The sequence below is a fragment of the Triticum urartu genome, chromosome 4A, assembly GCF_056163025.1.
Source record: "Triticum urartu cultivar PI428250 chromosome 4A, HENAU_Tu73, whole genome shotgun sequence".
Lineage (NCBI taxonomy): Eukaryota > Viridiplantae > Streptophyta > Magnoliopsida > Poales > Poaceae > Triticum > Triticum urartu.
In genome coordinates, this window is record NC_141876.1 from 278433696 (window position 1) to 278505784 (window position 72089).

The 72089-nt window shown below is 44.8% G+C and overlaps 1 long non-coding RNA gene and 2 pseudogenes across 4 annotated transcripts; 1 reads left to right on the forward strand and 2 right to left on the reverse strand.

Moving 5' to 3' along the window:
- Window positions 1-614: 614 nt before the first annotated feature.
- On the forward strand, window positions 615-47898 carry LOC125527960 (protein HUA2-LIKE 3-like; annotated as a pseudogene). Its single transcript, XR_015600927.1, has 12 exons — window positions 615-1123; window positions 4324-4400; window positions 21639-23588; window positions 25324-25774; window positions 26448-26553; window positions 26782-26894; window positions 26979-27160; window positions 28489-28936; window positions 29012-29577; window positions 29896-30012; window positions 46002-46076; window positions 47582-47898. The product of XR_015600927.1 is annotated as a protein HUA2-LIKE 3-like (transcript).
- LOC147975590 (uncharacterized) lies at window positions 18436-20076 on the reverse strand (annotated as a pseudogene).
- Window positions 39527-41737, reverse strand: LOC125551483 (uncharacterized). 3 transcript variants are annotated; one of them, XR_015600928.1, is made up of 3 exons: window positions 40847-41604; window positions 40601-40764; window positions 39527-39783 (listed from the first exon to the last, which is right to left on the reverse strand). It is a non-coding gene; the product is annotated as an uncharacterized LOC125551483 (long non-coding RNA). The 3 variants fall into 3 exon arrangements; XR_007302732.2 differs by having other exon boundaries at window positions 40601-40693; window positions 40847-41595; XR_007302733.2 differs by having other exon boundaries at window positions 40601-41737.
- Window positions 47899-72089: the final 24191 nt, after the last annotated feature.

Below are 72089 nucleotides of genomic sequence, written 5' to 3' on the forward strand. Positions count from 1 at the left end.
CGAGGTGGCCGGAGTAGCTCGCCGGAGTTGGAGGTCACGGTGGCGGCGGGACTTGCCGGATCCGAGGCCGGTGTGGATCGCCGGAGTGGGGCCGGCTGGATCCGGGCTGCGGGATCATCCGAGCAGCGCCGCCGGGGCCGCGATGAAGGAGGAGTCGTCGTCCTCGACGATAGCGACGACGACGACGCGCCACCGCCACCCGTCCGTCATGGCGACGCCGGGCAGGGGTCCAGCAGGGACGGCCGCGTCAAGGAGGAGAAGGCCAACGATGATAACGGCGGCGAGGATGACAACGACCACGACGACTACTCGACGTTCAACGATTTCTTTTTTTAGTTTATATTTGCTATGTACCGCGTCGCGAACATGTCTAATATATGTCAAAGTTTGCCGAAATTTAGCCGTGTTTAACCGAACTTCGTTCAACGTTTTTTTTTGAAAAAATTAGACGCGTCTGGTGGCGGCCCTCGGGCCGGCGACTGGGGACCAACTCGCCCCCAGGCCCTTTTTTTACGCCGGCTAGCCTCCGGGTGGCGATTTTAGGCGCCCCTGGGGGGCCAACGGCTGGAGATGCTCTAAGCTAGCTAGGGTAGTAGTAGGTGATGAATTTTGTAAGGTTTGGTCCCTCATTTCGTTCTTTCTGTTTTGTCGGATGAGATTCCGAACTTCGTAAGTTAAATAAAGCGCAACTTTGATTAAGAAAAATTGCTCAAACACACACATAAAAAAACACAGCTCAAAACACAAAATATACTCATAAAACCAGGAGAGCAGAAGAGAATGATAAAAATAAGTAAAATTCCTCTTCCCCTCGCCGCTGCCTGCCGCCGCCGTTGTTGAAGCTAAAGGGAAGAGGAGGGGGAGGACGACCACCGGGCGCCCTGCTGCCTCCGGCACTAGCTGCGGCCTGCTGCCGCTACACAGCCTCGTGCGCTGTGCGCTAATCGCCGCCCCGGAGGCGGCGGCGGCCCTGCGGTTGGCTGGTTGCGGGAGACCGATGGCGCCGGCGAGGAGGAAGCGCGGCGCATCTGCGGCTGCTGCAGCGGCGGCGGCCGCGGCGCAGTGGAAGGTCGGCGACCTGGTGCTCGCCAAGATGAAGGGCTTCCCCGCGTGGCCAGCCATGGTGAGTTCGGGCTTCTTTCTCATCTGTAGCCTCGTACGCAGTTGTCCGGGTAGCCTGTGGCTTGGGAACTCGGGTTAGCTTGCTTAGGGTTTCGTTCCAGGGTGGAAGGCGGGCCTTGTGGGGCCTGCCATGCTGCCATTTTGGCCAAATCTTAGGTTCTTCGATGGCCTCTTGCCCCGATTTGATTGTTTTAGCTGTTAACCTGTTCTAGTTTTTGTGCTTTTCTTGCCGCTTATCAGTGAGATTTGGTATGCACACGGTTTAGGATACGGAAAAATGGATCTTTGAGTCAGAGAAGCTGTTTCTTGTTTCATTTTCCCGAGCTTTTGAAATTAGGTGATATTCCTATGTTTTATCGCAGCTTAACTAGTTTCATTTCTTGTTTTCCTTCTTCTTTCTTCTAGCTGCTGGTTTTTTTATTGATAATATTTGGCGTTGCTGGTAATTTAGAGTTTAAAGGAACTGGGAATCATGTAGGATTTGAGTGATATGTCTTAACTCTGTTTGGACTTTGGATATATATACATCCCTGCGCCTGCTGTTCGAAGTTTGTTAGTTACATAATGTGCTCTTTATTCATTGTGATTTGTTCAAGTTTATTAGATGCATAGGTTCCAATTTGTGTTTTGCTCTTAGGACCCATTAGTACCTGTTTACACTGGTGCAAGGTTCTTTGTGACTTGTGAACAAATTGTGATTTCACTTTGGCATGTTAAATGCGAACTTTTGATTGCTTGCTTGGCATTAATGGATCTTCAAGATAGGGATAAATAACTAAACTATGACCCGACCTTATGTTGGCCCTTGGACCACCTTGTTTACACTGGTGCAAGGTTCTCTGTGATTTGTGAACAACTTATGGTTTCACTTTGGCATGTTAAATGCAATCTTTTAATTGCTTGATTAGCATTAATGGATCTCCAGAGACAGGGATAATAAGTACCTAAGCTATGACCCGTCCTTGTGTTGGCCCTTGAACTTTTTTGCTCATTGGATTAATCCCTATTTATTTACTTTTGTCCAGGAATATCGGTTATCTTCAATATTTTCTTCTTTGGGACATAACCTTGTCCAAAGTTCTTGTTCAGTTAATGAATTCATTGAGCTGTAATAAGTGCGTGATGCATATGTTATTTTTGTTATAAGTGGTTTGGCTTAGAGCTAAAAAAATCAAACTGTATATTGGTGTTTCATGGTTGGCAGTTTACTTCATAAACCTTCTGCATTTGATTCTCATCATTGGCTAATGTTTGCATGACTCAACAAATTTCCTTCTCAACGTTGTTTTCAATAGTTACACTCGCTGCACAAGTATTCTCGAAAGTGAAAACTTCTAATGTTAGTATCACACTCGCTGCATGCTGCATACTTGGTTAAGCTATTCGTTTGCTGAGATGCTTAGAGCATCTACAACCACGATTGCCAAATTTGGCACCCTATATGTCCGCGGACGCGCCCGAGTGTGTCTGTGGACAGTGGCCGGTCACCCCCCATATCTCCACATCCGTAGCCGTCCTCCTCAAATGTCCGTCCGCCCCCAAAGCCATACAACCCATGCAACGTGTTCCGCATTTACATAGATGCAATTTGAACATAGCAATAGCAAACATATATTGGGGGATAGCAAGTTTCATCATCACATAGATACAACCAGACAGAGTGTTCATCACCTAGTTACGATAAAAGATAGATAGATACTTGTGGAGGAAGAGGCCGCGAGACTTCACCACTTCCTTGCCGGCCGCTTCCTCTTGGGGTCTTCGGAGTGATGGGTAGTCCTCGGTGTAGGCGCCGGCGGCTGAAGGGGCGGTATCGTCGTTGGTAGTTCTGTTGTCGGAGGAGGACGAGCGGATCCCAGCCAGACGCCGGGCGGCGCGGGCGTGCCCTCGCGAGACGGGCGGCTTTCTTCACGGCAGCCGCCTTTTGCCTTGCGAGGTGCTTGGACTCCTTGATTATGATGCGGAGTGCCGTCGCATTTTTTGCGGCGGCAGCGACGGGCGTCCGTCTCCGCTGAGGTGAAAGGACCGGAGGATGACGTCGATGGATGATCTCGTCATCGTTGGTGGCGGGCAAAAGCGGCTCTGGCGCGGAATTGTAAGATCCGCAGCTGGACCGGCTGGAGGCGGTCTGCGCCGCCCTCTGCCTTGGATGGCGATAGGCCCACGCCTTTGACTCGGGCAGCCGCGACCATTGGTTCGGCGATGCTGGGGACAAGCACTCAGCGCCGCCCGAGAGTAGTGGCTGGAGGTGCTGGGTGCCATCGGTTGCCAGCTGCCTGGCGAAAACTGCAACATGCGGTCGCAGGCTGACGCGGAGCCGCAGCTGCCCCTCCGGGCCATCGAGGAGGCTGTGGAGCTTGAGCTCCTGCTCCTATCCATCAGTGACCGGCGGAGGGCAATGCGGAATGCGAGCTCCTCGTCGTCTGGAGAGGACGAGCTGGAATCCTTCTTGACGAGTGCCGCACAATTGATTGTCTCGGATTCGCTGCCGGATCTGCTGCCATGGTGAAGGAGAGAGTACGAGGAGGGGAGGAGACGGGGCAGTGTAGACGGAGCAGTCAAGAAGAGTGAGGACTTTGACTAGAGTTTGGTCCGGGTGGGGTATTGGTGGGGGCGGGGTGGGCTATCGTAGGCCGGATCGACGTGGCGGACGCGTCCGGTACGCCCCAGATACGGGCTATGTTTGGGGAGTGCCGGTAAGCCCACACGTTTGGGCTGACTATGCGAGGTCCAGTTGGGTGGCAATTTGCTCTCTGGGCAGTGATCGGGCAGGTTGCCCGGATGCCCGGATGTTTGGGGACGATATGAGGGCTCTGGCTGTAGATGCTCTTAGTAACTATTCTATATGTTCAGTTGAACTCGAAACTGTCATAGACATCCTGCATAAATGATAAAGAAAGCTCTAGGCGCTAATTGTGTGTCTTCCCACTGCATAGTGCTTATCTCGCCTAAGCGAACGCCTAGCACGATTAAGCGCTAGGCATTTTGTTGTCCCCTCGCGCCTTTTTTCACTGTCCTGCATACTTCCTTAATCGCTGTGTGGCTGTATTTACCAAGGAGTTATTAAGTTAACTGCAGAATGTGCTAATTTGTTCCTTTGCTGATGTTAGACTATTTCTGTGAGGGAGAAAGTTTGACATAAATTATTTTCCTTGTGTTTCAGTTTATCTTATTTGAATTTGCTATTTGCATGCTTTGCAGATAAGTGAACCAGAGCAATGGGGTCTACCTTCTGTTAAAAATAAGCGTCTGGTCTACTTCTATGGAACTAAACAGATGTAAGTTCTGTTTTGAATGAAACCTTTCATTTTTGTATGGAGTTCAGAAGCTGCTTGTATCTACCTCCATCTGTTTAGTGTGCGTTGAAGTTTTTCTATGGCTCATCTGCTTTGTCTTTATAATTGGACAATTGGTTATATATGGAGTACTTGTTATGGTAAAAAAGAATGTTGCATATCTTTGTAAGTATGTTTTCTTGGGTTATTATGTCAGTGCCTACTTACTATTTGCGCACCACTTTACTTTCCTGAGTAAATAATGTTGTTTATCCAGCTATAAGTTGCAGATTAGATAGATACTTTAGCATGGATTAACATCTGGTTGTCAAAACCTGTTATTTTATTTCTTTCTGTAATTTGCACGTGCCTATTTCTTAGTTCAACAAATATATATAGGATAAACTTAAGGTTGTTAACTCTGGACAATCCACTTAACTGGAAAAATTACATGCCATGGGTAAGAGAAATCAAACTACACATTTAGGGCGTGTTCGGAATCTATCTAGCTTCTTAAAACTTCACAAATCCAGCTTCTAGAGCTAGCTTCTCACTTCACCTGGCAATTCCGACGCGTTCTGCACGCTTGACAGCTTCTCCCAGCACTTGTACAATACCATCACCAGCCATAGGGAAGATGCAAAGGCGAGCTCACCTTGGGTTGGGGCGAGGGGGCGAGGGCGAGGAGGCTGGCTCAAATGAAGACATGGTGAGCACCGGCATCAATGGCGTCAAGGTGGGCGTCTCCTGCCGGTGGGGTTGCTGCTCCTGGCTGGCGGCGCTGGAAAGTGCTCATTCGGGACGGGATCCGGCGGGAACGGGGCTGGAATGGTCGGATCTACTGGCGGAGAGGCTCGCCGGCCGACGAAGGGGTGGAATCGGGCGTGGCGGCGGCGACCGGCGGCGCTGGGTAGGTCACGAGCAGAAGAGATGTCGAGGGAGAGAGGGGAACAGGCGTCGGGGCTGAGCCGTGCGAATCGTTTTTTCGACTTGGCGGTGGCATCCCCTTGTAATTATGCCGAACTCCTCACTTCTCGTTTTCCTGGTCTATCCTGGAGCTGTGATTTTGGTGCCTTTTGTTTTTACATTGGACTCCGGCTGTGCTTCTCAAAGCTAGCTTCTTCGAGATTTTTCGTTCGGCTCAGCTCCGCTCCAGCTTTTTGTGAAGCGTGGGGCAGGAGGACATCCGAACACACCCTTAGGCCAATCTCTTGAAAAAATTGGAGTTATACTGAGCATTGAGAAAAGCACAATTAGTTTCCGGCACAGTCCTCTCTTTGTTCTAGTGTCTGAGAAAGTCACACTATCAACATGTTCAGTTCAAGTTATCATATGGAGTTTTTGACAACCAATAATACAATGGTGTACAAGCCAGGGGAAGAACCTGCTCCTCGACCTTTAGGAGCAGAATAATTCCTTATTTCTCCCTTTCTTAAAATGTGCTTCTCTGTTGGCCTAAAAAATATATTCTAAAAAATATATTTCTTCCCTATTTGGCACCATGGAAAAATTATATGCCATGGGTAAGAGAAATCAAACTACACATTTAGGCCAATCTCTTGAAAATATTGGAGTTATATTGAGCATTGAGAAAAGTACAATTAGTTTCTGGCACTACTCTCTCTGTCGCTCGCACTACCAACATGTTCAATTTGTTTCGAGAAAACGCAAAAGAATTTGCGTTTCATTATATTGAACCGGAAGATATCGGGGGTACAACCTCCAGAAAGGAGGGACACGCGCGCACTCACACACCGGACCGTCCTCGCCAAGCGACTACAACTAGGTAAGGAGGTGCCCTCAACTACAGACACGCAGCAACATTAGGCCTCGCCCAGCCTTGCCTCCAGCCAAAAATGGTGAGGCGCCGAGACTCGGAGCAACGGGGCAGCATCACCGCTCCAGGGATGATTGCAGCTCCAGGACTGCCTAGCAAGGTTTTTGAGTCGCCGACTAATCGCAGACTAATCGCCGACTAATCGCCAAGTCGTTGGAGCGAGGTTGGCTTGCGCAGGCGACTTGGCTTGAGGAGCGAGTCGCGCGACTGGTAGGCTAGTCGACGATTAGTCGACGACTAGTCGGGCGACTAGGACCTCAGAGCAGGGCGGCTTGCTTCAGCAAGGCCAAGGGAGGGAAGACTGGGAAGGTGAGGAGGCCAGAGTTCGAGGGAGGGGAGGAGACGAAGCTGGAGAGTGCGCCGCCTGTACGAGGAGAAGCACGGAAGAGACGAAGGAGAAAGGCACATGGGAGCAGATGCACGGTTCAGATTAGAGCATATGGACGGTTGGGATTTTTATCTGGAAGCTAGGGTTGTTAGAGTTATAATATAAGTCATGTACTCCTTTGTATTTATCCCGTTGTATAAGGGGTTTCCTGCATATGTTCCACACTGTACATGTATATATATATCGGCCTATGGCCTCATGGGAATACAAGTTGCATATTCCTAACATGGTATTAGAGCTAGGTCAATTTTTTTGCACGCTGCAACTCGTGCGTTTGATCCGTCTATTCGATCGAAGCAATCGATCTCTACCCTCGCTCGATCTCCTCTCCGTCTGCTCGATCGAAGCAGGGGGCTCGTCCCGCAGGCGCCTCCGATCTCCTCTCCAGCTGGCCGCTCGCAGGGCTCCCGCTGCCGGCCCGTCTTGCTCAGAGTCGCCCAGCCACCCGTCAGATCGTCCCAGGGGGCTCGTCCAGTAGGTGCCCCCGATCTCCAGCCGGCTTCCGCTGCTACAGGCCCGTCCCGATCCGATCCCGATCGCCAGCGCCTGATCCCGATTGCCAGCGCCTGATCCCGATCCGATTAATCCCGATCGCCAGCGCCTGATCCCGCTTCGATCTCCTGCTGCCGGCCCGTCCCTATCTTCCGCTCGATCCGTCCCCAGCCAGCGCCTGATCCCGATCTGGTCGCTCTCGTCGGATCTAAAAAAAAAATGTCTGCTGCATCGGGCTATGTTGCTGTCCCTCGCTGTCCGGTGATCTTTGATGGTACTAACTACACCGAGTTCACTGGCTTCATGCGCATTCACATGCGTGGCATCCGTCTTTGGGGTGTTCTTTCTGGCGAGGTCTGCTGTCCGCCACGTCCAGTTCCTCCGGTGGCCCCCACTCCGCCAACTCCATCGGTTCTTCCTACGGATGCTAATCAGGCCGCTAAGGATGCGGCTAAGGTTGCTGATGAGGCTGCTGATCGTGCTTATGATGAGAGGGTTTTGGCTTATGAGGAGGCTCTTCAGACGTATCATGGTGCTCTGTCTGTTTACACCCAGTGGCTTGATGATGATGCTCGTGCTGCAGCTGTTCTCACTGCTAGTGTTCTGCCTCAGTTTGCTTCTGAATTTCTGGGTCTTTCTACTGTCTTTGAGATGTGGACCCGTCTTCGTGAGCGCTATCAGCCCTCTGGTGATGCCTTATACCTCTCTGTGATCCGTCAGGAGCATGCTCTTCAGCAGGGTGACTCTACTGTTGATGACTTCTATGCACAGAGTTCTGCTATCTGGCGCCAGCTTGATTCTCTCCGTAGTGCTGGGTGTCGTACCTGCCCCTGTTGCCAGGCTGTCCAGGCCAATTTAGAGTTTCATCGCGTCTATGAGTTCTTGTCTCGGCTCCGTTAGGAGTTTGAGCCCCGGCGTGCTCAGTTGTTTGCTCGTGGCCGTATTTCTCTCATGGAGGCGCTTTCTGAGATTCGTGCTGAGGAGACTCGCTTACGTGGTGCTGGTTTGCTGGCGGTTCTCTCTGTGCTCGCTACTCGTGTTCCTACGCCACTTGCTCCACCGACCCCTTCTCGCTCGAGTGCTCCGCCGCTCTTGCCCACTACTTCTGGAGGCTCAGGTCGCCCCCGTCCACATTGCGCCTATTGCAACAGTGATGGTCATCTTGAGTCTCAGTGCTACACGAAGAAGAAACACATGCGCAAGGCTCGATCATCATCTTCAGGGACTTCGTCATCTACCTCGACAGCTTCAGCCATTGCTTTGACTGAGCAGGATATTCTGAGACTTAAGCGTCTGCTCGCGGCTTCAGGTTCTTCCTCGACGGGTACTGCCGGTTCTGTGACTGATGCTTCCCGCACTGAGCAATCACCCTCTACACAGTCAGGTACATCCCCATGGGTTCTGGACTCTGGAGCTTCTTTTCATATGTCTTCTCATTCTTCCACTTTGTCCTCTCTTCGATCACTGGCTTCTCCTATTCATGTCTTCACTGCTGATGGTACTCCACTTTTTGTTGCTAGTAGAGGCAATCTTACTACTCCTTATTCTGTTCCTGATGTTGCTCATGTTCCTCGACTTACCATGAATTTGTTTTCTGCTGGTCAACTTACGGATTCTGGTTGTTGCGTCATCCTTGACGTTGACTCTTGTTCTGTCCAGGACCGTCACACGCACACTCTGGTTGGGGCTGGCCCTCGCCGCCGTGATTCTCAGGGTCTTTGGGAGTTGGACTGGCTTCATGTTCCTTCTGCTGCCACCACCATCGCCAGTTCTTCCGCTTCTGTCGCCTCTGTCACTGGTTCCTTCCAGCAGTGGCATCATCGACTTGGTCATCTGTGTGGTTCTCGGTTGTCTTCTGTAGTTCGTCAAGGTCTTCTGGGGTCTGTCTCAGGAGATGTCTCTTTAGAGTGTCAGGGTTGTCGTCTTGGCAAGCAGATTCAGTTACCATATTCACATAGTGAGTCAGTGTCTAAGCGTCCTTTCGATTTAGTCCATTCTGATGTATGGGGTCCGGCCCCTTTCGCTTCGAAAGGTGGTCATAAATACTATATTATTTTCATAGATGATTTCTCTCGTTACACATGGCTTTATTTCATGACTTCTCGTTCTGAGGTGTTGTCTATTTATCAGCGTTTTGCTGCCATGGTTCATACTCAGTTCTCTTCACCCATTCGTGTTTTTCGTGCTGACTCCGCTGGCGAGTATATCTCTAAGATGTTGCGTGGTGTTCTTGCTGAGCACGGGACTCTCTCTCAATTCTCTTGTCCTGGTGCTCATGCTCAGAATGGTGTGGCTGAGCGAAAGCATCGACATCTTCTTGAGACGGCTCGTGCATTGATGATTGCTGCCTCTCTCCCGCCTCATTTTTGGGCTGAGGCCGTCTCCACATCCACCTATCTTATCAATATACAGCCTTCCGCTGCTCTACAGGGTGGTGTTCCTTTCGAGCGACTTTTTGATCGTTCTCCCGATTATTCGATGCTTCGCTTGTTTGGTTGTGTTTGCTATGTTCTTCTTGTCCCTCGCGAACGCACCAAACTGACCGCTCAATCTGTTGAGTGTGTCTTCTTAGGCTACAGTGATGAGCATAAGGGCTATCGTTGTTGGGATCCTATTGGTCGTCGGATGCGTATCTCTCGAGATGTGACTTTTGAAGAGTCTCGTCCCTTCTACCCACGCCCATCTTCCTCGACTTTCTCAGTGCAGGATATCTCTTTCCTCACTTTTCCTGACTCACCTCTCACCCCCGCCGAGACTGTACCTCTCCGTTCCACTTTCTCTCCTTCTCCACATCTAGTTGATTTGCAGCCACCATCCTCCCCGGTCTCCTCGCCTAGCATGTCACCGGGTTCTCCACCTTCATCTCCAGTGACTTCCTCCCCGGTCTCCTCTCCCAGCCTGTCACCGGATTCTACACCTTCATCTCCGGTGACTTTTTCGTTGCCACCCCCTGATTCTACCTTGCCGATTCCTCCTTCTATTATTCCATCTTTTCCTCAGCATTACACTCGTCGTCCACGACCAGTCGATGCCTCTGTAGATGGGTCGTCATCTTCCTCTCAGCCTACTTATGGCTTGCGTTCTCGTCCTCGTCCGCCTGTTGATCGCTTTGGATTTCCCACCGCTGGTGCTGCTGTTCTTGAGCCGACTTCTTACCGTCAGGCTGTTGTTCATCCTGAATGGCAGTTTGCGATGGCAGAGGAGATTGCTGCTCTTGAACGCACTGGTACCTGGGATCTTGTTTCTCTTCCTCCCGGAGTCCGTCCGATCACTTGTAAGTGGGTCTACAAGGTTAAGACTCGCTCCGATGGTTCTCTTGAGCGTCACAAAGCTCGTCTTGTGGCTCGTGGTTTTCAGCAGGAGCATGGTCGTGATTATGACGAGACTTTTTCTCCTGTGGCTCATATGACCACTGTTCGTACACTTCTTGCCGTTGCCTCTGCACGCCACTGGTCTATATCTCAGCTTGATGTTAAGAATGCCTTTCTTAATGGTGAGCTACGTGAGGAGGTGTACATGCAGCCACCACCTGGGTATTCTGTTCCTGATGGCATGGTATGTCGTCTTCGTCGCTCTCTCTATGGCCTTAAGCAAGCCCCCCGCGCCTGGTTTGAGCGCTTTGCCTCTGTGATCACTGCTGCTGGTTTTTTAGCTAGTGCTCATGATCCAGCATTGTTTATTCACCTTTCTCCTCGTGGTCGGACTCTTCTTCTTCTTTATGTTGATGACATGATCATCACGGGGGATGACCCCGAGTATATTGCCTTTGTAAAGGCCCGTCTTAGTGAGCAGTTTCTTATGTCTGATCTTGGACCTCTTCGCTACTTTCTTGGGATTGAAGTCTCTTCTACCTCTGATGGCTTTTTTATATCCCAGGAAAAGTATATCCAGGATCTTCTTGCTCGTGCTGCTCTTACTGACGAGCGCATTGTTGAGACTCCTATGGAGCTCAATGTTCACCTTCGTGCTACTGATGGTGATCCTCTCCCTGACCCGACGCGTTATCGTCATCTTGTTGGCAGTCTTGTCTATCTTGCTGTCACTCGTCCGGACATCTCTTATCTGGTTCATATTCTGAGTCAGTTTGTCTCTGTCCCCACCTCGGTTCACTATAGTCATCTCCTTCGTGTTCTTCGATATCTTCGAGGCACGATCTCTCACCGTCTCTTCTTTCCTCGCTCCAGTTCTTTACAGCTCCAGGCCTATTCGGATGCTACGTGGGCTAGTGATCCTTCCGATCGCCGTTCACTTTCTGCTTACTGTGTTTTTCTTGGTGGTTCTCTCATTGCCTGGAAGACGAAGAAACAGCTTGCAGTTTCCCGTTCGAGTGCCGAGGCTGAGTTGCGAGCAATGGCTCTTTTGACGGCAGAGGTGACTTGGTTACGGTGGTTACTTCAGGATTTTGGTGTTTCTGTCACTACACCGACTCTGCTTTTATCTGACAGTACAGGTGCTATCAGCATTGCACGCGATCCTGTGAAGCATGAGCTCACCAAGCATATTGGTGTTGATGCTTTCTATGTGCGCGCTGCTGTGCAGGATCAGGTTATTGCTCTTCAGTATGTGCCTTCCGAGTTACAGTTGGCGGATTTCCTGACAAAGGCCCAGACTAGAGCACAACATGGCTTTTATCTCTCCAAACTCAGTGTTGTTCATCCACCATGAGTTTGAGGGGGGGTGTTAGAGTTATAATATAAGTCATGTACCCCTTTGTATTTATCCCGTTGTATAAGGGGTTTCCTGCATATGTTCCACACCTGTACATGTATATATATCGGCCTATGGCCTCATGGGAATACAAGTTGCATATTCCTAACAAGGGTTACATAATGGGCCTATTGGGCCAGCTCTCTAGCACGAAACAGAGGAGCAAGACGCGTGCTCCCATTCCACATCAGAATCGCCGCCTCCATTGCTCCTACGAGCTGCTGCTGCCTTCTCCAAGCTGAATTATACTCCAAGCAGCTGCCTTCCCCCTCCTCCGCCTGCAACAACACCTCTTCCCCCCTCCTCCTCCTCTTCCCCCCTCCTCCTCCTCCTCTTAACACCTGGGGCGACTTGGGGCGATTAATCACGACGAGTCGCAGACTAATCGCAGCGAGCCACTAGTCGGAGGCATGGCGACTCGACTTGGCTAGGCGACTCAGAAACCTTGCTGCCTAGGCCAACGTTCCTCGCACCCATGTGCCTAGAGTTGGCGGGTGAAAGGCAGTGCCCGAAAGGGACTGGTGTAGCATTCGTTGGGGGAGTGCTGACAGTAGCATACGTTGCGACCTGCTCCCTTTGTAGCAGTCTACGCCAGAGCGATGCATCATCAGCCACCATGTGACGTCCCAAGACCGACGCTCCAGATGCCTTCCTTTATTTTAGTTGTTGTTGTGTGTTTATTTTGTTTGTTGCATTATCATAATTATTTTGCATATTTTATTCCTCTATGTTGATACCATGATCATGTTGAGTGCTTTGTCATATCTTTGCTTCTTGCACCATGCTTATCTCATTTGGTTATATTGCGTTGCCATGCCATGTTAAAATGTTTTATTTCATAACTAAATAATCGTAGCTCCAAACTTAATAATCTTTATATGTAAATGGGGTAGAAAAATGTCTAGTTTAACATGGTGCACTCTTCTTGCATGTTTAACAACTCTAAAATTGTGTATAGGGCAGAACAGTACCAACCTTAAAATATGCATATGGGGATTCTCCGGACTTGTTGTTTGTTGTTCCGGCCTCATTTAAACTTACCTAGATAGGTAGTTTTCATATGCTTCACCTCTTGTCATGTTTAATAACATTTAATATTGTTGGGTACATAAACGAGAGTGAACTAAATGATTGAATGTGGTGTTTCGTCAATATGCAACTCGTTGCATATTGAGCTCCACTTAATTTGTAGTATTGTTTGTGCACTTTGCCATGCCTTGCATTTTAAACCGGACATGCATCATACTTGGTTGTGCATCATGCCATGTTTATGTGTTGGTTGTTTACTATGTTGCTTGCTTCTTTCCGGGTTGCTTCTCTTGTTAGTTTCGGTTTCGTTCCGGAGTTTCTTGGACTCGTTCTTCTTTCTTGCGGGATCTCAGGCAAGATGACCATACCCTCGATATCTGTAACATCCCGATTCTTGAAATGTTTAAGAAAAAGTTTTCCAAAAATCAGGGCGAGAAAATTTTCGTTTGGTATCGAAGCTTAAATTGGACTTTTATAATTTGGAGGATTTAATTTGAACTAATACCAACTTAAATTAAATTTGAGTTTTGTTGTTTCTTTTAGTTGGGTTTTATTTTGGTCTTAAGCATATTTAAATATGCAAGTCTGTGTTTTCTTTGATTTCTAAGTTCGTGATATTTTGTTTGAGCTTCTTTTTCATTACTAGATTTTCCTAGAGGAAAATCAATTTGTTTCCCTCTCTCAAACTTTATACCAAATTCCTGTGGACAGTATGTCTTTCCTCTCTCTTCCCTGTGTCAAGCCCACCTATATTTTTCTCACACCTGAATGGGCCAACGGCCAACTTTTCCTTTCTTCTTTCTCTCCCACTTGGACCAAAGCCAAACTGAGCCAATACCCAGCCAAGCGAGCGCCTCCTCTTCTCTCCCTCTGTACGTTTCAATCTACAGAAGAGCAATAGTGAAGCTGAAACGTACATGCACTAGCACTCCTGATTCTCAAGCGTTCTTAAATCCGTGAGTATATATATGTGTGCCCCTTGCTCCTCTTGCTGACCCATATCAACTCCTCCCTTCTCCCTTCCTCAATCTCTCCAAAACTCTCTCCGAACTGCTGCTGCTCCATGGATGCCGGCGCTCGTTCCCGGTGGCGTAGACCATCTCCATCAGCACCCTTGCGCCCCAAGGTTCCTCTCCACACCACGAATCCATTCAGAGAAGAAAGAACGCGTTCCGTCGACCAGACGCGAACAATTTTGCATGTCCACCAACACTGTTCGTCGAGTTCTTCGCGTCGTTCTGTCAAACTCGGTGAGCAACTATCCAATTCCTTTTGTGCGACTTCAAAACATCATTCAATTTATCTCCTAGACATCATAGTTCCTCCTATTTTTATCGTTGGGTGCGTTGATGCTATCTGTCGCATAAACCGTAGGTCATGGTCACATTTTCATCGTTTTTGTTCATCGTTTGATCTCCCCAGTAGAAGAAACGTTTTATATGGCTGTAGCAATCCCGTAGTGGAGTTAGGTTACTTTGGTTAATCAAGTTTTATTATGGATTTTGGTTGTTTATCGGACTATTTATTAATATATTGTTTTCTTGTGTTCTTGATACGTGTAGGAGTGTGTGTGCTAGCTATCTCATAATTTGTGTGTCTCGTATATATATGATTGCTTGATTTATTTATTTTACCGATTATAGTTATGTGATATTTCTTTCGTGGGGTATGTAGTCGTATGATATTACTATGTACAAGTTTCGGCAAAAAGTTTCGGCAAATTATTATTATGTGTGGTAGTTGATCAGTGAACTTTTGTGTTGGTTTGATATTTTTTTATATGTTCATGACATGCCTAGGAGTCGCTCATAATTATTTCATAATTTTAGATGTTAGATGTGACTGACTAGATTTATTGTAAGGATCTCTTTTACTTATTATATATTTCTAAATTGTCTCATGTGATATTGTTGCATAGCATGTAGCGCTATCTTATGCATGTGTACAATTTTTGTTGAATGTTCGCCATGCTTAAATTCTATAGGATTATTCTAGGCTTTGCTTTGTTCATTGAATCATTAATTACTTCATGTCTTGATTAATTTTAATTGTTGCTTAGCATTGATATATCTTAGATATGGTTCACATGTTCATTTCTATTCATGTCACACGTTGTTTTATTGGTTTGAAATCATGACATGCCTATGATAGTTGTTTAGGTATTTGTCATGTGTGTTCTTGCATAGTTTTCTTTATGCTAGGTTATAGATGTTAAATAAAGTGCTATGTTACTTTAGAACAATTCCATTATAGTTTTCTGTGGCATAACACATTTTGTGTAGTTGTTCCTCTATTTTCGTACATGTCGCCATCCTAGATTACATGGTTGGTTCCTTTATGTCATGATTTAGGTCTTAGTGCTACATAGAATTTGTGCTCGTGGCATAGAACTTAGTTTGTTACTTCTTAGTAATTATCCATGTACTTAACTAGGCAGTAGTTATGCATGATGAATTGCTTGACATATTTTTTAGCACTTTCTCAAGGTCGTGTGTGTTCCATTGGATGCTTTACATGTGTTATATGAGTGTTAGTTTGTACTTTATGATCACACATATGGTTAGCCTTTGCCTGTTAGAGATACATGTTTCCAGTGTATGATCTCATATGACTTAAGTTTGATGCTTCATCAATACCCCGCATGATGATGTGACTGCATAACTAGATTGTATAGCATGTATGTAGCAGTTCATGTATTAGATCATGCCTAGTGGAGTATCTATGTCTTTACAACTATAGATTGTAATAAATAGAAGTGCATGTCATTTTCACTCATTCTAGTATAGTACATTGCTTGATGTCATGATCTGGTTGTCTAACTTGCCTAAATGCTTAGTATGACATGTCCATGTCCTTATAGGACATAACTATGTCCATGTGCTTATATGAGATAACTAGTATGTAAGGTTGTGTGCTCTTGCCATTCTTGATGTTCATGTTAGTTGATATCAACTAAGTTATCTCATTGTTGCGAGTTGTATTATATTAGTATCATAATTTGGCATCTTGTGTGATGATCATTCTTACATAGCGTTATACATTTGTACCTAGTTATAACATTGTTGTATATCTAGATGTCGTTTATGCAAGTGATCTTTCATGTCTTATGGTGTTCCATGTGTTATCATTGTACTTGTGTTGCTCTTATATGATTGACTTGTCTCACGTTACTATTATGAGTTTTGTATATGTCTTGCAATAGTCCATCACATGCTTAGACTAGTTTATCTTTCATGTTAGTTGAGTTGTGTTGTGGTGATATTATTACCGTTAGTGGTTATTGGTATTAGTCGTTCTTTAGTAATAAGACCATGTCCTACTTTAGTATCTTATCATGATCACTCGTTTGTTGATGCATGTGTTATTCGTTGAGACCTCTAGTGATTCTATACTCACATGCCTTGTGTGAAGATGTGTCTTGATTTAGTTGTTTATTTAGTTTTGACCATAGTATTGGATTGGCTCTTGTTATAGCAATGCTCACTATAGTAATTGCGTTTGATGTTTATACTTTGGTTGTTGTTAACCATTATGAATATTTGTATTCATCCTAGTATTTATTTGTGGTTGATAATTACTCTTAACCATATCATGTCTAAGATAGTTGTTCATCCATTTGTTCAATGTGTTGTGTAGTTGTTGTTAATTGTTTGACAAATGAATTAGTTTGATATAATGCAGTTGATTCTATTTCCTTTTAATAATATTTTAGGACTAGACTAAGATCATTTCATTTCATATTGTTGTATGATGTTTCGTTGCTTGACTAGAATGGTTTGTAATGTTGGTTTAGTTGTCTTATAGAATACTTGCTTTTGTTTGATTATATAGTTGTTGTATATGTTTGGTGATGTCGACCTAGTCGCGTGGCCTTAGTTAGAAATGGAAAGCCTTAGGAATTATTTTCTTAAGAAAATTATATTTCAGAAGGAATATTCTCGTACTCTTCTTCTTCACTATTGCTCTTTTTGCCTTGTTACATTCAAATAAAGTTTAAAGTCTATTTCTATCTTTGCTTGCTAGTTGTTCGCTCTACCGCTATGTCGTGCTACCTATCACTTGTTTTTCCAGCCTCTCAAATTGCATGATAGCCTCTAACCTTTTTCAACCATTCTAGCAAACCGTTGTTTGGCTATGTTACCGCTTTTGCTTGGCCCCTCTTATAGCGTTGCTAGTTGCAGGTAAAGTTGAAGTTTGTTTCATGTTGGAACATGGATATGTTGGGATATCACAATATCTCTTATTTTAATTAATGCATCTATATACTTGGTAAAGGGTGGAAGGCTTGGCCTTATGCCTGGTGTTTTGTTCCACTTTTGCCGCTCTAGTTTCCGTCATACTGGTGTTATGTTCCTTAATTTTGCGTTCCTTACGCGCTTGGGTGTTATGGGAACCCTTGACAGTTTGCTTTGAATAAAACTCCTCCAGCAAGGCCCAACCTTGGTTTTACATTTGCCTAACAACCTAAGCCTTTTTCCCTTGGGTTTCCGGAGCCCGAGGGTCATTTTTATTTTAACCCCCCGGGCCAGTGCTTCTCTAAGTGTTGGTCCGAACTGGGCAACCTGCGAGGCCATCTCGGGGCAACTTGAGGGCTGGTTTTACTCGTAGCTTGACCTATCCGGTGTGCTCTGAGAACGAGATATGTGCAGCTCCTATCGGGATTTGTCGGCACATCGGGCGGCTTTGCTGGTCTTGTTTTATCATTGTTGAAAAGTCTTGTAACCGGGATTCCGAGCCTGATCGGGTCTTCCCGGGAGAAGGAATATCCTTCGTTGACCGGAAGAGCTTGTGATGAGCTAAGTTGGGACACCCCTGCAGGGTTTAAACTTTCAAAAGCCGTGCTTGCGGTTATGTGACAGATGAGAATTTGTTAATGTTCAGTTGTAGAGAACTTGACACTTAACTTAATTAAAATGCATCAATTGTGTGTGTAACCGTGATGGTCTCTTTTTGATGAAGTCCGGGAAGTGAACACGGTTCTTGTGTTTTGGTTGTGCGTAAGTAGTTTCAGGATCACTTCTTGATCACTTTTAGCTTCACGACCGTTGCGTTGCTTCTCTTCTCGCTCTTATTTGCGTATGTTAGCCACCATATTTGCTTAGTGCTTGCTGCAGCTCCACCTCATTACCTTATGCTACCCATAAGCTTAAATAGTCTTGATCTCGCGGGTGTGAGATTGCTGAGTCCTCGTGACTCACGGATACTTCCAAACAGTTGCAGGTGCCGATGATACCAGTGCAGGTGACACCACCGAGCTCAGGTGGGAGCTCGATGAAGATCTTGTTTATTGTTTTGTGTCTTTTCCGGTTGATCAGTAGTGGAGCCCAGTTGGGACGATCGGGGATCTAGCATTTGGGGTTGTCTTTTTTTATTTTGGTTTCGTAGTCGGACCTTGATTGTATTCTGGATGATGTATGTTTAACTTGTTATTTGTGTCAAGTGGCGATTGTAAGCCAACTCTTTATCCCTTTCTTATTCAGCACATGGGATTGTGTGAAGATTACCCAACTTGCGACTAAACCATCATACAGTTATGCCTCTAAGTCGTGTCTCGACACGTGGGAGATATAGTCGCATTGTGGGTGTTACACACCATCTGCCGCATCAAGTACTCCACCTGCAGCCAAAGTAGAGCCTTCAAGAGGGGAACGACGTTGAGACGCTGGTATTTCTTCCGGTGCTCAAGGAGGTCCGGTTAGGATCATGCCAACGCCTCAAAGGAGGTGATGGCACCCTCGGTCGTCGCCGCCACGCGGGGATTTTGCCTTGACTCGTGAGCAAAGACCTCAGATGCAGTGGCAGACCGGACATGGGGAAGAGCATTGGAAAAGACTGACACACATGTAGGGGGGAAGCCTAGGAATGTTGATGTCGCAGGAGTGGGCACCTGCCAGCGTAGCGCCAGCAGGCCGGCCACCGCCGGGAGTGCGTCTAGCTGGCGACAATAGTAACCTGCAACGCGCTGCCGCCGCGCTCGGCCCGCAGCCTTTGTCGCTAGGATCTGTCAGGGCACAACATAGCAGCAACCGTCAGGGTTGCTGCGCGCGCGCTCACCAGCTCAGCGACATCCATCGACGGCGGGTGGGAGGAGGGAGAAGGGTGGGTGGGGGCAGAGTCGTTGTCACGGACCAGGGCGATCCCGCGCCCACAACTCTGCCGCTCATTGCAGTTACCAGCCGCTGCCATAGCAGCGCCCCCGTCCATGCGTTCCACGCCATCTCGACCTCCCCTGCGTGCAGACAGCCGCCACCGCGCGCTCCCGCCGCTCCAGCGCGCAAGCACACCGGCATCCTCCGGCGGTGGCGAGGGGAGGGAGGGGAAGGAAGGGGGCTTGCTGGTGGCTAGGGTTTCGCCATTGGGAGCGACACGGGGGCTCCAAGGGTGTAATAGTCTCTTTCTACGCAACTACCAACATGTTCAGTTGAAATTGTCATATGGAGTTCTACAACCAATAATACATTGGTGTACAAGCCAAGGGAATAACCCGCTCCTTGACCTTTAGGAGTAGAATAATTCCTTAATTGTCCCTTTCTTAAAATGTGCTCTCCCTGTTTGGCCTAAATTTTTTATTTCTTCCCTATTTTATACAAAATGTAACTTCTGTTCATTATGGACGCTTCTGTCCATTTTTGCCTCTAACGGTGTTAAGTGCAATGTGAAAAGACTATTTTACCCCTGGTGTAGCACACCATTTTAAAAAAACAAATCCATCTCGATCGCGTCCTACTGTTCGCCCACTCCTACCGCTGCCACAAGGCCGAGTGGGTTGCCGCTGTGTTCTGCCCAACGAGTTCGGCGTGTCCTATGCCAACTGCTTCTGGGAGATGGGGCAGCCCTGCTGTCTCCCTGTCTACCGCAGCTGCCCTGAGGCCGCGGCTGTTCCCACTCCTCATGGAGCTCTCTTCCAAGCCCACCGTCCCTGCCAGCCTTCTCCCTCCTGACATCAACGATGACGACGCAAACAACGAAACCGCAGACCGATCCTTCGTGCTGGACACTCGGTGGTTGGATGTGCAACCGTAAAAGTTGGTGATCTAGATGGTACTCACGAGCGAGGCACCGATGAAGGAGGATGCGGAGCGGCGAGGTGGCCCTGGCGTCGGTATCAGCGGCACCTCCGAAGCCGGACGCAAGAGGATGCAGGCAGCAGTTCCAGGGCGGTGACTGCTACTTGCTTTCAGAAGGCAGCAGTTCCAGGGCCCATTTGGCAATTCGTCCGGCCGCATCCTTGATATTACTGATGATTTTGGACATGGGTACTTGGCTTACCATCGTAATGGGGCAAGTCTGAAAATAATGCTGCAGTTTCCGGGATGCCATGAACACGGCGAAAGTAATCTTCTGATAATGTGGGTATCGGATTTTGCATGGAGAAAGCACCTTGGAAACGTAGTAAACTGGCCGCTGGACTTTATAAGCATGACCATCCTCCTCGCATTCAACCACCATGAATGCACTTACTGCAATCACCACCTGGTTGGTGGCTTATATGTACAACAACATCTGCTCACCGTCCCGGGGTGCTGCGAGGGTTGGGTTGGTCACTGGCAATTGCTTGATCTCTTCCAGGGGCTGCTTTTGCCTCATCGGTCTAGACGAACACCTTTGTTTTCTTCAGGAGCCGGTACAGAGGGAGCGCCTTCTCTCTGATCCGGAATATAAATCGGCTCAGAGAGGCGACACAGCCGGCCAGCTTTTGAACGTCCTTAGCTCGGTCGGCGTGCTCAACTTGGAGAGCGCCGTGATCTTCTCTGACAGAATGGAGTCTGACATGTGTTGGTTTGTCACATGTGGGAGTAGAGGGCCCAATTGCACATAATAGATTTCTTTGAAGTTAATTTCAATCTCTCAGTATTTTGAAACAAACGAGTTGTGCGTAACATATGACTTCTAAATGTGATGATAGATGTTGTGTACCAGTAACTACAAAATAGGTGCCATATTAGAATATGCACAGTCAAAACTTTGAACATATCGTTTAGACGCTAATATGTAATACTTAGACTGACGCATAGAAATAATATTACAGATTTGTCATCAAAAGTAACAATATTACATCAAAAAATTAAAACAAAATATCTAGTGCAAAGGATGTTGATAGAATATTACTATAATAAAATAGTGATAAACATAGAGCAAGGTTTAGATAATACCTTTATACCGAAGGCACCTTTTGTGTGTTGGAATATACTCTTGGTAAGTGTCACTAGATGAAGTGAGATGCGAAGCAGGTAGCTTTCATACAATTAACCCAGTATGCTGGAGAACTAGTGGTTGGGGCGCACCATTGCGCTCCTCCTGAGATGAAGCTGTGCGCTCGTTTCCGCTCCCCACGTGGGTCTTCACCTCCATCTAACAAAAAGCGCTCATGTCCATAAAAAAAAACCTTCCCTCACCTCCATCTAAAAAAATCATTATAAAAAAAACCCTCTTCTCCATCCTAATTTTTTTCCTCACCTCAGCCAACCAGCGAGTGCCACATGGCATAACCCACTGCCTGCCCAGTTTTTCCCCCTTAATGGGTTTAATTGCAGCATAATTACAAAAATGGGAAATGCAGTACTGAAGGCAGCTTCAGTAACATACCAAGTCTTTTACTTAAAGCTTACTATATAGGACAATACTGTTTGTCACATGTAACAGTTATGAGGGGGTCCTTTTGCATTGAGTTTTGACCCAGCAGGGCAAGGTGTGCAGAGAACATGTGTTAGGGAACTGAATTACCATAACTAAGACATGACACCTGTTTTCTCTTTTCATGTCTGACCGCTCGTTCTTTCTACTGTAGTGCTTTCTGCAACTATGCAGAACTGGAGGCGTTCACTGAGGAGAAAAGGAGGTCTTTACTTGCTAAGCGACATGGCAAAGGGGCTGATTTTGTAAGAGCAGTTGGTGAGATAATTGATGTTTACGATTCTTTGAAGAAAGATAATAACAAGCTTGATCTTACTGCCGATGAAGTGAAACCAGGTGAAGAAAATCTTGGTGATAGTAATAGCAGATTGGATACGAAAGATCTAGCTAAGAGCTCTAACATGTGTAGTGATAAAAAATTAGAAGACCATTCAGTCACTGCAAGAGATCGCGGCTTGGTCACTGCTGATGCGCCTTCTGTCACTTTAGTCGGGAGTGAGCGATGCGTTGTAAATTCTGCTCCTGACGGGCCCACAGAAAACATATCCATGCTTGACGAGATGAGGAATATCCCTTTGTCTGCTAGTTCATTTTCGAAAAAAAAGCTAAGGGATGCATACTCTCAGAACTGCTACACACGGAGTAGGGCTCTAGCTTTGCGGATGTCGAGAAGTTCATTGAGTGTTGTAAACAGAAAAGTTCAGGGTTCTTGTAAGCTTTTGGGTGAAACCAGTTTGGCTTCTGTTGATTTGGTTTCTGATGACAATAAGGAAGATTTGACTGTTCTTAAATACCCAGAGCATGACAAAGCGAACTCAGGCACCCTTTCTATGCTGGATGAGGTTTGTGTGCATTCAAGTGTAGGCACCTTCAATCAACCTGGAACTCCTGGGGCTAGTGACTGCAATAAAAATTTGTCTTCTACTGCTAAGGTAGATAATACCTGTGACAGTGAAGCATCTCAAAATGGAGCTTCAGCGATAGAATTAAAATCAAATGGTGCGTCAAGTTTTCCCATGAAGTCAACAGTAATTTTCAAGAGAAAAAGGAAGCCAAATAGAAACTGGGTTCCTCATGCTACAGATTGTATGACAACCAATAAGGACGAGGAATTCGAGGTTGAGTTGAGTGGAAGACTCACAGATTCTCCAAATTCAAAGAATGAATTTAATAAGTCAGACGGAGATGAACACTTGCCGTTGGTCAAAAGAGCAAGGGTTCGAATGGGAAGGCCTCAGTCAGTGGCTTCACCAAAGACAGTTGGCCAGATTGATGTCCCTAATAATAGATCAGGGCTTGCTGCACCTGCTGACCACTCTGTTATGCATATTAGCAATGCTTCTTCAGCTGACCAGTCATCCATATTAAACATACCTGTCCTGCTAGGGGATGGTCACTCTGTCTGGAAGAATAAAGAATACCAACCAAGGGGTTTAACATTGGATGTGGAAGCTGCTTTGCCACCATCAAAACGCCTCCATCGTGCTTTAGAAGCTATGTCTGCTAATGTTGCGGAAACTATTAGTAGTCTTCCTGAAGAGAGAGGATCAAAGCAGTTGATTCTAAATGGTTGTGTGTCTGCAGAAAACAGCCATTCTAGTAAATCGGCAGACACAGTAGTCACAAGCCCTAGCAGATCTGGAATAATTGAAAGCCTTGGATCATCAGGCATGCAATTAATGCATAGCTCAACAGGCCAAACACACACCTCAGGATCAATTTTACAGAATAAAAATGTAGTTGTTTCCATGAAACTGAATGAGCCTGCCCTTGATGTGACACAGACCATAGCTGTACATGATCGGTTATCATCTTCTCGGAAACCTAGCTATAATGATGTCTCCAAGCTAATCAGCTACAGTAGTGATACAAAACCAATCGGCTGCCCTGCTTTTGATGTTAACAGGAGTGATGACAGATGCGGTGAGCCAGTTGACGGGCCAAAGTTTCTTCTCTCTGATAATAATGTGAACAGTGATTCAGTATCACGTGGTGATACTGTTTTAGCATCAGCAATCAATATTTGTGATACCACAAGCTCCTCTTCATTGGCTACCAAGTCTTCTAGTATACAGTCTGATGCAGATACCCGAACATCTGAAGTGTAAGCTCTATCTTTCATGTCAAAGTAAATCTTTGCTTTTGTATGCACAATTATTTGTGTACACTGATATGTTCCATATCTTCATGACTTCATGTCGGCCATCTTTCTCCAACAATTTTACAGCACCTGCAATTTCTTTTATGGTCATGTTTTGGTGGATTTTGTGTTACAATTGTTTTTTACTTGTGTAGAATGATGTTACCATGTAATGCATAGTTGTTTCATCTGAAATATACTATTGAAGCTGTATGTTTGGATAGACATTGATTACATGACCTATTTAAAAGAAGGGTGGTATGGCTTGAAATATGCAATTCATCCATATTAGGCATATCTATAATAATACACAATCTGTTGGCGTCAAGGATAATATGTGCTATCCCTGGTGGGCTATCTTCATCCACCATCTGTTCAATCCTGAGATTCGGGTATGTGCTATGAGGGCAATCTCTGGTGGTTTTACAGGAAGGAATGGCAAACTACACCCTCGTGTAGTTATTGCTAACTAACTAAAGCCGTGATAGCTGACATGGTACACGGTGCATTAATTGTACAACAGACATGCTAGACATTTTTCTCATGCAATGATGGCACGGCTTCAGTTGTGGCTTTTATATATTGCTAGTACAACAGGAGTTTATGCTGGCATAATCTGAGATCTTGCCCTGCTTGAAACTTAGAAAAATTGGTGGAGATGAGCGTTAATTCTCACTTAATGTTGCCTTCCGTATTATATTCCAAATTAAATTTTCTTCCAAATTTCATTAATCCACAGTGTAATATGTTTCCATCCATGTAGATGCTCTGCCTCTGGATACTAAATTGCTTGGGTAAGTGATATGACTAGCATTTTGGTTGCACTTAACGACGATATACTTATTACTTCTGTATTTCTTATTTATATTTTTGAGCTGGATGCTCCAAATTTTCTATGCAAATTTGATGCTTTATGAGTTGGATATTCGGAATTATCTAATTATAGTTTATTTGGTCATATATGATAAATTCGTCCATGTTGCATATATGTGGATGGCTGGATGCTCTGTTGACTTTTTGAGGGATATTTCATTTATCCTGCACAATCCTTTCTTAATAATGAGAATTGTGGTACTCCCTCTGATTCAGAAATATGAGGCGTATTTTGACTGTCCAAGCTCAATATTTTGCTGTAAGTTGCCTGCATAATATTTTATGAGCAGTTGTAAAATTAGCAAACATAAGGTGCTTTTGAATATGAATCCAATGGCAACAATTGTGTGTCACATAACCCTGGTATTTTTGGCTTAATTATTGGTCAATGCTTGGAACTTGGCAGTGGGAATGCGACCTATACATCTGAATTCGAAGGTGTACTGTCTATCTAGCCCCATATGCCCCTAATGATGAATTTGTGCCCCTTCTATTCATCTACACGCCGCTCTTTGGAATAGTGAATTTTGTGTGTGTTATATTCTGCTTTCCTGATCCCCACTGAAAACTCAGTTGTCTCCTGGTGATTAGCCACTTGAATAGTGATTGAACTCTTTCACTTCAACCAAACCATGCCTCATAATCAGTATAACACTTTGTACATTCTGAGTGCAGCATCCAGTTTACCGAGTTGAATATATGTTGGATATGTCTCCCAACTTCACAGTTGCCTTTGCCCTGTCTGATATCTTTTTTATCTTACCTTCCAGTTGGTTCTTATATTAATAATGCAGCCTTATAAAGCATAATGATACTTTATCTTTAGGCACACCTTCTCAGCTTTGGCATTGAAAGAACTGAACCACAGAAACCTGAAGGATAGGTGCACGTCTCCAGATGCAATGCCTATGAAAGAACTCATTGCTGTTGCCCAAGCTAGAAGGTTCTCTCGGTCAACTTCCTTTTCAGATTACTTCTTGAACGGCAAGTATATTTCTAAACCTTTGGTCAGCACACCTCTTAAGGAAGGACAGGGACAGCTTTCACCTTCGAATCAGATAGACAGGTCCACCTCTACAAATGACAGTGTTCATTCTAGGAGTCGTTCTGATAACCCACAAGAGAATGATGTGAAAAAAGTAGCAAGGAGCAACGAGGCTAATGCAGCACGGAAGGCTTTTGGAGCTTTTCTTGGTATGCTGACAAGAACAAAAGAAAACATAGCATGTGCAACACGTCTTGCTATTGATTGCGCTAAACATGGCATTGCTTGGGAGGTTAGACCATGCATATCTGTACTTTGTTTTTACTGTTAGATCTTTGCCGTTATGCTTTTTTTAGGGTTGTCATGAGTTTCTTGTTTGTAGATTTATTCAACACGGTCAATTTTTGTACTTGTTGGTGGATTGGCAATTATTTGGGTTCTTCGTGTACTTAGCCTGGTTTGATGCCATGTTCTTCATGCCAACCACCAGTTCTTCTATATTATTTGCCGTGGGGAATCACTGGGTAGCTCAATGGTGGCATATGGTTGTGCTACCAAGGAACCCTTGTTTGATTCCACCTCCCTTTTAAGAACACGTCAGGGATGATGGTACCCCTGAGCGTCTTCGTTATATTATGTGATGTGATTGTGACCTATGCGGAACAAAATTTCGCCAGTAGAAATGGTGAAAGCGGCATATCTCTAATATATAGTTTCTTGTTTCTTTTTATGCCTTTGATATGTTATGGCAATCTATATTAGAACTTGTGGACTTGGAACTAACGAGGGATAATGCTTGCAGTCATTGCATTACTTACCACTTGCGAATTCTAAGTTAGTTGACGAAATCTTATTTTTACAGACAGCATGCTATTTTCAGCTTGCCAATACAAAGATAAACATGTCTGTCCATGCAACCAATTGCTATCAAGTTTTTCTAACACAGTTTTTCCTCCACTGTCTAGGCGATTGATATTATTGTTGAATGCATGGAAAAGGAAAATTTATATAAGAGGGTGGACCTTTTCTTTCTTATTGATTCAATAACTCAATGCTCTTGAAATCAGAAAGGTAACTTTGTCTTTGTCTTTGCCTTTGTCTTTGTCTATGCATGCGTATTAATTTTCAGCACTGTAGGAAATTCTGCAGGTGGAACTGGTGATGTTGTTGTTGTTGTGTTGTTGTTGTTGTTGTTGTTGTTGTTCGTCGTCGTTGTCGTCTTTGTCTTTGTTGTTGTCTTTGTCTTTGTCTTTGTCTATGCACGCGTATTAATTTTCAGCACTGTAGGGAATTCTGCAGGTGGAACTGGTGATGTATTCCCCTCCGTTGTTCAGGTGGTTCTGCCTCGTTTACTTTATGCCGCCGCACCTCCTGGAAATTCGGCATGGGAGAATCGAAGGCAATGTCTCAAGGCAAGTGCCTTCATAATCTGGTAGAATAGATGGCATATACAATGTTCCTTTCCCCACCCCTTACATGTTTTTATTTATTATTAGGTTCTGAAACTTTGGCTTGAGAGGAAAACACTTCCAGAATACATCATTCGTCACCATATTAGAGAACTCGAGGTTATCAATGAGGCATCTTTTGGCAGCTCTCGCCGTCCTTCAAGGACAGAGAGAGCTTTAAATGACCCATTGCGTGATAACGAAGGAATGCTTGTTGATGAGTATGGGAGGTATGCTAGCCAACTTAAACAACCGTCAATCGTGGCCCTTCTGTTCAAGCATTGAATAATGGTGTTAACTTTTAAGTGATATGTATTAGTGTGAATGCTTCTGTTTTTCTATGTGCTCACACAATTTGAGACGATGATGACTAGATGACATAGGCCATACCTAAAATTGGATCATTCTGAAAGCTCTTGGTAGGCCAGGTTAGAGTATGCTTTATGCCTATACAGCTATATCCTTATCGCCATGCATGAAGAGAGCCATTTGGTGTTTCGACACCCCATGCCTCAAACATTGGAAGCAGGCAATATTGTGGCAGGAACTCATCTGCACTTTGATGTAGAGTGGAACCCTAATCGGCCGATCTTTCACGAAAGGAGCGGATCCCGCGAAGAACACGAAGAACACGAGGGGAAACACGAGGAGAAACACGAGAGAATCACTCAAACCAACAAGAACGATCACACATGTGCTAGATCCTCGAAACACAAAGAGAGATACACGATCCAAAGTCAACAAAGGACGATACAAGAGGTAACCGGTTCTTCTCCGTGAGGAGGTCTTGAATCCACAAAGGGATCTTCCCGTGAGGGGTCTTCAATCCAAGGTGGATCTTCTCCGTAGAGGGGCCGCGGTCTCTCTCGTGGAGTAGATCCGACATGGATGAGCAATGCTCTATCTTTACATGGGGATGATCGTAGGATGCTCCGCATCACACTTCTAGAATTTTGAGTACGACTATTATGCATTGGGCCTTGGTTGATCGTTAAAGCAGCGAGCTACGATGTATTAATGACACCAGCACCCAACTGGCAAGTATTCCCTCCGTTCCAAAATAGATGACTCGACTTTGTACTAACTTTATTACAAAGTTAGTATAAAATTGGGTCATCTATTTTGAAACGGAGGGAGTATTTGATAAAACCCACCAAGATTGAAATGAACCACCTGCCCTTTTTTCTATGCTAGCACATTAGCAAGAAAATGTAAAGAATTATCACTGGATTATAGGAGAGGACTCGGTACAGTCGTTTGATACTGAACTATTTGTAACACACACTCTTTATAATATACATGAGAAAAATCTGTTGATACACAAGATGTGCCATGCACATGATTCATATGATCATGCATACTGCATGCAGTGCAGAATTGCCGTGTGGCACTGTCATCATAGTTGATTTCACGATTTGTGCCAAGAGGGCCTTTGTTTTAATCCCTCGCTACGTTAGTCTACCAAAGCACACTGACTTGTGTTGAACTATGCAGCAGCATCTTTTGTTCATGGCTCCCTCTGGTTCCCCTTGTTTACATTCTTCATTATTTTCCTCAGCAATGCTGGTTTTCACATACCAAACTTAATTTGCACGAAAGTACTTGAAGACGATGAAGGAAGCTCCTCTGAGGACATTAGTTTTGAAGCCGTCACGCCTGAACATGAGGCTCCAGGTGTTGATGAGAAGGGAGAATCTCAAATACCTGTAGAGAAGCATGGGCTCATCCTTTAAGATGTTGATGGCGAGCTTGAGATGGAGGATGTAGCTCCACCATCTGAAGCTGAAGCTAGTACCAGATCCCAACCAGAGCGAAGTGATACCTGCACACCATCTTATCACCATCCTTCAGATAACGGTCCTCCCCTCCCGAACAATTGGCCTCCATCACCCCCACCATTGCCATCATCTCCTCCACCTGTTCCCGTTGCTCAGAGAACGCAGTTGCAGGCAACTTCACAAATGGCATCTGATCCAGTTGGGCCGCATCCGGCAGTTGCTACTTATGTATGCACATTTTCTCCGCATGCAGGCATTTAGCTTTGTTGTATTGTGAAATTAATCCCTGACCCCCTTTTGCAGAATGTTCAAAGTCAGCAGCCACATTCTATCGTGGAGCACCCACACAGCATGAATCTCTCGGTAGCTCCGTTGCAGCCTCCATCATTCTGCAATTTGGGATATGGCGTGCATCGAAATCAGATTGCACCACTCAATTCAACTGGACCTCATGGCAATTTCGCTACACCACCAGCACCATACCATGGAAATAACTACCATCAACGTCCCACTGCATCAATGCCTAATGAGGGATATCATATGCAGCGACCGCCCCCTCCGCCTCCAAGTCAATTCCCTCATATGCCATCAGAACCTAATAAAAGACCACAACAATGGAGTAATAACTCCTTGTCTTATCCTGAGAGCCATCGTTATAATGGGCATGATCGATATCATCACAGACATGATAGCATGCATCACGGGAATGATAGGAGACACCACTTGAATGATATCACCATGATATCATCACATGATCGATAGCATGTATCACCATGATGAAAGAGGACATCATCACTTTGACGAGAGAGCTATTTGGGGACCGATGCTCCATGACCCTGACAGGGGAAGATTTCCTCCTTTTCCGCCAGGTACTTTTCTTATTTAGCATGGTTATATCATTTCAACATGGAGAATTCTCCTGCTGTGCAATGGTGGGGGGCGCACAAAGATGCCAACTGACCAACCCGGACTTAGTCTTCTATCTTAATTTCAGAGTGGTGGAAATGAGTCTTGAATCCCTCACTTCAATAAATAAATACGTAAACGATCAAATTGTGAGCCTTTTCTTAGTTTGCATTTTTTTAATATTTCATGCTATGCAGTTCCCTCGAGAACACTAGTTCACTGCTATTTTATCACCTAGTATAGTATCGAGCTGATTTCATCTGTTCCTGATTGTTATCCAGGACCACCTGCTCCAGACCATTTTGAAGCATCTGCAGCGCCAATGCAATTTGGACGTCCATCAGATCCTCCGCCAGGTGGGTGGTCTATGGATCTTCAAGTTCCTCATGTGGCAGGAGGTATGTTACAACTCACCCTGCACTGTTCTGTTTTCTGTTGTGAGTTGCATCTATTTGCCCGATCGTCTCTACTATTACAAGTCAAGTTGTCTAGACAATCCAATTCCAGTTCCTTAGTATTCCGTGCTACTTAAAAAAAACCTACTCTGTAATTTCATAGATGGCTTTTGTGTTGTTTGAAGCTGCTATATTATTATGCTACTATAAAAGAAAAATCAATTTTTAATCTTCTAGTGAGTTATCAGTAATTCCTCCTATTAATGTTTGTGTTGCACTATATAAATGATAGAGGCGAGGGTCCTGATCTTTCGATGAGATGATAGCTATCGTTTTCTGTGGGAGTCGACCTTGACGATCCGACTACGAACGTGCGAGACGTCGCGCCTTAGCAATCGCTAAACCAACTTCCGAGGGGTTATTGACCACGCCGGAGCACGATCAACCTGACCACGAGGGCCTGTTTCCTGCGAGCAAACGAAGAACAAGCAAGAAACTGAGATTGCAATCTGGATATTGCGAATATAAGATGAAAACTTTATTGATCAAGGTGGGGTTCTGTGACGTCTTGGTCTGGTTGTTGGACACAAACGAAGTACGCGAAGTTGTAGCTATGGCGAACTTTTAATCTAAACAAAACCCAAAGTCTAAACGACGCCCTAAGGGCTGTATATATGGAGGAAGAGAGGGGAATTTCGTGGCCCTTGAGGGTGGGGTCCGAAACCAACCCTAACTCTTGTTTCCCCACACATACGGACTCTAAAAATAGCCTATACTTAAGTATTTCGAAATTACATGGGCCTGGCCCATTAATAAGGTGACGCAGCACCTAGAATAGCCTATGGACGAATATTATGAAGTGGCATCTTGTATATTTCGTCCATGGCTTCATGCACTCCTTATGGCGGCTTCAAAGTCCTGAAATCATCACTTGTAACTCCGTTCTTGATCCCCTTGCGCATGCCATCAACTTCATGCGTGTTCTTGCTCCAATGTTCATCCTTCTCCAAGCTAGGCCCTTCATTTGAAAGCAAAACAAATGTATCCAATTTAGGCAGCATCATAATCTCATGAACATTAGAATCATTACCAAGAAACGAAAGTACCTGGTAATTTAATTGGCGTGCGCGAGCTCTAGTAATTGGTCCAGTATATGTAACAGTAGGGGCTGTGGGTGTAACAATGGTATTGATGTCCTCATCATCCTCCCCTTCTTGAAATGAAGTCATCCTCGACGGACGCTCATCTTCCTCACCCAAATAAGGCTTCAAATCTGCAATATTAAAAGTGGGACTAACCCCAAAATCTGCAGGTAGCTCAAGTTTATATGCATTATCATTTATTTTCTCTAAAACCTTAAAAGGACCATCAGCACGTGGCATTAGCTTTGATTTGCGCAGATTAGGAAATCTATCTTTACGCAAATGTAACCAAACAAGATCTTCAGGTGCAAACACAACATGTTTTCTACCCTTATCTCCAGCAAGTTTATATTTAGCATTCATACGCTCAATGTTTTCCTTAGTTAACTCATGCATTTTTAAAATCAATTCAGAACGTTCTTTAGCATCAAAATTAACCTTCTCCGAAGATGGAAGAGGCAACAAATCAATAGGTGCACGAGGTAGGAAACCATACACAATTTCAAAAGGGCACATCTTAGTAGTAGAATGCAATGAACGATTATAAGCAAATTCAATATGAGGCAAGCATTCTTCCCACATTTTCTTGTTATTCTTCAAAACAGCCCTAAGCATAGTAGACAATGTTCTATTGACTACTTCAGTTTGTCCATCAGTTTGGGGGTGACAAGTAGTACTAAAAAGCAGCTTAGTCCCCAACTTAGCCCATAAACATCTCCAAAAGTGGCTAAGAAATTTAGTATCACGATCTGAAACAATAGTATTTGGCACACCATGTAAGCGAATAATTTCACGAAAGAACAAATCAGCAACATTAACAGCATCATCGCTTTTATGACATGGTATAAAGTGTGCCATTTTCGAGAACCTATCCACGACAACAAATATGCTATCCCTCCCCTTCTTTGTTCTAGGTAAACCTAAAACAAAGTCCATAGATATATCCTCCCAAGGAACACTAGGTACAGGCAAAGGCATATATAAACCATGAGGATTGAGTCGTGACTTAGCTCTTTGACATGTAGTGCAGCGAGCAACAAAACGCTCAACATCCCGTCTCATCTTTGGCCAAAAGAAATGTGTAGCAAGTATATCCTCCGTCTTCTTGACGCCAAAGTGTCCCATTAATCCTCCTCCATGCGCCTCCTGCAACAACAAAAGACGAACGGAGCTAGCTGGAATGCATAGCTTGTTAGCACGAAACACAAATCCATCGTTAAGAACGAACTTGTTCCAAGTTCTCCCTTCCTTACAATTCTGCAATACATCTTTAAATTCAGCATCATTAACATATTGATCCTTGATGGTCTCCAAACCAAATATTTTAAAGTCAAGTTGTGAAAGCATAGTATAACGATGAGACAAGGCATCAGCAATAACATTTTCTTTACCCTTCTTGTGTTTAATCACATAAGGGAAAGTCTCAATGAATTCAACCCATTTAGCATGTCGACGGTTCAGTTTTGCTTGACTTTTAATGTGTTTCAAAGATTCATGATCAGAATGTATAACAAATTCCTTGGGCCATAAATAATGTTGCCATGTTTCTAAGGTCCGAACAAGAGCATATAATTCTTTATCATAAGTAGAATAGTTCAGACTAGGCCCACTCAATTTTTCAGAAAAGTATGCAACAGGTTTTCCATCTTGTAATAACACACCTCCTAATCCAATTCCACTAGCATCACATTCAAGCTCAAAAGTCTTATTGAAATTAGGAAGTTGGAGTAAAGGAGCATGTGTCAACTTATCTTTCAATACCGTGAAGGCTTCTTCCTGTGCGGTACCCCAAACAAAAGGTACATCCTTCTTTGTAAGCTCGTTGAGAGGTGCAGCAATGGTGCTGAAATCTCTCACAAAACGCCTATAGAAACCAGCGAGGCCAAGGAAACTCCTCACTTGTGTGACCGTTTTGGGCTGCGGCCAACTCTCAATAGCTTCAATCTTGGCTTTATCAACTTCAATTCCCTGTGGAGTAACAACATAGCCAAGAAAAGATACTCGGTCGGTGCAAAAGGTGCACTTTCCAAGGTTACCAAACAAACGTGCATCACGTAGAGCAATAAAAACAGCACGTAAATGTTCCAAATGTTCCTCCAAAGATTTGCTATAAATCAATATGTCATCAAAGTAAACTACCACAAATCGTCCAATGAAAGTACGTAAAACTTCGTTCATTAACCTCATGAAAGTACTAGGTGCATTAGTTAACCCAAAAGGCATGACTAACCACTCATATAATCCAAACTTAGTTTTAAATGTTGTTTTCCATTCATCTCCCAATTTCATACGAATTTGATGGTAACCACTACGCAAATCAACTTTGGAGAATATTGTAGAGCCACTCAATTCATCAAGCATATCATCTAGCCTAGGAATAGGATGACGATAACGAATAGTAATATTATTAATGCCTCTACAATCAACGCACATACGCGACGTACCATCCTTTTTCGGCTCTAAAATGATAGGAACAGCACAAGGACTAAGGGATTCGCGTATATAACCTTTGTCGAGCAGTTCTTGTACTTGACGCATAATCTCCTTCGTCTCCTCTGGATTGGTACGGTATGGTGCCCGGTTGGGTAATGATGCACCGGGAATTAAGTCAATTTGATGCTCAATCCCGCGAATAGGTGGTAATCCCGGTGGCACGTCTTGTGGAAAGACGTCGGCGAACTCCTGCAAAATGTTAGTGACAGCAGGAGGCAAAGAGGAAGGCACGTCCTCGAATGAAAATAATGCCGCTTTGCACACAAAAGCATAGCAAACAGATTTGCTAAAATCTAGATCATCAATATCAGATTTGGTGGCAAGTAAACATGCACTTTTCAATTTAATTTCAGAAACAACACTAGATTGTTTATTATTATTAGGCTGCATTTGTTGCTCAAATTCTTTTGCCACAATCTGATTTTCACTCTTAGTTTTCTCCTGTTTTGCTTTATTAGCTCTATTAATATCATCTTTCAAAATGGAATCAGGAGTCATAGGAAGCAAAGTAATATTTTTATCCTTATGAACAAGAGTATACTGATTGTTTCTACCATGGTGAATAGAATTTTTATCAAATTGCCATGGTCTACCAAGTAATAAGGAACATGCTTGCATCGGTACCACATCACAATCAACATAATCAGCATATGTAGAGATACTAAAATGCACACGAACAGTACGTGTTACCTTAACCTTGCCGCTGTTGTTGAACCATTGGATGTAGTAAGGATGTGGATGTGGTCTGGTGATGAGAGATAGCTTCTCCACCATCTCGATGCTAGCCAAGTTGTTGCAACTCCCTCCATCTATGATCACGCGAACAGAACGTTCCTTCACAACTCCCTTTGTATGGAACAAATTATGCCTCTGATTTTGCTCAGCTTGTGTAACCTGCACACTCAAAACACGTTGAGCAACTAAACATTCATACCTGTCAGCATCTTCAGGAGCCATGTATTGCGTCTCATGATCAGAATCGTCTCCACCGTGTTCGTCACGTGTAATAAGAGCCAAAGTCTCCTCATCATAGTCACTAGCGGACTCATACCCACCATCCTCAGTAACAATCATCACACGCTTAGATGGGCATTCTCTCGCATAATGACCTCCACCCTTGCAACGTCGGCAAATAATATCATGTGTTTGCCCTGTTGATGCCATGGATGAAGAAGAGCTCTTTGCAGGCCCAGAAGGTGTGCTCTTGGCAGATAGTGGTGATTGTGCCTGCTTTATTGTATCACGGTTGGAGGTGGCAGCCGACGGAGGCGCCGGTGTAGCAGAACGTGTGGAAGTAGATGATGCACGTGGTGTCCATGAAGAAGGTCGACCTGCAGAAAAGTTAGTCCGCGCCAATGCCTGTCGATCCTGCACTTCTCGTTCAGCTTTACAAGCAAGATGAAATAAACGAGTGATATTAGTATACTCCTTATACTCTAGAATCGTCTGAATCTCTCTATTTAATCCACTCATAAAACGTGCAAGCATAGCTTCATTCTCCTCAACAATACCACATCTAATCATGCCAGTTTGTAATTCCTGATAATATTCTTCTACAGAATTTTTTCCCTGTCTTAAGCGCTGCAATTTTTGAAGTAATTCACGTTGATAATATGGTGGAACCCAACGAGTACGCATAGCAGTTTTCAAAGCAGCCCAAGTAGCAGGAATGGGATATAATCTACAATGCTCAGACCACCAAACACATGCAAAACTAGTGAATGCACAAACAGCAGCAGGAACACGTCTCTCCTCGGGATATTGTAAACATGTAAATCGTTGTTCAGTTTCTAACTCCCAAGTAAGATATATATCAGGAACATATCTACCCTCAAATGATGGAATATTCAATTTTAGTTTAGGGAGATGGTCATGATCTCGTACCTGAGGGTGAGCCCTACCATTGCCATTATTTGCATGTGGACGACCTGATGGTTGCGGTGCTGGTGGTGGCACGTAGTTTTGAGTTTGATCAACCTCATCCTCATAATCTCCCACATAATCATCCTCCTCCGCATCAGCAGCAGGAGCCACAGAAGTAGCAACAGCAGCACCAACAGTTTGGCCAGGTGCAAGAGGGAGACGGCTCGCTCGGCGGAGGGCTGTTTCACGATGTGTAGGTAGTCGTCGTTGTTGTTGTTGTAGAGGTGCGTTAGGTGCAGCCGGTGGTGGTGGTGGAAGACGCGCGAGCAATTCATTAAACCTGTTATCGAGCTTTGTTTCGAACGTCTTCTCCATGCCATCTATCTTCTCCATGGCCTCTTCAAATCTGTTTAGCGCATCCTGCACCTGTCCATTCATCATTTGCTGAAATTTATCATGCAACTCCTGATTCGTCATGTTCTCCCAGTCAGTCTCGTCGGCTTGTGATCCTGCCATGGTTAGCAACAATAGAAAACACACAAGAATATGATCCTACAGAATACTAACAAGAGGTGGTGGTGGCGGGTGTCACAAATTCGTCAAGCAAATCTCAAATTCTTACCAGTTCTTACCCAGCAGCAGGCGGTGATCGGCAACCGTTGTAGTCAAAACTCTCAAAAGCTTGGATAGAGCGATTGCCAGGGAGAGTCAAACGCACGACGTAGAGGTATGTGGAGCTGGGAAGGCTTATAGTATGGTAGCAAAAAGGGTCAGCAATAATCAATTCAGAGATGCAAAGTTGAATAAACGCTCAACGACGGTACTGTGCTGGTCCTAGGCTAGACCGTGCTAGAGACGCGAGCCTAGAACACTAACAAAATCACGGCGCTGCACGTAAATAAGGGAAAAGTACACTCTGGAACTTTTTTTTTCGCTTTTTTTTTGCGCTCCTCTTTTTTTTTACGCTCTTTTTTTTTTGCGAAAATTTACTATAATGGCGAGTGTCTCAAAACTCTTCCCTCGTCAAACTGATAGGATGGGCACGAATTTTTTTTTCATTTTTTTTCCGGAAATCAGGGCAGCGACGACGAAAAAGTGCGAAAAAATCACTATGATGGCACGTGGCTCAAAAGACTCAGAAAAGCCTAAAAATAGGATAGGGAAAAAATATTTTTGCCCGTGAAAATTTTGGCCTAAAAACTGCCCGGGGGTCTCCAGACTTTTTTTTTTCGAGACCTACGCAGGCAAGGAAACACGAATCGGAATTGAGATTGATCTCAAGAACAAACCTAATATGAGAAGAACTCGGATTGGTGGTGGATATATGGTGGTGGTATATGGCAGCGGTGGTGGTATATGGATAGAGATTGATGGTGGTATATGGATACGGATTGGTGGTGGTATATGAATATGGATTCAGAGCGGTGGCGGATAAGCAAAAGTGGTAGATGGGCGATGATGATGGTGCGGCGGCGGCGTGACAACTTGTGACCAGAACTCGAAACTCTAAAAGACTAGACTCTAAGACCAGCAACTTGACACGACGATGCAACCGCAAATTCAACAAAGCAAAAACCCTAAAAAGATTATGCAAAGGCTCAGATTGGTTCGGATATGATGAACTAACCCTAATTTTTTTGTGTGTGGCTTTTTCGTGGACTGTAGGTATGAAGAACAAACTCGATCTAATCTACGAAAAACTGTAAAATCTCACCGAGCAACCTGGAAATCTGATACCACATGATAGAGGCGAGGGTCCCGATCTTTCGATGAGATGATAGCTATCGTTTTCTGTGGGAGTCGACCTTGACGATCCGACTACGAACGTGCGAGACGTCGCGCCTTAGCAATCGCTAAACCAACTTCCGAGGGGTTATTGACCACGCCGGAGCACGATCAACCTGACCACGAGGGCCTGTTTCCTGCGAGCAAACGAAGAACAAGCAAGAAACTGAGATTGCAATCTGGATATTGCGAATATAAGATGAAAGCTTTATTGATCAAGGTGGGGTTCTGTGACGTCTTGGTCTGGTCATTGGACACAAACGAAGTACGCGAAGTTGCAGCTATGGCGAACTTTTAATCTAAACAAAACCCAAAGTCTAAACGACGCCCTAAGGGCTGTATATATGGAGGAAGAGAGGGGAATTTCGTGGTCCTTGAGGGTGGGGTCCGAAACCAACCCTAACTCTTGTTTCCCCACACATACGGACTCTAAAAATAGCCTATACTTAAGTATTTCGAAATTACATGGGCCTGGCCCATTAATAAGGTGACGCAGCACCTAGAATAGCCTATGGACGAATATTATGAAGTGGCATCTTGTATATTTCGTCTATGGCTTCATGCACTCCTTATGGCGGCTTCAAAGTCCTGAAATCATCACTTGTAACTCCGTTCTTGATCCCCTTGCGCATGCCATCAACTTCATGCGTGTTCTTGCTCCAATGTTCATCCTTCTCCAAGCTAGGCCCTTCATTTGAAAGCAAAACAAATGTATCCAATTTAGGCAGCATCATAATCTCATGAACATTAGAATCATTACCAAGAAACGAAAGTACCTGGTAATTTAATTGGCGTGCGCGAGCTCTAGTAATTGGTCCAGTATATGTAACAGTAGGGGCTGTGGGTGTAACAATGGTATTGATGTCCTCATCAATAAATTGCTTGGTTTAACCGTGTAATATGGGGTTTGCTCAAAATGTGGAAGTATGAAATGAGCAGTTCCCACACATTAGGGGCCGTGGGTGTAACAATGGTATTGATGTCCTCATCAATAAATTGCTTGGTTTAACCGTGTAATATGGGGTTTGCTCAAAATGTGGAAGTATGAAATGAGCAGTTCCCACACATTTCGTCAGCTTATCATGAAACATATGTCGTTCATTGCAGCACATGGTAGCTGGAGGCCAGGATAACAGTTGACTATCTTTGAATCTGTTCTGTTGCTCCAATACCTGCCACCTTCTACACATGTTGTATGGTAGGCACAACCGGGAGGTGGGCTGACCACGCCAGCAGCTGTCATCTACTCCCTTCGTTCCGAATTACTTGTCGTAGGTATGGATGTATCTAGATGTATTTTAGTTCTAGATACATCCATTTCTGCGACGAGTAATTTGGAACGGAGGGAGTATCAATTTTAACCATAGATTGTATTGTTAGTCTAACATCGTTCAGTATTATTCGTCGAGCCTTCATTATATGTATGCCCATTCATAAATCCCTTCTGTCCTCCTGACAACAGCTACTTTCAGATGACTTGCTGAAACTGCACTATTACAGCGTACATAAAGCAACCCCCCCCCCCAATAAATACAAATCATTCTACTGTAATTGTTGCATCATGTGCTAGTGCCGTCAGAGTCTTCTCAAAGTTGCAAAAAATAGCGTGGTCCATGTATCGTGTAAATACTGACAAAACACTACAGTGTTTTCCTTGTATAAGAATTTGGAGACAATATCAGGTGGAAACCACATTTTCAGTGGAAGCTTGGAAACCTGAGCACAGGCTGTTGGATCCTGTGTGTATGGACTAGATCCATCCATCATTGCTACCTGCTATTTGCAAATAAACGCCCGCTGGGTTGCAATGATATTTTGCACATAACCCCTCGGTGTTTACAAGTCATCAAAGCTAGCATCATCGCCCCATGTCTCCACGTAGACGTTTTGTACCAGCGGTGTGAAACTAGTTGCAATCAACATGGGGTAAGCAAGTAAATTTTTTGATATTATATCAGCAAACGCCCCATTTGGGTAAACAAAACAACAGTACACTCTCTCAACACAATTCTGCCAAAGGCAAGTAAAGCAAACAGTTCAATACAAAGATGCTAGGAGTAGAATTAGAACTCTGTCCAACAGAACTCTGCCCCTGAAAAAGAGAACTCTGCCCAGTTCCTAGTAAATTTAAGTAAAGCAAACGACTCAATACAACAGCCGAAACCACGACCAAACACTTGCACTTTACAGAGCACATTCTAACAACCGGAACCATTGCCTAGAACAAATTAAAGTAAACCAAACAGTTCAGTTGCACATAGTGCTGATTATGTAGCACCAATATGAGTCAGTCAAATTCAATAATGCATCACTTCAATACATAAGTACATCAGTTAAGATAATGGTCCGAAAACAGTAATTAACAGTGATGGCAAATCTGCGGATTTGTACATCAGTCATTCAACACCTAGTTCTAGTACACTAGGAGAAGAAAAAACCAATGCAGTACTATTAGTCCTAATAACTTGCAGAAATCTTGCCACCAAGCAACCTGAAAGAAGAGTTGAATCGGTCAGGCAATAGAATTAATTGCAATACCTAATCTCAGCTCACTTCACTAATCAATAGCAATAGAAACTAAACCTGATGGCAAACATCATTTCTACAATTTTCTATGTTCAACCAGTTCCAACATCTTTCTTATTTCCCATCGTACTACACACAATTCTATCGCCATAAGAGTTCCTTGTTGCTGCATTAAGGGTGTGTTTGTTTGGGCTGCAAGTTTCACGGTTGGAGGTTTTGTAACTCTAAATGACTCGATTGTGTCTTTGCTGCAGATGGCTACTCTACACAGAATTTTAACTGAAATTACTGTTTTCAATAGTTTAAACAATGTATTTAAATGAGTTTCATATATAATTTGCTGATTATATAAGTTCAATCATCTATTCCACATGTTGACTTAAATGAAACGACTGGGTTGTAAGTTAATCATCTATGACTACACATGAATGTTTTCAGCCAAAAAATGATGTAAAGATGGCACTAGCAGTACCAGTTCACTGTCAATAGGATTAGTACCAATGGCACACATTCTTTTTCTCGCTGTCAATCACACTACTAGCAGTAGCACACACACATAAATTAATCTAGCAAATTTGCAGAAGCACGTACAAGCCCTAGACACCACTCGAGCTTTCTAAATTTACATACTTATCATCATCTAAATTCCATCTAGGCAGTAGTAGTAGCAGTTCATAGACATATATCACTTTTCATTAGACCACGGTCGCACAGAGCACACACTCTAGGCACATATAGTCATAGACGTATATAACACTTAATTAGGAGAAAGTAAATTATACCTTCCCAATTTCTTCAAGACCAACATCTGCATCTGCTGACAATATGCCACTACTTCGTTCCCTCTCCTACTTCCTTCAAAGGATGTGCTGATCCTAGAGGAGACAACCCAATTAGCTACGACCTTGTCCCCTCGTCTATTTGCTTTGCAAATCTATAGCCCAATCTAGGGAAGAGGGAACCACTAGATGAGCCACGGGAGGAGAACAGGGGAAAGCAGAAAACATGGACACTAGACATCCTCATACCTGGGGACCTAGATCCAGCACGACGTCGTTGGGGAACACTCGGACGAGTACTGGCACGGTTGGCCGGACAATCGCCAGAGAGGAATCAGCTGCGCCGCTCGCTGACCGCAGGCCCACCACGAAACACTCGGAGGAGGACTGTCACTGCTGGCGGGACAATCACCAGAGAGGATTTAGCCGCGCTGCTGGCCGCTTGCTGGCCCAGAGCGGAACGAGGGGGTCCTGCTGGAGGGAAGCATCGTCTCCTAACCCTAGCTTCCCATGGTAGGAACTCGAATCGGGATTGGATGCCGCCATGGGGAAAGGTATGAGACGACTCAGCCTCGGCATGCTTCTGTACCGAAGTACAGAATTATTGCGGGGTCCAATTTGCAATTTGCACGTACTCCCATCTCGCGGCGCACATTTCCAATCCAACGACAGCGGATCAAGTTTCCATGTTTCCGTTGAATGTACGGTTTGCACTAGATATGTACTCAAGAATTTGTACCCTTGTACTGGATTCTTCTGCACAAATTTCAGATTCCCCCCTTCCTCAGTGGAGTACTGGTATGCTGCGCCTTTGGGTTATACTTATGTAATTGATTCCATTTTGAATATACAATGCCATCGATGTAACTTTAGTGAACTTTTGGAGAATACTTGGGTGAAACAGCATGCAACAACTATAGAATTTAGTTTTCCATTCTTTAACTCGACACTCTTTCGGTTATGTGTTAGTACTGACAATGTTTAATACTCCCTCCGTCCCAAAATTCTTGTCTTAGATTTGTCTAGATACGGAGATACATCCGTATCTAGACAAATCTAAGACAAGAATTTTCGATACATCCGTATCTAGACAAATCTAAGACAAGAATTTTGGGACGGAGGTAGTAATAAATTGCCATCTTTCACACTTACAGAGCAGTACAAGTGGTCTTCCGTCAAAAACAAGGACCTGGCAGAGGAGAATATGGCAACAGAGTGGAATAGAAGAAGACCCAAATAAGCCGCCTTGTGAATAACGTAGTTATTTTTAGAACCCTGATGAATAGTTATGTGGAATTAGAACTAACTTGACACTTTTGGAATAGTAATAGAACCTCATATATGTCACTAAAGAAATAAGAACAACACCACAACATAATTTAGTAGCTCCAAATATATGGTTAATGAAGTGAAGGGAAAATGCCAAATGGAGGGCTTTTTTTTTAAGAACCGCCCTCAAGGCACTATTCAATAATATATGTGGATTCACATACGATTGTACAACATTGAGAAAATGCAACATATTAAAGTAAATCATGGTAATCATGTCATGTGAGCAAATAATAGGCATAATAAATGCACATGCCATATTGCAAGCATGAACATGAATCATGATTAATGTAACATCGTAAGCACGAACGCAAAGCAGACACGGTAATAACAAGTAATATCTTCACCAAGCTTGCAAACATAATACAAGTGGTAGAGTCATGAATCATGTGTAATGCAAAACATGGCTCACAAATGCATGAAAAAAAGCATAGAAATCTCTACTCTTATAAAAAACCGAGTTGGTGATGATGGTGTGCCTGCCATCTTGTAATATAGACCGTCTGATCTATATGTGACAGGTAGAAAGCAAACTATGACAATTTTACAAAAGATACCCGCACCTCTCTTCACATTTACAGATAAGGCCTTGCCTTGTTCATCCTTATCTCCCACAACCTCATTGCTGAGCAATTAAAAAAGGAAGTCTCTGGAACAATCTGGCATGGTGGCCGCTGCCGGCGCCGTCCATCCCCATGCCTCCGCCCAGTCCGACCACCAGTCACCACCACACCCACTCCTCACCTTATCTCCCATCTTTCTCAAGATATTATTTTTTTCAATGAAATTCTTGAGATACCATTTTTCTGATAAAATTCTTGAGATATCATTAGTTTTTACACATGGGATTACTCTTGCATGGGTCAATCACAACAGATGTTTTGTACAAAAATGCATCTTGATGTTCCGTGCAATGCACGGCCATCTTGCTAGTGATCATAAAATGCAAAGTGATCATGGTAAGATGGGCATATAATATGTAATGAAAAGTAACCCATAGCCATGTGAGAGTCATGTAGAAGAAATGCGTGAAGTTCTTGCGCAAAGAGGGTGGTGGAGGGTAAGCACTCTATGGTGGCGCACATCGTTGTTGCTCTCTAGAGCTCGTTTCATCAACTCATGCGCTTGCGAGGTTGACGAGTAACTATGGGGACCTATAAAAGAGACAAATGAACCAACGTGTATGCGTGGTAAATGTACACATCATCCATCATGACATCATCATCGTGATGGAACCATGTGGTGAATGAAGTCGTCAAGAATTGGCGCGTCATCATAATGGGACCTAGCACCAAATGATAAGACACAATAGAGGTAGAGATTAAGTTGTTAGTGTTGAAAGTGTCCTCACATGACCTATCAACTATCTCACTCTCTATATGTGGTGGCTCACTCACTCCCTCGAGGTAGGTGCACTCAATCTCACATATGATGGAGTCACTCATAACACTAAAGTGGTGGTGGGGGTGGCTCTCCTCACATGGGAATTAGGGCATCTCATCATATATGGGGCTAGTGATGAAAACACCCTGACTCTCAATATGGTGGCACAAGTCCCTAAACTCATCTCCAAATGCCGCCGTGGTCGAAGGGAATGCCTTCCGTTATTTTGTTGTCTCCGTGTGATTTATTTGTTTGTTGCATTCATCATCACATCATTCACACTGCATCGACATTTGTTTGTCGTCATTTTCCAAAACTTGCATCAGTTCGTAGTTGCCGGTTCTCTCTGTTCTTGTCATTGACCGTTTCGAGACCAACCACATTTGCACACGCCTGCGAGAAACAAATTGTTGTCGGGTTGCCCGCCTTTTCTCTCATCTCACCCACAACCCATCTACACAGCTGTAACGCCTAGATAATTAAGCTATAGTAATCCCATGTTAATGGTGCCATGTCATCGTTTTCACTGTTGCTAAATCCCCCTTTGATTCCATCCAGTTTAATTTCAAAATTAAATTAAAGTCAAAAATTTAAAGTTTTCAAAATATCACAACTAAAAAGCTCATAATGTTGCAAATATTCCATAACTAATTATGGTGGTGAACCAACATTTTTATAAAGTGTTTTAATGTCCCAGATTAATCAAAATAGTGGCTTAAGTAATAATGTAATTGCTTTTAAATTATAATAACAGTAAACTATTATATTTAAACCCCAACTAATTGTGGCAGTGGTATATTTAATAATACTAATTTAGAGACTAGGTTTATATTTTACAAATGTAAAAGTAAAATATAATAAATAAGAAAACAGAAAACAAATAGAAGAAAAACAAAAACTACTAAAAAAGAGAGAGAAAGCCCCTACCCCCCGGGCCACGGCCCACCCGAGCCAACCAGCCCACCTACCCATTCCCCCATCGTCCTCCCCCTCCTCTCCACTGTACGCCTGACCGAGTCCCTCGGTCGCCACCTGACCCCCTCGCCGGCCTCGCTGGCGGAGGATAAGGCCGACGCTTCGGTCTCCCCCCTGCCACCTCTCCCACTCGCCCTGCCTCCCCACTCGCCCTCTTTCTCCCTCTCCGCCTCTCCCCCTTCTCCAGATCCGCCGCGTCCGACAAGCCCATCACCATGGACGAGCTTGCCCACGCGTCCACCGTTCTCGCCGCCGCTTGAGACCCTGCCCAGAAGAATCCCCGTACTCCGCGGCCCCGTTTGCACCACCGTGACGGTGCCGAGGACCTCCAAGACGACGCCCGCTCCCTCTTCTTCATCGGGTCGCCACCATCGTCCACCATCGTTGCCATGCTGCTGCTGCTACTAACCCGTCACCGGGCCCCCGTGCGCCCACATGATGAGCTCCGCACCGTATCCTCTCTCTCTCTCTGCCTAGCGCTCGTCCTGTAGCCATTTTGCCACCATTGCCGCGAGCTCGCTACCGCCGTCAATGGCACAACCGCAACCACAACATCTGCTCGTCGCGTCCGAGCACCCCAGTGTGCTCGTAGCCTCCTGTAGATGCCGCCTGGGCGCCTAGTTCGATTGATCGCCTCGCACCTCGTTGTTTTCGTCGAGCACCCGTGGCCGGCGCCGTCTGCTAGCGCCGCCCTGGCCAAGTCCGGCCACCTCTGCCCTCCCGTTTGCACCGTTGGACGCGGCACACTCACGCGAGTCGAACGCCGCCACCCGTTGGCTTGGCCGTGGCCATGAGCCCGTCCATGCCCGAACTCCGGCGATAGTTCCGCTCGACATCGCCGTCGAATCCACCCGTCCTAGCCCCAAATACGACCACGGGCGGATGCGCACGAGCCCCCTCTTTCGAACGCGCCACTCTGCGCGCCAAATGGTGGCCGGAGGCGCGACCCCGACCACTTCCGGCGAAGCTCTGTCGTGTTTTTGGTCGTCGGCGCGCCACCACCCGCGCTGAAGTGGCTGGCCCGGGGCCACCCCTGGGTCACTGACCCGTGGGCCTAAGGGGCCCGGCCGGCCTGTTGACCTGGTCCACCATGCTGATTGGACCGACCCATGCAGCTGACAGATGGGGCCCACCCCCACTAATTAATAAAATTAGCTGAATTAATTTTAGTTAACCTAAGTAGTTACAGACTAGTGGGCCCTACTGCTTAATTAGTTAGTTTAGTTAATTTTAGTCCACCGGTTAACTTCTCTGTCTATGAGAGGTGGATCCCACGTGTTAGTTTGACCAGTTAGCTGACACTACCGATGTCACCCTGACATCATGCTGACGCAATATTTCCTTTTTCTAAATTAATTTAAATAATAGCAATTTCAAAAAATGTTTTAAACTTAGAAAAATCATATAAAATAAAACCGTAACTTGGTTGAAAATAATTTATATATGAAAGTTTCTCAGAAAAATATGACGAATCCGAATATGCCCTCTATTCGTCTGTCACATGCCCCTAGCATAGCGAACATGGAGCCATCCCCCTCTTTTCATCTGCCAGAAAATGCCAAACTTCGGGAAAACTTTGCCAGATGTTTCCCTCCTTCGTCGGTATTGTGTGGCACTGCGTTAGGAGACCCCTAGCACCGCATATTGTCATGTCATGCTTAGTGATGTATCTGTGTGCTTTGTATTTACTGTTTCCTCCCCCTCTTCTCTCCGGTAGATCCCGAGACCGATGCTGCCCTTGTGATCGACTATGTCATCGACAACCCTTCTCCCTTTTCAGCAAAGTTTCCAGGCAAGCAAACCCCCCTTGATCATTACGATATCGCCCATTCCATTCTCTCTCTTGCTTGCATTAGATTTTGCTACTATATTTGATTGCTCCTATTCTGATGCATAGCTTGCTTTTGTAACCTGCCGTTGTACCTTACTTGCTTATCCTAAACTGCTTAGTATAGGTTGGTTAGTGATCCATCAGTGACCCCTCACCTTGTCCCAGTTGCCCCTGCTTGATGACTGATGACTCAATCAACGTGATCGACGTCCAGGGCCCGACACATCACATCACACCCCCTTAATTAGTTGTACGACTCTGCAGAGCTACTATCGAGTGCCGAGGGTGATACCTCGTAACGCACTCCTGATGATATCTCTACAACATAGCTAATCGGTCATGGTCTATCGAGGGTGATTCCTCCTTCACCACCCCCGATGACGACTCTGTCGTGCAACCCCTCAAGCATGAACCTCGAGGGTGATTCCTCCTATGTTCACCTTGATGATTACATCGAGCGAAATCCATCGAGGGTGATTCCTCGGGTTTCCCCCTTGATGCTTTGGAAACACGGTTACCCTGACTTTACTTTAGACCCTTGTTAAAGTCAACCGGGACCGGAGAGCACTCGCGAGAGTTACGGTGGTGGCTGGCTGTTAGCGGTACCACCTAGGATGTGGTGGTACCTCCGGACTTGTTTCGACAGTCGTCACTTCATTTAATAATGCACTAACTGGTCTGGGTATTTGTTCTAAATTGGCCACTGGCCTATACGCACTAACCACCATGCGGGAACAGTTATGGGCACTCGGCGTCGTACGTTTATTCTAAAATCTCTGTCAGACGTCCAGTTCAGCATTGTGGCATAGTCGGATCGTGCCGGCCATCCGAGGTGGCGCTGGTATCAACCCTGCTCACAATGACCCAGAGTGCAATGGGCGATGGGCCCAAGACCCCGGAGTGCTTAGGATGTACACCGACGGGGACCTCTTTGTGGAACCTAGGTAGGACTACGACGTGTTGACCTTCCGAGGCCGGACATGACCCAGGCAAGTGTGTCCGGCCAGAGTAATCAAGCGTGTTGGGAAATGTGGTGCATCCCTGCAGGGAAGTTATCTATTCGAATAGCCGTGTCCACGGTAATGACGCTTGGAGTTGTATCCTGATCTATTACAACTAGAAATGGATACTTGAGATATGAGATGGATATGTTGGCTCCGGGATTGCTTTCTCACAAGGAGTCGAGGAAGGATCTCTAGGAGTTAATACTACACCATGCTTTAATTATAATATGCTATTATGTACTCTTCTGAATGCTGCAAGATGCTTGAAGATGCTAGTCTTTGATAGGCTAGGCCTTCCCCTCTATATTGGCATTTTTGCAGTTCAGTCCATAGATACAACCCCACTCCTTTGATACCGATGCATACTTAGCATAGTTCTGATGTAAGTCTTGCGAGTACTTTGGATGAGTACTCACGGTTGCTTTGCTACCTCTTTCCCCTATATCCGGTTGCTGCGATCAGATGGTGGATCCTAGGAGCCAGATGCCACCCCCGTCGACTACTACTACTACCCCGACGGAGCCTACTACTACGTGGAGACCGCCGATGACCAGGAGTAGTTAGGAGGTCCCAGGCAGGAGGCCTTGCCTCTTCGATCGTTGTTGCTTTTGTGTTTGCCTCCTTAAGGTAGTCTTGTTTAACCTTATGTCTGTACTCAGATATTGTTGCTTTTGCTGACTCTTGTGTATTCGAGTTGATGTATTCGATCCCTCGAGGCCCCTGGCTTGTAATATGAAGCTTGTATTATTTTAACTTGTGTCTAGAGTTGTGTTGTGATATCTTCCCGTGAGTCCCTGATCTTGATCGTACACATTTGCGTGTATGATTAGTGTACGATTGAATCGGGGGCGTCACAAGTTGGTATCAGAGTCGACTTCCTGTAGGAACCCCCCTTCATAACTCCTTGGCCGAAGTTGTGTCTAGTCATTGGAAAACTTTTACTAACATGGCTTTGTGGCTTACAGACCCACGTTGCCATTGGGTGGTATTAGGATCTTTTATTCATCGTCTATACTCTTGGACTCTAATCTCTCTTCTATACGGGTCAAATGAATTTTCTAACTCTAGCATTAGGATCTCGTGAATCACATTCACACAAAGAGCTAGATTATCTGCAATAATTCCTTTGAAAAGTATATTGAATAATACACACACTGTCATTTGACTCCTTTGAAACGTCTCTGCTTTTAGATGGATCCTATGAGGCAGGTCGTGCGCCACACGACGGCTATTGGAGCCTCAGGATCACTAGCTGCGCTAGCTGAGATGATGACCTATCTAGGTTATCGCTGGCACCCCGAGTACACCGTGTACGAGCAGTACCGTGACTTTAACCAGGAGCAGTACCATGCCATCGTCCGCCTCTATTCTCATGATGGTAACTCCTCTACTGTGCTGCACACTGCTCATGGTGTTGGAGTGAACATCGATATGGCAATCCACGATGCTGCTTATGCTGCTCTGACATGTTTTCGTGGAGAGTATCAGGAGTTGGATACCTCCCCTTTCAGACACATTGCTACCGCATCCAGCAAGGGTGAGCAGGGATACTACACTGCTTCTTACACCACTGTCACCCGCGAGTCCTTCTACCACCAGAACTTTGTTCGACATGCTGATGGTCTAGATCGAGCTAACCGAGCTCTTCGCCATGAGTTACACACCACCTGTGTGCACCTTTACGACGCTCTGATGTAGTTGCACACCTTTTTCGTATCTGGGCAGCTGCCCCGTTCTGTGGTCTACCCAGCCAGGACCATGATGCCCCTGGTGTCGGATGACCCGATGTTGGAGGCTACACCCCCGCTCATGGTTGATATGTCTCCATCGTATCTACTTTTCCTAACGCTTTTCCTCTTTTGCGGACTCTAATTTGCATGATTTCAATGAAACTAACCCGGGCTGATGCTGTTTTCAGCAGAACAACCATTGTGTTGTTTTTGTGCAGAAATAAAAGTTCTCAAAATGGAGCGAAACTTTTTGGAGATTTATTTCAGAATAAATAAAAAACATTGGGACCAAGAACCACCAGAGGGGGTGCCCTGGTTGGGCATGATACACCAGGGCGCGCCACCCCCTCCAGGCACGCCCTGGTGGGTTGTGGTCACCTTGTGCCCCCATGACCCTAATTCCAACTCCATAAATACCTATTTTCAGAGAAAAAAAATAAGAGAGGAAGTTTCCTCACGTTTCACAATACGGAGCCACCGCCACCTCCTGTTCTTGACCGGGAGGCCAGATCTGGAGCCCGTTTGGGGCTTCGGAGAGGGGAATCTTCGGTCTTCGTCATCACCAACCCTCCTTCATCACCAATTCCATGATTCTCCCCACTGGGAGTGAGTAATTCCTTCGTAGCTCGCTGGCCGGTGAGGAGTTGGATGAGATTCATCATGTAATCGAGTTAGTTTTGTTAGGGCTTGATCCCTAGTATCCACTATGTTCTGAGATTGATGTTGTTATGACTTTGCTATGCTTATTGCTTGTCACTAGCGCCCGAGTGCCATGATTTCAGATTTGAACCGTTTATGTTTTCACCGTTATATCTATCTTCTAGATCCGATCTTGCAAGTCATATTCACATATTACGTGTTATGATCCGTAAACCCCAGTATGACAGTAACTGGGATAGTTTCCGGTGATGACCGTAGTTCGAGGAGTTCATGTATTCACTATGTGTTAATGCTTTGTTCCGGTTCTCTATTAAAAGGAGACGTTAATATCCCTTAGTTTCTTTATGGACCCCGCTGCCATGGGAGGGTAGGACAAAAGATATCATACAAGTTCTTTTCCATAACCATGTATGACTATTTACGGAATACATGCCTACGTTATATTTATGAACCGGAGCTAGTTCTATATCGCCCTAGGTTATGACTGTTATATGATGAATAGCATCCAACGAATTCACCGATCCAATGCCTACGAGTTTTCCACATATTTTTCTTGCTAAGTTACTATTGCTATTGCTGCTATTACAACTGCTACAAAACTGTTACTGCTGTTACCGTTACCATTGCTACTGTTACCACTGCTATCAAAACTATCATATTATTGTGCTGCTGATCACTTTGCTGCAGATATTTAATCTCCAAGTGTGGTTGAATTGACAACTCAACTGCTAATACTTACAAATATTCTTTGGCTCCCCTTGTGTTGAATCTATAAATTTGGGTTGAATACTCTACCCTCAAAAATTGCTGTGCTCCCCTATACTTGTGGGTTATCAAGACCTTTTTCTAGCGCCGTTGCCGGGGAGCATAGCTATATTTGTTGAGTCACTTGGGATTATTATATATTTATCACGATAAAAATCTAAAAGATACAACAACCAAGATCGTTCCCTCTAAGACGAGGGGAGGTAAGGAACTGCCATCTAGATCTGCACTTGATTCACCTTTTGTTTGGAGTAGACTTGCAACACCACCATTGTTGGGGAACGTAGCATGCAATTTCAAATTTTTTCCTACGATCACGCAAGATCTATCTAGGGGATTCATATCAATGAGAGGGGGGGAGTGTGTCCACGTACCCTCGTAGACCAAAAGTAGAAGCGTTAGGTTAACGCGGTTGATGTAGTCGAACGTCTTCACGATCCAACCGATCAAGTACCGAACGTACGACACCTCCGAGTTCAACACATGTTCATCTCGATGACGTCCCTCAAACTCTTGATCCAGCAAAGTGTCGAGGGAGAGTTTCGTCAGCACTACGGCATGGTGACGGTGATGTGATCTGTGCAGGGCTTCACCTAAGCACTACGACAATATGACCGAAGGAGTAAACTGTGGTGGGGGGCACCGCACAGGGCTAAGAAACAACTGTTGTGCTTTGGGGTGCCCCCTGCCCCTGTATATAAAGGAGGAGAGGGGGAGGCCGGCCAAGGGGCTTGCCATAGGGGGGGGGTGAAAGTGCAACTATCCCTAGGTGGTTTTGGTAATTCATAACAACATATAGCTCATTGAGCTAATGCTATTCCAAGATGATTATTTCAGGAAAGCTCAATGATTGGCATGGCATGGATGTGAAAGTGGAACCCTCAAAATCCTAAGGACAAAGGATTGGCTCAAGCTCAAAAGCTCAAGACTCTTCATTTTATATTTTAGTGATCCAAGATCACATTGAGTCTTTAGGAAAAGCCAATACTATTAAGGAGGGATGAGGTGTTGCTTAATGAGCCTCTTGCTTCATGTGCTTAGTGATATGCTCCAAAACCCTCAACTACTTTCCCATATCCACATATGACCTAAACCCTAAGCCAAACTCGGTCCTACCGATTCTTCCTATCCGGCGCCACCGAGTTTCATTTGTCATAAACCACTGCCAAACCCTAGCAATTCAGTTCTACCGATAAGGATCTCGGTCTCACCGAGATGGGGTTGCGAACTCTCTGTTTCCATTTCATAACTTGTCGGTCCCACCGAAAGAGCGAATCGGTCCCACCGAGATTGCAATGTAAACTTAGTGTTTCCCTTTTGTAACTTTTCGGTCTCACCGAGTTCCACTCGGTCTCACCGAAAGAGCAAATCGGTCCCACCGAGTTTGCCTGACCAACTCTCTGGTTAGCTAATTACCAAATTCGGTCTCATCGAGTTTGTGTAATCGGTCTCACCGAGATTACGTTATGCCCAAACCCTAACCATATCGGTCCTACCGAGTTGCATGTCAGTCCCACCGAAAATCACTAACGGTCACTAGGTTTACATTTTCGGTCCGACCGAGTTCATTGATTCGGTCCCACCGAGATTGGAAAACTGTGTAACGGTTGGATTTTGTGTGGAGGCTATATATACCCCTCCACCTCCTCCTCATTCGATGAGAGAGCCATCAGAACACACACACCATTCCAACTCATATGTTCTGAGAGAGAACCACCTACTCATGTGTTGAGACCAAGATATTCCATTCCTACCATATGAATCTTGATCTCTAGCCTTCCCAAGTTGCTTTCCACTCAAACCTTCTTTCCACCAAATCCAAATCCTATGAGAGAGAGTTGAGTGTTGGGGAGACTATCATTTGAAGCACAAGAGCAAGGAGTTCATTACCTACACACCATTTGTTACTTCTTGGAGAGTGGTGTCTCCTAGATTGGCTAGGTGTCACTTGGGAGCCTCCGACAAGATTGTGGAGTTGAACCAAGGAGTTTGTAAGGGCAAGGAGATCGCCTACTTCGTGAAGATCTACCACTAGTGAGGCAAGTCCTGTGTGGGCGATGGCCATGGTGGGATAGACAAGGTTGCTTCTTCGTGGACCCTTTGTGGGTGGTTGCTTCTTCGTGGACCCTTCGTGGGTGGAGCCCTGTGTGGACTCGCGCAACCGTTACCCTTTGTGGGTGGTTGCTTCTTCGTGGACCCTTCATGGGTGGAGCCCTGTGTGGACTCGCGCAACCGTTACCCTTTGTGGGTGGAGCCCTTTCTGGACTCGCGCAACCGTTACCCTTTGTGGGTTGAAGTCTCCATCAACGTGGATGTAGGATAGCACCACCTATCCGAACCACGGGAAAAACATCCGTGTCTCCAATTGTGTTTGAAATCTCCAAACCCTTCTCCTTACATTCTTGCAAGTTGCATGCTTTACTTTCCGCTGCCAATATACTCTTTGCATGCTTGCTTGAATTGTGTGATGATTACTTGACTTGTCCCATAATAGCTAAAATCTGCCAAGAACTAAAATTGGGAAAAGGCTAAGTTTTTATTTGGTCAAGTAGTCTAATCACCCCCCCTCTAGACATACTTTCGATCCTACAAGTGGTATCAGAGCTTTGGTCTCCATTTGCTTTGATCTCCATAGCTTTTGGTGGTCATAGCCTTGGTTTCACAACCTAGGAGAGTATGGCGTCTAGCGAGGGAAATTATCACCAGAGGTCCTTACTTTGATGGTACTAATTTTTGGACATAACCCCGTCGGAGCCAAATGAAAATGCATATTCTTGGACATAACCCCGCCGTTTGGGCTATTGTCTGTGTTGGTTTGCAAGGTGACTTCTTTGATGGGAGAGAACCAAACCGTGAAGCTACCGCGGAAGAGTTGAAGATGTTGCAATACAATGCTCAAGCTTGTGATATTCTCTTCAACGGATTGTGCCTCGAAGAATTCAACAAAATTAGCCGTCTTGAGAATGCAAAGGAAATTTGGGACACTTTGATTGATATGCACGAAGGTACCGACTCCGTCAAGGAATCCAAGTTGGATGTGCTTCAAAGCCAACTTGACAAGTTCAAGATGAAGGATGGTGAAGGTGTCGCTGAAATGTACTCTAGGCTTGCTCTCATCACAAATGAGATTGCCAGCTTAGGAAGTGAAGAGATGACCGACAGATTCATCATCAAGAAGATTCTAAGAGCCTTGGATGGAAAATATGATACCGTGTGCACATTGATCCAAATGATGCCCAATTACAAAGATCTCAAGCCAACGGAGGTGATTGGAAGAATTGTTGCTCATGAGATGTCACTTAAGGATAAAGAGGAACTTCACAACAAATCAAGTGGTGCCTATAAAGCCTCATGTGAAATCCCTACATCATCAAGTGAGAAACAAGACTTCAATGAAGAATTGAGCTTAATGGTGAAGAACTTCAACAAGTTCTACAAGAGTAGAAGCAAAGGTAGAAGCTTCAAGTCAAGGTCCTACAATGACAAAATATCTTCTAGTCGAGAGCGAAACTGCTACAATTGTGGAAGACCCGGACACTATTCCAATGAGTGTACGGCTCCCTACAAGAGAAGAGAAGATTCTCCAAAAAGAAGAAGCAAAGGATCACCACCAAGAGAGAGAAGGAGTAGAGATGATCGTTATGAACAAAGATACTCACGGAGAAGTAAGGATTCGGAAAGGAAGGAAAAATCATCAAGGAGCTATACAAGACGAAGACATCAAGCTCATGTTGGTGAATGGGTATCCGGCTCCGACTCCGACAGCCACTCCGAGAGAAGTTATCACTCCGACTCCGAAGATACTCAAGATGAAGGTGTTGCCGGTCTAGCACTTGTGTCAACCAACTCCTACGACATATTTGACTCACCAAATGAAGGAATTGGAAGATACTTCATGGCCAAAGGTCCTAAGGTAACACACCCCGAGTATGTTGATTTCAATAGTGATGAAGATGACTTGTTAGGTGATGATTTGCTTGGTGACAACTCTAGTGATGAATATGATGATGAAAGACCAATTAATCATGCTAATCAAGATAAAATGAATGACAATGATAAGGAGAAGATTGAGGCTCTAACTAAAGAACTAAAAACTCTTAAGTTAGCTCATGACTCTATCTTCGAAGATCATCGAGAGCTTTTAAGAGCTCATGAGAAATTACGCTTTGAAAAGCTCAATCTTGAGCAAGAGCATGAGTTCTTAAAGGCAATCAATGATGATCTCCGCAAGAAAAGTTCTTCTTACATTGCCAAGCGTTTACTCTTATCTACTTACATGCCTCAAGTCAAGTCTACTAACAAGAAAGATTCTTACTCTAGCAGTAACAATGATCATGTTAAATCCAATATTGTTGCTTCTAGTAGTTCTCTTGATTCCACTAATGATTCTCTTAGCCAAGTTACACTTGAGCAAGAAAATAGTTTATTGAAGGGAATTATAGAGAAAGGAGTGTACAAAAGCCTTGCCGGGAGTAAGCAATTCGAGGAAATTGTGCGCAAGCAAGGAATGCACCGGAAGAATCAAGGTGTTGGTTTTGAACGAAAGTTCAATGCCAATGGAGTTGAGTGGGAAGAAGATCAATACCCCAAGACAAATTTTGTCCCTCAACAAGAGAAGTATGATGCTTCTTTCAAGGGGACACAAGCTCAAGATGATCTTCCACCACAAGACTATGAGCAAAAAGGCAAGGACAAGCTTCAAGAGGAAATTAATGCATTTGAAGAAGCTCCTAAGACCTTAGTCAAGTGGATTCCCAAGACTACTTCAAGTTCCACTTCATCAAGTACGACTACAACTCCAAGGATTCCCATCAAGATGATGTGGATTCAAAAGAAGAAGAACTAGAGAGTTCTTGAGGGTGACTCCGCCAACATATCTCACTCTTATCATTTTGGCAAGAACAAGTGCAATCAACTTCCATATCGTGCACTAGTTCAAGGAGTCACAAACCCTCTTGTTGGTAAGACAAGGGACAAGGTAACCTAAAAGTTTTCATGGACATCATCTTGTGTGTGCATCACTCTATGTCTATGGATATCCTTGTTTGTTCCTTGTGGGACTAACCCATGTAGGTATTGAAAGTGCAATTCACTCAAATGGATAGCTCCAAGAGATCTACATCAACATTGAGCATCCACATCTTCAATATCTACATGAAGTCATCATCGACAAAACCCAAGGTTAGTTCATCCCTCTTAGGGGGCATATCACATCTAGGGGGAGCTTTACTCTAAGACTTGAGCTAAAGCAACTCTAAAGATGTGAACATAACAATGCTTTATGTAAAAGTGGTAACCCCACTTGAGCTTAAACGATGAGTATGACCTATGATCAAGTGTTCTCACTTGGCTCCTAAGTCAATATACTCATATATAGATGACCTAGTCATCGCAAATTGCTTGATAGATGCTAGAATTGGTTGTGCATGCCTTGTCACATATTTCATTTGCCATCTTATTGTGTGAGCATGCTGGTTGCATATTTTACTCATTCAAGGACATCCACTTGTTGTTTTGATTGTTCGGTTTTATCTTCTTTTGCCAAGTGGATGGACAAGAATGCCTAAGAACCTCCTCTAGCTATCTATGCTTTTCTCATCTCAAACTCTATTCATGCTGCATCACAAAATTTGATCAAGTCAGATTCGAACCACTCTATGTGAGGAGCACTCGGAGTCCCCGATTCGTCATAGACTTAAACTTCCAAAACCTCTTTATGATTCTCGGTCTGACCGATACTCCACTTTCGGTCCTACCGAGATCATTAAGTTGATCTAGGTTTTCGATCTCGGTGCAACCGATTTGAACCTTTCGGTCACACCGAGTTTCAGTAACTGCACGCAGTTATGAATCTTGGTGCCACCGAGTCGTTCCACTCGGTCACACCGATAGGGTCGGGCTATATATAGTCACGGGCAAAATTTGGAAATTTCTCCGAACCTCTTCGCCCGCGCGATAGCCTGTTCTGCCCTCGTGGTCTCCGGATCGTCTTCTCACCGCCAGCCGCCTCCAGTCGCTGGTCTCCGTCGCCGTCAACGGGAATTCTGCCCCGCCGTTGCCGCCGTAGCAAGTCCCCGCCGAACTAGGGTATGGACTTGATCTTTGTGCTATTCCTCCATCTGATTCCTAGCACATTGTGATCATATTGATTCTAGCCACGTTTGATAAACTTCTATCCAGTCAAAACGCTCGTAGATTAGGTTTGATTCGAAAATTCTAGGTTTAGGTTTCCGCCGAAACCATCTCGGACCCACCGAGTTGAAAAACTCGGTCCCACCGATTTGGCTTATGCCATTGCACAAGTGAGACTCGGTCTGACCGAGAATTACTTATCGGTGTGACCGATTTTGGAACTCTGTGAAACCCTAGCAGTCTCGGTGCCACCGAACTGTGACTCGGTCCTACCGAGTTCACTAGTTTAGGTTCCAAAACTGCTTCGGTATCACCGAGTTTGAAAATCGGTAGATCCGAGATGATTTCAGTAGGAAACTAAAACTAAGTTTTTGGATCATTCTTTTTGCAAAAATCTCTGCATTTTGTGATGCTCATCCTTTCTACCTCATCTATAATCTGTTCACAGGGTCAGCAGTCAGAGCTTACAGCACGTCAGACCAAAGTGATAGCCAGAACATGTCAGAACAACAAGTGGTGTTGAGTGAGGGCACTAGTCCCTCCAGCTCTTCTGATGAAGGCAGCAGGAGCACTCCTAGCAACTTGCCAAAGGCTGCCACGAGACAGAGGAAGAAGAGGACTTCAGATTCCGAAGATGAAGACTATGTGGCAGAGGAAGAGGCCACTTCCAAGAGAGTTGAGCCAGCTCAAGGCACAAAGCCAGGGCTAAAAATCAAAAGGCCAGCAGGCAGGCAGCCCATGTCAAAGGCAAGAGCCTCAACTGAGAAGCCCACTCCCCAAGAGCCGGTTGCTGCAGAAGGCAAGAAGAGAAAGGAAAGGGTGAAGAAGACTGTGGCTAGAGTACTTGGCAAAGCTTCCATCATGGAAGAGGAGGAAGAAGAAGAGGTAGCTGCACCAGCACCCAAGGCACCCAAGCTAATGGGAGATGCCATAAAATCAGGGGGAGCTGCTTCCAAGGCCAAGCCAGCTCCAAAGCCAAAGCCCAAGAGGAACACATGGAGCATTCCTGCAGCTGAGAAGAACAAGGCCCCAGTGCCTGAGACTGTTGCTGAAGAAGAGGAAGAGAATGTCCTAAGGAAGCTAAAGCCCAAGATCCCAGACCACAACGATGCTCATCCTGTGGCTGAGGACATGAAGCTCAGGAGAGATTCAGGGCTGAGGAAGTGGAGAGAAGCAGACCCATATGCTTCAAGGAGAAGGACTGCCGTGGACTACAGGTTTCATACCAAGGAGCAGCAGGATTTTTATGAGATAGTGCTGCTAGATAAGAAGCCCATTGTCTGTGATATGTGATGGGTTGATTGGACATACATCAAGGACAATGAGGAGCACTATCCTGGAGTGCAAGACAGCTTCATAGCTTGTGGAGTAGCTGACTTTGTTGGGCAGAAGCTCACAAAGTGGAACGAGGAACTCATCATGCAGTTCTACTCCACAGCTCACTTTTATCCAGATGGGAGGATCACATGGATGTCTGAGGGTACAAGGTACCAATCCACAGTTGCTGAGTGGGCACAGATCATTAATGCCCCAGAGGAGCAAGATGATGACTTGGATATCTATGCCAAGAAGAAAATGGACCACAACTCAATGTCAAATATGTACAAGGAGATCCCAAATGAAGCACTTGATACCTTCAAGTTTGGCTCAGTACATTACCTTCTGTCAGGGCTCCCGACTATCAATTGGATCTTGAGGCACACCTTACTGCCCAAGTCTGGAGATCACAAGATGATCAGAGGCCATGCTATCAACTTGCTACATGTGTTTGATGTGCCTCAGAAGTTCAAGGTGATGAGCCTCATAGTGGAAACAATCAAGAGAACTGCAGCAGATCAGAAGAGGAGCTGCGGATATGCCCCTCAAATTCAGGAGCTCATCAACTCCAAGATGGGCACGGGCATATATTTATTGGATAAGGAACATTTGCCCATCCGTCCAGATTTTGAGAACAATGAAGTTGTGATGACTGAGAACGAGCCATCATCTGCCCAAGCATACGCAAAGAAGGAGAAGGCGAGGAAGGAGAAAGCTGCCAAGATGCCAACTCAAGAGGAGGCATCTGAGTATTTCTTGAAGACCAAACAAGAGCAGCTTGGTTACTTGATTGCATCCACGCTGAGGATTGAGCAAAGTCTGGCCACCCTCACTCAAAATCAGCAGAGCCTAGAGAGAATCATGGAACAGAAGTTCTATGACTTGGATGTCAAAGTAACGGAAGTTCAGTCTACAGTGGAGCAGCTCTAGGAGGACATGCAGGAGAGGAGAGGCAGGACTACTACTCATGCCTTTGCCAGAGTGCCAAGAGGTCCGAGGTCGTCTACCGTGCCAGTTGCTGACACAAGAGCCACCACCGCAGCACCAGCCACAGCCTCAGTTCCACCAGCTCCAGTATCTACTTCAGCTCCAACTCCAACGTCTACTTCAGCATCTACCGAAGCCTTCGTCCTTGGAGTGATCCGGACTCCACCACCACCTGAAGATCAAGCCTGAGCGTCGATCTAGTGCTATGCATTTTCTAGGAACTTTTTGGTAACTTGTTGCCAAAGGGGGAGAAGATGTATAGATCATAGGCTTCGAGAGAGAGAGTGTTGCCTTTCTCTCTTGCTTTATTTGGTGGTTTTTCGAACTTGTTTGCTTTTGAGTGCTTAAGATACTATGCTTGTGAGACATTGATGATCATGTGTTTGATCATAAGCTACACTTAATGCTTGCTTAATGCTATTATCTTATCTATCTTATGTGATCATTCATTATTCTTGGTGATGAGTGCATGTATTTCATTCTTATCATTTTAAGCGCTCCACCAAGATGTATGTGACATGGAAGAGTAACCCATGACTCTAACTCCTTGTGCATTTGCAGTCCAAAGCAAATTTTAAATATGCACAAATTTAGGGGGAGCTCTTACTTATCACATACTTTTCAAAGCGACGATATATTTCATGCTTATTATCATTTGTCGAAGCTTTGATCTATATGTTGTCATCAATTACCAAAAAGGGGGAGATTGAAAGTGCAACTATCCCTAGGTGGTTTTGGTAATTCATAACAACATATAGCTCATTGAGCTAATGCTATTCCAAGATGATTATTTCAGGAAAGCTCAATGATTGGCATGGCATGGATGTGAAAGTGGAACCCTCAAAATGCTAAGGAAAAAGGATTGGCTCAAGCTCAAAAGCTCAAGACTCTTCATTTTATATTTTAGTGATCCAAGATCACATTGAGTCTTTAGGAAAAGCCAATACTATCAAGGAGGGATGAGGTGTTGCTTAATGAGCCTCTTGCTTCATGTGCTTAGTGATATGCTCCAAAAACCCTCAACTACTTTCCCATATCCACATATGACCTAAACCCTAAGCCAAACTCGGTCCTACCGATTCTTCCTATCCGGCGCCACCGAATTTCATTTGTCATAAACCACTGCCAAACCCTAGCAATTCGGTTCTACCGATAAGGATCTCGGTCTCACCAAGATGGGGTTGCCAACTCTCTGTTTCCCTTTCGTAACTTTTCGGTCCCACCGAAAGAGCGAATCGGTCCCACCAAGATTGCAATGTAAACTCAGTGTTTCCCTTTTGTAACTTTTCGGTCTCACCGAGTTCCACTCGGTCTCACCGAAAGAGCAAATCGGTCCCACCGAGTTTGCCTGACCAACTCTCTGGTTAGCTAATTACCAAATTCGGTCTCACCGAGTTTGTGTAATCGGTCTCACCGAGATTACGTTATGCCCAAACCCTAACCATATCGGTCCTACCGAGTTGCATGTCAGTCCCACCGAAAATCACTAACGGTCACTAGGTTTACATTTTCGGTCCGACCGAGTTCATTGATTCGGTCCCACCGAGATTGGAAACTGTGTAACGGTTGGATTTTGTGTGGAGGCTATATATACCCCTCCACCTCCTCCTCATTCGATGAGAGAGCCATCAGAACACACACACCATTCCAACTCATATGTTCTGAGAGAGAACCACCTACTCATGTGTTGAGACCAAGATATTCCATTCCTACCATATGAATCTTGATCTCTAGCCTTCCCAAGTTGCTTTCCACTCAAACCTTCTTTCCACCAAATCCAAATCCTATGAGAGAGAGTTGAGTGTTGGGGAGACTATCATTTGAAGCACAAGAGCAAGGAGTTCATTACCTACACACCATTTGTTACTTCTTGGAGAGTGGTGTCTCCTAGATTGGCTAGGTGTCACTTGGGAGCCTCCGACAAGATTGTGGAGTTGAATCAAGGAGTTTCTAAGGGCAAGGAGATCGCCTACTTCGTGAAGATCTACCGCTAGTGAGGCAAGTCCTGTGTGGGCGATGGCCATGGTGGGATAGACAAGGTTGCTTCTTCGTGGACCCTTTGTGGGTGGTTGCTTCTTCGTGGACCCTTCATGGGTGGAGCCCTGTGTGGACTCGCGCAACCGTTACCCTTGGGTGGAGCCCTGTGTGGACTCGCGCAACCGTTACCCTTCGTGGGTTGAAGTCTCCATCAACGTGGATGTAGGATAGCACCACCTATCCGAACCACGGGAAAAACATCCGTGTCTCCAATAGCGTTTGAATTCTCCAAACCCTTCCCTTTACATTCTTGCAAGTTGCATGCTTTACTTTCCGCTGCCAATATACTCTTTGCATGCTTGCTTGAATTGTGTGATGATTGCTTGACTTGTCCCAAAATAGCTAAAATCTGCCAAGAACTTAAATTGGGAAAAGGTTAAGTTTTTATTTGGTTAAGTAGTCTAATCACCCCCCTCTAGACATACTTTCGATCCTACAGGGGGGAACCGACTAGGACTCCTAGTCCAAGTCGGCCCCCCCTTCCTTTCTTTCGAAGGGGGAAAGGGGAAGGAGGAGGGGGAAGGAAAGTGGGGCCGCACCCCCTTCCCCTTGTCCAATTCGGACAACCCACGGGGGGGGCTCCCATTGTGGGCTTCCCTCTCTCTCCCCTATGTCCCATGTAGGCCCATTACTTCCCCGGGGGGTTCCGGTCAAGGTTGTCAGAATCGCGATTCTGTTATACGATTCTACGACTTTACGATCCAAACTAACCCCTCTGATTCTACGATTTTAGTTCATAGAATCTATGTTTTTACTATCCTGATAGTGAAGATTCTATGATTTGGGATCCTACCATCAGAGGTCTGATCCGATTCAAAATTGCGCTTCTGACAACCTTGGTTCTGGTAACCTCCCGGTACTCCGAAAAATACCCGAACCACTCTGGAACCATTCCGATGTCCGAATACTATCGTCCAATATATCAATCTTTACCTCTCGACCATTTCGAGACTCCTCGTCATGTACGTGATCTCATCTGGGACTCTGAACAATCTTCGGTCACCAAAACACATAACTCATAAATACAAATCGTCATTGAACGTTAAGAGTGCGGACCCTGCGGGTTCGAGAACTATGTAGACATGACCGAGACACATCTTCGGTCAATAACCAATAGCAGAACCTGGATGCTCATATTGGTTCCTACATATTCTACGAAGATCTTTATCGGTCAAACCGCAGTGACAACATACGTCATTCCCTTTGTCATCGGTATGTTACTTGCCCAAGATTCGATCGTCCGTATCTTCATACCTAGTTCAATCTCGTTACGGACAAGACTCTTTACTCGTTCCGTAATGCATCATCTCGCAACTAACTCATTAGTTACATTGCTTGCAAGGCTTATTGTGATGTGCATTACCGAGAGGGCCCAGAGATACCTCTCCGATACTCGGAGTGACAAATCCTAATCTCGACCTATGCCAACCCAACAAACACCTTCAAAGACACATGTAGATCATCTTTATAATCACCCAGTTACGTTGTGATGTTTGATAGCACACAAGGTGTTCCTCCGGTATTCGGGAGTTGCATAATCTCATAGTCAAAGGAATATGTATAAGTCATGAAGAAAGCAATAGCAATAAATCTTATCGATCGTTATGCTAAGCTAACGGATGGGTCTTGTCCATCACATCATTCTCCTAATGATGTGATCCCGTTCATCAAATGACAACACGTGTCTATGGTCAGGAAACTTAACCATCTTTGATTAACGAGCTACTCAAGTAGAGGCATACTAGGGACACTCTATTTTGTCTATGTATTCACACATGTATCAAGTTTCTGGTTAATACAATTCTAGCATGAATAATTAACATTTATCATGATATAAGGAAATATAAATAACAACTTTATTATTGCCTCTAGGGCATATTTCCTTCAGTCTCCCACTTGCACTAGAGTCAATAATCTAGATTACATTGTAATGATTCTAACACCCATGGAGTCTTGGTGCTGATCGTATTTTGCTCGTGGAAGAGGCTTAGTCAACGGGTCTACAACATTCAGATCCGTATGTATTTTGCAAATCTCTATGTCTCCCTCCTTGACTTGATTGTAGATGGAGTTGAAGCGTCTCTTGATGTGTTTGGTTCTCTTGTGAAATCTGGATTCCTTCGCTAAGGCAATTGCTCCAGTATTTTCACAAAAGATTTTCATTGGACCCGATGCACTAGGTATTACACCTAGATCGGATATGAACTCCTTCATCCAGACTCCTTCATTTGCTGCTTCCGAAGCAGCTATGTACTCCGCTTCACACGTAGATCCTGCCATGATGCTCTGCTTGGAACTACACCAACTGACAGCTCCACCATTCAATATAAATACGTATCCGGTTTGCGACTTAGAGTCATCCGGATTAGTGTCAAAGCTAGCATCAACGTAACCATTTACGACAAGCTCTTTGTCACCTCCATAAACGAGAAACATATCCTTAGTCCTTTTCAGGTATTTCTGGATGTTCTGGATGCTGTCCAGTGATCCACTCCCAGATTACTTTGGTACCTCCCTGCTAAACTTATAGCAAGGCACACATCAGGTCCGGTACACAACATTGCATACATGATAGAACCTATGGCTGAGGCATAGGGAATAACTTTCATTTTCTCTCTATCTTCTGCAGTGGTCGGGCATTGAGTCTAACTCAACTTCACACCTTGTAACACAGGCAAGAACCCTTTCTTTGACTGATCCACTTTGAACTTATTCAAAACTTTATCAAGGTATGTGCTTTGTGAAAGTCCAATTAAGCGTCTTGATCTATCTCTATAGATCTTGATGCCCAATATATAAGTAGCGTCACCGAGGTCTTTCATTGAAAAATTCTTATTCAAGTATCCTTTTATGCTATCTAGAAATTTTGTATTATTTCCAATCAACAATATGTCATCCACATATAATATTAGAAATGCTACAGAGCTCCCACTCACTTTCTTGTAAATACAGGCTTCTCCAAAAGTCTTTATAAAATCATATGCTTTGATCACACTATCAAAGCGTATATTCCAACTCCTAGAGGCTTGCACCAGTCCATGAATGGATTGATGGAGCTTGCACACTTTTTTAGCACTTTTAGGATCGGCAAAACCTTCTGGTTGCATCATATAAAACTCTTCTTTAAGAAATCCATTAAGGAATGCAATTTTTACGTCCATTTGCCAAATTTCATAATCATAAAATGCGGTAATTGCTAACATGATTCGGACATACTTAAGCATCGCTACGGGTGAGAAGGTCTCATTGTAGTCAACTCCTTGAACTTGTCGAAAACCTTTCGCAACAAGTCGAGCTTTGTAGACAGTAACATTACCATCAGCGGTAGTCTTCTTCTTGAAGATCCATTTATTCTCTATGGCTTGCCGATCATCGGGAAAGTCAACCAAAGTCCATACTTTGTTCTCATACATAGATCCCATCTCAGATTTCATGGCCTCAAGCCATTTTGCAGAATCTGGGCTCATAGTTCGTAGGTTCGTATGGTCTAGTAACACGACTTCCAGAACAGGATTACCATACCACACTGGTGCGGAACGTACTCTGGTTGACCTACAAGGTTCGGTAGTAACTCAATCTGAAGTTTCATGATCATCATCATTAGCTTCCTAAATAATTGGCGTAGGCATCACTGGAACTAATTTCTGTCATGAACTACTTTCCAATTCTACAGAAGGTACAACTACCTCATCAACTTCCACTTTCCTCCTGCTCACTTCTTTCGAGAGAAACTCCTTCTCTGGAAAGAATCCATTTTTAGCAACAAATATCTTGCCTTCGGATCTGTGATAGAAGGTGTACTGTAACGCCCACGACGCGGCTATATCTCCCACGTGTCGAGGCACGACTTAGAAACATAACCGCATGGTGGTTTAGTCGCAAGTGGGGTAATCTTCACACAATCCCATGTACTGAATAAGAAAGGGATAAAGAGTTGGCTTACAATCGCCACTTCACACAAACAACAAGTTAAACATACATCATCCAGAATACAATCAAGGTCCGACTACGGAACCAAAATAAAAGAAGACAACCCCAAATGCTAGATCCCCGGTCGTCCCAACTAGGCTCCACATCTGATCAACCGGAAAAGACACAAAACAACGATCAAGATCTTCATCGAGCTCCCGCTTGAGCTCGGTTGCGTCTCCTGCACTCGTATCGTCGACACCTGCAACTGTTTGAAAGTATCTGTGAGTCACGAGGACTCAGCAATCTCACACCCGCGAGATCAAGACTATTTAAGCTTATGGGTAGGAAAGGGGTAATGGGGTGGAGCTGCAGCAAGCACTAAGCATATATGGTGGCTAACATATGCAAATGAGAGCGAGAAGAGAAGCAACACAACGGTCGAGAAGCTAGAAGTGATCAAGAAGTGATCCCGAAACTACTTACGTTCAAGCATAACACACGACCGTGTTCACTTCCCGGACTCCGCTGAGAAGAGACCATCATGGCTACACACACGGTTGATGCATTTTAATTAAGTCAAGTGTCATGTTCTCTACAACCGGACATTAACAAATTCCCATCTGCCACATAACCACGGGCACGACTATCGAAAGTTTAAACCCTGCAGGGGTGTCCCAACTTAGCCCATCACAAGCTCTCACGGTCAATGAAGGATATTCCTTCTCCCGAAAAGACCCATCAGTCTCGGAATCCCGGTTACAAGACATTTCGACAATGGTAAAACAAGACCAGCAAAGCCGCCTGAATGTGCCGACAAATCCCGATAGGAGCTGCACATATCTCGTTTCCAGGGCATACCGAATTGTCCAAACTTCTGGTAGGCCAGCCCAGAGTTGCCCCTGGTGGCCACCGGCGGTTGACAGGTTGGACCAACACTCAGAGGAGCACTGGCCTAGGGGGGGGGGTTAAAATACGATGACCCTCGGGCTCCGGAAACCCAAGGGAAAAGGCTTAGGTTGTTAGGCAAATGTAAAACCAAGGTTGGGCCTTGATGGAGGAGTTTTATTCAAAGCGAACTGTCAAGGGGTTCCCATAACACCCAACCGCGTAAGGAACGCAAAATCAAGGAACATAACACTAGTATGACGGAAACTAAGGCAGCAAGAGTGAAACAAAACACCAGGCATAAGGCCGAGCCTTCCACCCTTTACCAAGTATATAGATGCATTAATTAAAATAAGAGATATTGTGATATCCCAACATATCCATGTTCCAACATGGAACAAACTTCAACTTCACCTGCAACTAGCAACGCTATAAGAGGGGCTGAGCAAAAGCGGTAACATAGCTAAACAACGGTTTGCTAGGAAGGTGGGTTAGAGGCTTGACATGGCAATATGGGAGGCATGATATAACAAGTGGTAGGTAGCGCGACATAGCGATAGAGCGAACAACTAGCAAGCAAAGATAGAAGTGATTTCGAGGGTATGGTCATCTTGCCTGAGATCTCGCAAGGAAGAAGAACGAGTCCATGAAGAAGACAAACGGACGTAGTCGAACGGATCCTCACAAACGCAATGTTACCGGAACTATCCAGAAGAAGCAACAACAAAAAGAAGCAAACAACATGGTAAACACACAAGCATAAACATGGCATGATGCACAACCAAGAATGATGCATGCCCGGTTTAAAGAGGCATGGCATGGAAAAGTGCACAAACAACACTACAAGTTAAGTGGAGCTCAATATGGAACAAGTTGCATATTGACGAAACACCACATCAATTATTTAGTTCGCTCTCGTTTATGTACCCAACAATATTAAATGTTGTAAAACATGGCAAGAGGTGAGGCAAAAGTAAACTACACATTTTAGGCAATTTTAAGTGAGGCCGGAAACAACAAATAACCATTCTGGTAAATCCCCACATGTCATTTAGCAATTGAAATAAACAACAATTTAAACATTCTTGATGTTGTTATCATGATGCGGATGACATTTGCAAGTTTTATGCAATAATTATGAAAATGTTGATAAGAGCATGATATGAAGCGTTTTGTCATCGTGGCGGAAACGAAAGGGGTGCCACGGCAATGAATCCTAAAATGATGCCACGGCAACATATCGGTTCCGGTAGCTCATGGAGATACCAGTGCAAAGGAAGTGTGGCGGGAGCGTGCAAAAGATGGTGGGGTGATCCCGGTTACCGGGTTCCCACGGGTGGACGGCATGACAACAAGGAGGAACAACTAACATTCACGGGCGAATACAACATCTAAACATGCATCTCATACATCGCAAGCATTCGTCCACGGGGTCATCGGCTCGGCGGTTATACCTTCGAAGCATGCGGTTCGGGACGGTGCAATGTAGAGGAAGTAGACGTCCTCGGGACGGTTGTAGTGGAAGTAGTGGTACTATCGGTCCTCGGTGATGGTAGTGGAAGTAGTGGCTCGCGAGTTGAAGAGTAAGTGGTCGTTCATGTTCGAGAAGCGGTAGAGGTATGGGTCTTCGATAATGGTCGTCGTACATGCTCCGAGTTCGTCGGTAGAGGTTCTCACATGCTCCAGGTTCGTAGGTAGAGGTTCTCGCGATCTCGGCGATGGTAGTGGTACCCGTTTTCGTAGACGTTCGGGGTCGTGGGTAGTTGAGCATAGTCTTTGTTGGACTTGACGGATCCGATGCCTCTGGTACATGTTCGTTTTCAAAGAGGTACTTGGCGTTCTTTGTCTCGTAGTGTAGTCGAACTTGGAGCTTCGTGGAATTTGGCGGCTCATCACGTAGACGTGCACGAGGTCACACTTGGGGTTTCCTGGAACTTGACGGGCACGAGGATCGGTCGATGAGGTCCGACAGCCGGACGGGGCGGACAGCGAGGAGATCGGGCGGAGGCGACGCTGAACGGCAAAGACAACACGATCTCCTGCTCCTGCGGGTCTTCAGCCAGCGGTAAAGCTGCTCCGGCTAGGCACGAGCAGGGGAAACAGAGCAGGCGGGCTGGCGGCCTGTGTGAGCAACACACAGGAGGGCGGCACAACAGGAAGCAGGGCCGGCTGGTCGGCAGGGCGAGAACGACGGCGACCGGTGCTAGGGCCCCGACGAGCTCCGGCCACAACGACGGGGACGAGCAGCACAAGGATCGGGAGCTCGTCTCCTGATCGAGTGGAGGCAGCAGGAGGCAGAGGCGGCGAGCTTGGCGCACCGGAGGTGGGGACGGGGTCCTGTCGACAAGGTCTGGCCGGGAACGGGCAAGGGCGGTGGAGGCTGGCTTGATCTGGTGGTGGAGGAGACAGCAGGAGGTCGCCGACGCGAAGGAGAAGGAGGAGCGAGTAGGGGAACGGAGTGGCTGGCGGAAGAGCAACTCTGGCGCTCGAGGTCGAGCTCGCGCTCGAGGGGAAAGGGTGAGTGCTCGGGGCTCCTCCATGGCGCGAGGAGGAAGACGAGGGAGAGTGGGGGTCGAGGTAGCACTGGAGGGAGATGGGGATCGGGATCCTCTCCTGGCAGCGCTGGTGGGAACGAGAGGGAGAGGACGAGGGGATCGTTCGGGGCTAGGGTTAGCAGCGGTTGGGCCTATGGGCCGGTGCGGGAGGAGGCTCAAGAGGCCGGTGGGGATGGATTGGGCCTAGAGAGGCCTGTTGGCTATGCTCTCTCTCCCTCACTCCTCTTTATCTTTAACTGAAAAACAAATAAAGAGAAGAAAAATAAAGAGGGGGTTAGGGAAAGAAGTTGAACACGCGGATAATTTTCCCGGACTCACAAAAATGTGCTAGTTCCGAGAAAATAGAAAAGGCCATGATAGAAAGATTTAAATACAAACTCATTTGATTTAAATTCAAATGATTTGAATAGGAAGTGAGGGTTGGGAAGGTCCAAAAATGTTTCGAATTTTTGGTGGAGCTCCGGAATATGATGAAAGAATATATGGCAAGGTTGGAGACCAAGAATTAAGATAACAAAGGCATTGGGATAATTTGCAAGTGTGTTATGGTGAATTCCAAAAGAATGGAATATTTATTATAGCTCCCTAATATTGGGATATATGTTGTAAAGAGAATCACCATGTGAATTCCCTTGGTTTAAATGTACCGAAGATCCATGCAATTTATATAATTGAGTTATTTAAAAAGGGTTGCATGAAGACATGATGCAATGCAAAATAATGCTATGAAGAAAGCAACAGACAAACGAAACACATGACAACAACGAAAAACATGGAAGCCATCTGGAGCGTCGGTCTCGGGCATTACAACACTCCACCACTACAAGAGGATCTCGTCCCGAGATCTAGGATGGCACCGGAGGGAACCGGAAGGGTAGAAAAGAGGTAAAACTAAATTGCTTCTTTGACAAATGAGTGAAACCAAAGAACCTTGCGAGGTTGAACAAATTGAAAGAAGAATACAATGGAGATGAACGAGATTGCGAACACTTGGTTAGATAAGAGGAACATGGGATACGACGAGAACCAAGAGGTTAAGTGACAAGATAGATATTGAAACCACTCCGGTTAAAACAAGATAGAGGCGGAATAAGAACGAAAGAATTTAGATAACACTCCGGTTAATTGGATAAGCACAAAAAGAACACGATCCTCACAATTCGATATGAAAAGAGTGAAAAGAGCAACCTCACAATGCCTCCGGAAGAAAGAATAGAAGATAGATCATTAGGAAGAAAGAAAGTAGAATAAAATGATAACTTCTACCACCACTGAATTTGATAGCATCCTTAGGAAGAAGGATCGCATGGAGTTGTTGAAAATTAAACAACAAAAGAATAAGGTTGTTGTGGGCTTAAGGAAACATCTCAAAATTATGAGGTGACAAACGACCACTAACGAAAACCATTGATTTGATTGAGAGCACCAAAGAGACGAAAAACTTTTTCCACCAAGATGATAAAGAGATAACTTGGGTCATTGTTAAGCACCACAATAGTAACAGTCCTAAGGAAAAGCTTTAGGTGAAATATAACCCAAGATAACTCCAATGAAGAGATTGATGGGTTGAAAAGATCTCGTGAATGAATTGAAAATGATGGTTTTAAAATATGTCATTTTGGACAACTTGTGAATCATGAAACACAAAGAAATTGTCAAAAATGACATAATACCACCTCAAAAGATAAGGTAGGAAGAATTGCACTTCGTAATGCAAGAAGAGGAATACTTGATCTCCTCAAAAAAACATGTGTTGAGCACCACGTTTATTTTAGAGTAAAGCTTGGTGGATCATAACTTTGAGAGAAAATCTTGAGGACAATTGAAGAATGAAAGGAATCCTTGATGAACCACGAAGTAGAGCCTCCATGAAGAACTCCGGTAACAAAATGATGATAAAAAGAAAGAGAAATTGAAAACACAAGGTGAAGCCTTGTAATGATTTAGATGGATCTTCGTGATGATATAATTGAGAGAGCTTGGAACTCCAGGAAAAGAAAAGATGAAACAATTGAAACCGAGAATTTGATGAACCTCCGGAATAAGGAATTGAATTTTACTTGATGAAACAAGAATAAGAATTACATTATGATTATCCTTCATCAATTAAATTGATGACACACAATGAATTTGGCATACTACTCATTTTCATTGAAAAGGATTCAGGAGAGATATAGCGCAATCTTGAGAGGGTCTTCAACGAACCACCGGTAGGATTGAAACAACGAATAAATTGATATGATAACGAAGGAGGAGAAATCTTGAACGAACCACCGTAAGAATTGAAAATGGAAGTAGAAAAGGCACAATTCACCGGGAAGAATTGGAAAAACGAATGAAGGTACTTGAGGGAATTTATATAGAGAGAACGGAGAGATCATGAGGTGGCTAGATAATACTTGAGCAATGCACCGGTAAGATTTGGAGAACGAGGGCTGAAAGCTGGAATGAATAATTCTGAGATGATGGGCTCCAGAGAATCGAACTGAAAAGACTCCTGAATTGTCCCGGATAGGCGAAAAGAATTCTCACAATCACAAACAATTATGAGAGGATGGCACCAAGCTTGAACTACAAATCTTCAAGAGAACGAAACAAGATTTAAGAGAAACTCTTCTTCGGTCTTCGAATGCTGAGAAAGATGCTGAGAAACACCAGCATGAATTGTTGAGACACTCCAAAATAATGAAGAATATAAAGGTTGAATCAACAATGAAAGGAATGTGAAAGATCTTGGAGAAAGACATTTGACTGATGGTAACTGATTCTTACGTCAAACTTTGTAACGACTTTGAGAATAGCTCCGAAAAAATTAGAAGAGTCAGGTGAGATCTTGGGGAAAGACCTTTGGGTTAGGTCCCACTCAAGAGAAACACCGTTGGAATGATTCTGAAGAGAGATCGCATCGATTGAATTGAATGAATTGAATGATATAATAATCTCCAAATAGCTTGAAATGAATACGAATAGAAGCACGAATCTTCCGAGATATCTTCAGCACAACAGAACAAATGGAAAGCGAGAGGTGAATGATTAAGAGGTCCTCCGGCATGAGAAAGCATTTTAAATGAGAAAGGGGATATGATCAACACCGAAAGCTTGAATTGAATCACCCGAAGAAGAAAAGAGAACGAGGAATGATAACCTTGAAGCTTCCTTAGCATCTCCATGGTAATTCACCGGATCGAAACTTGAAAGAAAAGGATGAAGAGACTTCACATGAATAAAATGGATAGTTTATTAATAAATGTGATTCCTTGAAGTAAAAGGGTGGGAGGGCGGGAAAACAAAAGGCAGCTTGGGACGGATGAAACGAACAATGTTGCAAAGAACTAAGAATTGATCTAGCAAATATTGAAAGGATAGGATTATCTTGAAGAGAAGCACACCGGTTGGAGAAGAATTGGGATGACAATCTTGATGACCAAGAAGGATTGGTATTCAAACACCACTTAGGGAAAGTATGGAATCAACACTTGATATTGAAGCAAATCGAATAGCACAACTCAAAACAAAACAAAGGATTGGCTTGCAAAATAAGCCGGAAACAAACATATGATAGATCCCATATCGTATCATGTGTCTGTTGGAAAAAATTCCTACGTGATACTTGAATTCCACCTATAAACTCCCAAAACTTTCTGGTTATGCAATCCGGTGTTGGGGATACATGGGAAGCATAATATCTCACCCAAACTAACAATCCCTACATCCAGCTGTATCCATCCTTCAACACATAACCAAGAAACCTTCGGAAATCGTGTACCTCAACCTTCGAAAAGCATGCGTTATACGAGTTATGGCAATACTCCCGAACTCCCGCCCCAGTACTGGGTGGCATCGAGGTTATCTCACCAACAACTGCATAAAAGAGTTTTTCGATGTCGGCAAAACTCAGGTATTCCAGAACTGCAACGATAAAATTGTGACGACAACACCTTGGAGCTCAACTCCCCGGGACACTGCCACAACTCCTAAATGTCAGGAGGC